At 49.0% G+C, this 50,715-nt stretch overlaps 4 protein-coding genes across 7 annotated transcripts in view; 1 reads left to right on the forward strand and 3 right to left on the reverse strand.

Moving 5' to 3' along the window:
• Nucleotides 1-306: 306 nt before the first annotated feature.
• SLC7A4 (solute carrier family 7 member 4) lies at nt 307-15,263 on the forward strand. Of its 3 annotated transcripts, none has more exons than XR_014493808.1 (5): nt 307-334; nt 2,670-3,698; nt 5,701-6,377; nt 9,197-9,403; nt 12,167-12,366. XR_014493808.1 is itself a non-coding variant. In XM_083373902.1 (5 exons), the coding sequence occupies exons 2-5, from the start codon at nt 2,717-2,719 to the stop codon at nt 12,364-12,366; spliced, it is 1,968 nt and encodes a 655-aa protein (XP_083230028.1). In that variant the 5' UTR covers nt 307-334; nt 2,670-2,716; the 3' UTR covers nt 12,367-15,263. The 3 variants fall into 3 exon arrangements, 2 of the variants coding, with proteins under 2 accessions (XP_083230028.1, XP_083230029.1); XM_083373902.1 differs by having other exon boundaries at nt 9,197-9,305; nt 12,167-15,263; XM_083373903.1 differs by lacking the exon at nt 307-334 and adding an exon at nt 532-662 and having other exon boundaries at nt 9,197-9,305; nt 12,167-15,263.
• A 1,546-nt stretch (nt 15,264-16,809) lies between these two features.
• On the reverse strand, nt 16,810-32,487 carry LRRC74B (leucine rich repeat containing 74B; the record flags this gene model as incomplete). The annotated part of the gene is made up of 11 exons (XM_083373416.1): nt 16,810-17,187; nt 18,446-18,571; nt 19,474-19,569; nt 19,653-19,731; nt 22,531-22,646; nt 23,640-23,749; nt 26,386-26,592; nt 27,072-27,204; nt 28,483-28,625; nt 29,655-29,802; nt 32,437-32,487. 10 exons carry the CDS (start codon nt 32,485-32,487, stop codon nt 18,464-18,466), a joined length of 1,191 nt encoding a protein of 396 aa, XP_083229542.1. The 3' UTR covers nt 16,810-17,187; nt 18,446-18,463.
• Nucleotides 32,488-37,891: 5,404 nt separating this feature from the next.
• LOC310646752 (transmembrane protein 17B-like) lies at nt 37,892-45,732 on the reverse strand (the record flags this gene model as incomplete). The annotated part of the gene is made up of 5 exons (XM_083373417.1): nt 37,892-38,167; nt 39,501-39,614; nt 41,895-41,998; nt 44,301-44,432; nt 45,711-45,732. 5 exons carry the CDS (start codon nt 45,730-45,732, stop codon nt 37,892-37,894), a joined length of 648 nt encoding a protein of 215 aa, XP_083229543.1.
• A 4,399-nt stretch (nt 45,733-50,131) lies between these two features.
• Nucleotides 50,132-50,715, reverse strand: part of AIFM3 (AIF family member 3) — a gene marked incomplete at its 5' end in the record, with an annotated part of 52,827 nt that continues 52,243 nt past the window's right edge. For both annotated transcript variants that reach the window (XM_083373260.1, XM_083373259.1), the window contains one exon: nt 50,132-50,242. In XM_083373260.1, coding sequence (XP_083229386.1) covers nt 50,203-50,242 — 40 coding nt within the window. In that variant the 3' untranslated portion in view covers nt 50,132-50,202. The remainder of the gene's footprint in view (nt 50,243-50,715) is intronic.

Here is a 50,715-nt window from a genome sequence, read left to right on the forward strand (position 1 = left end):
CTACCCCCCTTGGGCACCTGCCAGCGGCGGCCCCGCCCGGGAAGGCCGGCGGGGCGGGGCGGGGGTTCGGGATCCAGCTGTTGCACGGCTCGCCCCACCCCCCACCCCGGCTCCTCTCCCATTGGACAAGCCACGGCTTAGCGGCTCCCTAACCACCATCCATCCACCCACCTGCTGGGAGGGGCGGCGGCCGGCAGGCAGGGAGGGAGGGAGGCGCCTCCGGAGCGCCCCCCCCCCGGCATCTGCCGCGTCGGCCTCTCCTCGCCTCCTCCTCCTCCTCCTCCTCCCCGGCCGGATCCTGGCAAGGCGGTGACGCAGCGGCGGCGCCGGACAGGTAAGGCGGACCAGAGCGGACAGGTGGGGGCGGCCCGGGGGCGGCCGGAGCGCAGGCGGGAGGGAAGGAGCGGCGCTGCCCTGGCCGGGCTCCCTTTGCGAGGACTGCGGGGAGGGGGGGGGCAGGAGGGCCACGGCTGGCCCCCGGGAGCCCCCGGGCCTCTGTCCGATACGAGCTGGGGGGAGGCTTCGAGTTCCGAGGGTCCCACCTGCTGCTTCCCTGGGCATCTCCGTCGGGGAGCCTCCCAGCCGGATCACCTGCGCAGCGGAGCCCCGGGCGCCGCCCGCTCTCTAGGGAGCGGATCCAGTAAAGGCGCTCCGCGGTTCAGGTAGTTGGAAAATGGGACTTGCGACCGGTTGGTTTTTTGTTTTTTTTTTTCCCCACAGTGACGACCTTTGCATCATGTGATCCAAATTCAGTCTTGGCAGCCGGTTCCTACTTATGACCGTCGCTGTTTCCCAAGGTCACACGTGATGCCCAGTTGCAAGCTTCTGCCGAGCAAAGTCAAGGGGGAGGGGGGGAAGCAGTTTCGCTTAACAACCGTTTTTACTGACTTACCAACCGCACCGATTCACTTAACGACTGTGGCAAGAAAGGTCGTAAAACAGGGCAAAAGCGCATTTAACAAATGTCTGGCTCAACAACAGAAATTGGGGGCTCAATTGAGGTCGTAAGCTGAGGAGTACCTGTTCTGGTGCTTTGAATGGACAAGAGGCGCCCTTCTCATCCGGAGCCTCTTAGAGCAGCCGTGTCTTTTCCTGGGACCGAAGGCCCTGCAGAGCACAGCCCGGCCGTTCCTGCTTCCAGGAGTTCCAGGCAGGGGCCATTTAAAGACTTCACCAGATCAGAAGCCCTGCTCAGCCTTTCCTTTCCCAAACCTTTCTGGCCCTGAAATCCAGAATTCCACAACCAGCCCTCTGGAGCAGGCTAGGAGAAGTCCCCACCTGTTCCCAGGTGGGCCCTTTTGAAAGAAGCAGCCCCCTCCCTCCCTCCCTCCCTCTTAAGACACCTTTCCTAAAAGGCCGCTCCCAGCCACTTCCTGAGACATCGTTGCCCGACTCCTGTTCCTGTACAGGTGGTCCTCAGCTCACGATCACAATGGGAACCAAAATTTCTGTTCTTAAGCAAGGCAGTTATTGAGTCATGCCTGAGATAATGACCTTTCTTTTAAGTGAATCCCTGCAGTTGTTAAATGAAACGTGTGGTCATTAAGCGACTGTGGCTTCCCCCTGTTGACTTTGCTTGTTGGAAGCCAGTTGCAGATGGCTGCCACGTGGTTCAACCGTCATGAATACCTGTCAGTTGCCAAGCGTCCAAATTTTGATCCCCTGATTGTGGGGGTGCAGTGATGGCTGTCAGGGTGGGGGCCTTATGTCAGTCATTTTTTCAGTGTCCTTGAACCTCAAAACGGTCGCTAAACGAATGTTTGTAAACCGAGGGATCCCTGTATGTCTGAATCCTCCTTCACAAGAGCTGCCAAAAATGGACTCACAGGGCAGAATATCCTGGACTTGTTATCTGTGCTCATCCACCTGATCCTGCGACGGGATGGTTTGAAGTAGAAAACCCAAATTTGCACCCCTTCCCCATATTTACAAGGCACGGCCGCCAGGGACTCAGACAGAGGCTGGAGAGAGTCGCTCTGGAGTCTCCTCCGGAAATCTTGGGGAGAGAACTTTCTCCTGGATTGCTCCTCACAGACCATCATGTTCAGTTAGGGGCCCTGCTCATTTTGATTGCCTCTAAAACCCTCCATGGAAAAAATGCAGGAGGCAGAGACCCTCGTCTCAGGCTTAGGGAAGCCCACTCTGCATGCAGGGAGGGAGCAGCAGGAGTCATGGGGCTGGATTCACACAACCCAATTCACGTGGGTCAAACAGAGCTGGATCACCTGCAGGCCGTTGCACTGCTCCAGAGACCCCTTCCTGTTGGAGGAGGAGGAGGAGATGATGATGATGATGATTCCTAACTCTCCAGAAAGGGTCATCTTTAGAAGGAGACATTTTGCAGCACCTTCTGAAAGAGGTGTAGATTCAGGTGGGGGGGGCTCTAGCAGTGCAAGCCCGGCGGAAGAATATCCGTCTTTCCAGCCCATTTCCAGGGACAGGTGCTGAGCATCGTCTCCTTGGCTCCCATTCAGCACAGACTGAGCAGCAGCTATTTAGAGAATCTCACAGCGTCACTCTGACGCTCACAGACACCCTTCGTTTGCCTCTTTCATGCCCAGAGGAAGATGGCGGCCTTTGCTTTTTTTCTCCTTCTTGGGCATATTTTTGCCTCGAGCAGGGATTTAATCTCTTCCTGATCCTGCAGTAACCAAATTTCCTTCTGCCAGTTGGCTCTGCCTCTCGGTGGCTGGAGGAGAGGGCCTTCTTCTCCAAGATGGCGACCCGGCGGCTTCGTTCTGGGGACCTGGCCCGCTTTTGCCAAAAGCTCAACCGAGTGAAGACTCTGCAAGATGACCTCATGGAGACCTCCCTCAACCGTTGCTTGACCACAGTCGATCTGACGCTGCTGGGCATTGGTGGGATGGTGGGTTCTGGCCTTTATGTGCTCACTGGCACTGTTGCTAAAGAAACGGCTGGACCAGCCATCGTGGTGTCCTTCATCATTGCTGGCATCGCCTCTCTACTGGCTGCCCTCTGCTATGCGGAGTTTGGTGCCCATGTGCCCAAGACGGGCTCTGCGTACATGTTCACCTACGTCTCGGTGGGCGAGATCTGGGCCTTCCTCATAGGTTGGAATGTCATTCTGGAGTACATGATTGGTGGAGCAGCTGTTGCCAGAGCCTGGAGTGGCTACCTGGATTCCATTTTTGACCACAGGATCAAGAACTTCACAGAGGTCCATGTTGGCACTTGGCAAGTACCCTTCCTGGCCCATTATCCAGACTTCTTGGCATCTGGCATTGTGCTCATAGCCACGGCCTTCGTTTCCTTCGGGGCCCGATTCTCTTCTTGGCTCAACCATGTCTTCTCGGCCATCAGCATGGGAGTCATTCTCTTCATCGTGGTGATGGGATTCATCCTGGCCAGGACCCAGAACTGGAGTGCTAGTGAAGGAGGGTTTGCCCCGTATGGCATCTCTGGGATCATGGCTGGCTCAGCCACGTGCTTCTATGCCTTTGTGGGCTTTGATGTTATTGCCACGTCCAGCGAGGAGGCCCGGAACCCGGAAAGGGCCATTCCGAGGGCCATCGCCATCTCACTGAGCCTTGCCACCGGAGCATATATCCTTGTGTCCATGGTGTTGACGCTGATGGTGCCCTGGCATTCACTGGACCCTGATTCAGCTTTGGCTGATGCCTTCTACAAGAGGGGTTATTCCTGGGCAGGTTTCATTGTGGCCTCCGGTTCCATTTGTGGTAAGTTCCCTTATGCCTGGGTTACCAATACTTTCTGGCTGACACCTTGGGTGCCATTCTGCCCTTTCCCTTTTCTCTAGTCTTTCTCCTAATGTGGTCTTACCAAAGTTGGCTCCTCCAAATGGGCTGGCACAGGATTCAGGGTGTTGTGATTTAGCGTCAGCCTGTGGTTTCGGCAACTGAGTCGGATGATTCTGAAGAGGAGGAGGAGGAGGGGTTTTGAGAGCCTTTGGTGTCAGAGGAAGGGTCTGATGCACTGCAGAACTCTCATCCAGGCCCTCCTGTCTTGTTCCTCCTCAGACTCAGCTGTGTGAGCATGAGGGATTGGAATAAGATGATCCACAGCTGGCTCTGTTCAGGGACGCTAGGAGCAGGAGGCAATCTAGCAGAGCAGAACAGAGGAAAGCAATGAGGCAACTCGGGAGAGGGCAATGAGAAGCCACGCCTTGGGACTGCTGATAAAAGGGGAATGTGTGGGAGGTGCTGGTTGCTGAAGGCAACCTTTGAAGATCTTCTGCTAGAGTCCTGGTCTGTTATTCTTGTTTAACTCTTGTTTAACCTTTTGGTTTAAGTCTTGTTTGAGCTTTTCATTTAACTTTTGTTTGAACTCTTTGTAAATAAATTTGGTTGGGTTTTTTCCAGTCTGATGATTATAAAAAGGTGTTGTCCCTGCCATTCAAACAGGGCCGGACATAGGCTGGAACAGAACACAGGGGCTGGTAGGAGAGGCCAGGATATGGTCCCTTGTAGGCCAGGACTGAGCACTGCCTGGGGCAGTTGGCCAACAGAAGAGGTTATGCAAAGATGTAGTATAGCTGTGCCTAATCCTAAATGGGTAGGTTGGGACCTGTGGTTAAACATAACAGAAAGGCACCAGGTTGGAGAACGCTGCCTGCGTGCTAGGCCACTTAAAAACTAGCCAAAGCAAGAAAGGATTTTACGCCCGTGTGAAAAGGTGTTTCTGTCCCTCTCTTTCAAGTTAGCATTCAGAATTACCATGGTTGGAGATTGGGGCATTCGGGCTTTAAAAAAAGGAAGTAGAATGTGTGTCAGCCGTCCCACTCTGTCATCTAGCAAAGAAAGACTCCTGGCCATTTGCTTTTGCCAAGAGTCTACTTTACTGAAGCTTAAGTGGTTACTGGAGTAGCATAAGCTGAATCTGAGGTTTTCCTGTGCACACAACATGAAGGAAATGTTCCTCTCCCCCCTCCCCCACCCTCCCCCATTTATTTGCAAATCTCCAATCAAGTGCTTGTATATCAAGTGCTCTGCATGTCAATAGTTGACCTTGGCTGGCTGAAGCTTCTCAGAAGGTGCAGCTGGGCTTCCATCCCCCCCTTCTTCCTTACACTCCAATCTTTCCCTCTCCCTCTCCTGTTGCTAGTGTCAGGCTGTCAGCTCATGAAGCTTAGACAGGAGAGATGCAGCCATGGCGGTGTGGGAGGTGTAGGCACTGGGTATAGGGTCTCCTGCTTGAGCAGGAGGTTGAACTAGAAGACCTCCAAAGTCCCTCCCAGCTCTCTTAGTCTATATTCGGTAGGCGAGAGGAGTGAGACAAATTCCTGAGGGACCCGAGTCTCAGCAGCTCATAGTTTTGATGGCTGCTTGGTCCTCCTGAAGCATCAACAGCAATCTTGGCTGGCAGGGAGAAGCCATCCCTCCTTGCTTCCGCAGCTTGCAAGACCTGTTGGGTGGCCACTGAGGAACCCAGAATACTGGCTGGGTGAGTCCCTGGTCAGGTCCACCCCGGGGGGAGGCCTCTTCTTTTCTGCTAGCTTTCCTAGCTTTCTCTTCTGCTGCCCTCCCAGTGTCCAATGGTATAGAAGGAGGGTGCTGCCCACTCCCAAAAAAAGACAGCTGCAGCAAGATTCGCTGGCCTAGAAGCTGGTCTTCTGCAGAAAAGGGGCTGCCTGCAGGCACCACCACCTTCTCCAACACTCCCTAATCCTCTTGGAGGCACCATGTGACCACAGGCTTGTCTCTTGTCTCTCCCCCACCTCAGCCATGAACACGGTTCTTCTCAGCAACCTCTTCTCCCTGCCTCGGATTGTCTACGCCATGGCAGAGGACGGGCTCTTTTTCAAGGTGTTTGCCCGTGTTCACCCACGCACACAGGTGCCGGTGGTGGCTATCGTGGTGTTTGGCTTCCTCATGTCCGTCCTCTCGCTCATCTTTGATTTGGAGGCCCTTGTCCAGTTCCTGTCCATTGGCACACTCCTGGCCTACACCTTTGTCGCAGCCAGCGTAATCATCCTGCGCTTCCAGCAAGCCAAGACGGAAGCTCAGGAAGGCCCTGGGAGGGCCAAGGCCATCCCGACACCAGATGAGGCCGCAGGCACCATCGAACCGAAGGAATATGAGTCTTTTTCGGATAAGCTGCAGCTGGTGGGCAAAGAGAAAGTGGGGAGCTTGCGTGAACCAGGGCAGCTGAAGGCAGCCTTTGAACCCTACCTGGAGTTCCTCAGTGATTTCTACCCTGGCGAAGTGGTCAGCGTGTCTGTGGTCGTCCTCATGGTGTCAGCCCTCTGCTTGACCTCCATCCTGGTCTTTGGGAAGACACAGCTCCACCTGCCCACCTGGAGTTACGCCTTGCTCATCTTGCTCTCCAGCCTGGCTTTCATAGGCAGCCTTGTTCTCATTGGCGTCCATGAGCAGAAGCAAACCACCCAGACGTTCCAGGTGAGGGAGGCCCGCTCAGCTGTTTCAATGCTCTGATGTAGAGTTGGTGGGTGTCTACTGGGGGGCAAATACATTACCTTCCCCAAACACAGCTAGGCCAGAGCAGACTGGTTGACCAGGCGGGTTGTCCAAGCTGCAGGTGCAAGGAAATATGTTCTCCAATTGGGCTGTGGCCACCTGCAGAGTTGGGGGACAAGTCCTTCAATCCAGCAAGCAGAGATTGGGAGACTTTCCTGGCTGACAAGGCCCCAGTGCTTATGGGGAGGGGGGGGGTTCCTAACATTGCATTAAGCCATGGTTGATTATGTGCTACCAAATCGTTTGGTGACCACATAGGTAGATTTTCTCCATGAAAATGAGTAATGTGGTTTAATTTTAGGACAGCATGTTGTGTGAACACTCTATCCACAGTGCAGCTTCAGTTTCCCCCAAATTAGGTCCTTCAGCACTCCCGTTGGAGTTAGTTTAGTTTAGTTAGTTTAGTTTTATTTAATTTATATAGTGAGTTCCTCACTGCTACCTTCTGCAGACAAGGTTTTTATCTCTCTCAGGAAACAAAACCTCATTGTTTGCCAGACAGTGATGGGTCAAATATTAGTACCGCTTTATAAAACCCTAGTAAGGCCACACCTGGAATACTGCAGCCAATTTTGGTCACCATATCACAAAAAAGATGTTGAGAGTTTGGAAAAAGTTCAGTGAAGAGCAACTAAAATGATGAAAGTCTGGAGACTAAAACATACAAAGAACGGCTGCAGGACGTGGGTCTGTCTAGTCTAAAGAAAAGAAGAAATGGAGGCATGATAGCAGTATTCCAGTACTTGAGGGGCTGCCACAAAGAGGAGGGGGTCACCAGAGGGCAGGACCAGAAACAATGGTTGTAATCTGACCAAAGAAAAAAGCAACCTGGAATTAAGGAGAAACTTCCTAACAGTGAGGACAATTAACCTGTGGAACAGATTGCCACAAGAAGTTGTGGGTGCTTCATCACTGGAGGTTTTTAAGAAGAGACTGGACAATCACTTATCTGAGATGGCATAGGTCCTCCTGCTTGAGCAGGGGGCTGGACTAGAAGGCCTCCAAGGTCCCTTCCAGCTCTATTCTATCCTGTGCCAGGAGCCCTTCAGGCATCAAAGCCCTTTTGCACATCTGTTGGGAGTTGAGTAGCAGCCCCGCGGTGTTCGTGTCTCCCATGCAGCTCTAACCAGCCTGCTGGTCCTCTGCCAGTAATGTGCTACAACAGCACATTACAACAGCCAATGCAGTCCTAGGCTGATCAGCATCAGGATGACGTGTGAAGTTAACACTTAATGCTGCCCTGGCAAGACCACACTTGGAATACGGCACCCAGTTCTGATCACCACAATACAAAACAGACACCAAGGCCCTAGGAAAAAGTGTAGAGAAGAGCAACAAAGATGATAAGGGGGTCTGAAGGATAAACCGTAAGATGAATGAAGGCGAATATACATGTCTCAGGATAATGTTGCAGGATCCAATCTAGGTCGGTCACTGGGGCCCATCCTCATTTCACACAGAGAAGTTCACTGAGGATGGGATCCAGCATGACTCCAAAAGCTCAGAAGACAAAATCTCTGATCCCGGTGACCGATTCAGATTGGATCCAGTACTACGTATGGCTAGATCTAACAAAGAAAAGAATTAGGTGTGACATGATAGCTGTCATAGAGAAATGGGGGTCATTTTCCAAAACATCTGAGGGCCGTGTCCCTTCTTCTCACCCCGTTGGGAACATTTGGGAACACCTGAGCTCGCTAAATTAAGGAGAAATTTCCTGACAGTGAGAACAATCAATCAATGGGACGTCTTATCTCCAGAGGTTCTTGTTCTGATTCAGCGTCAGCCTGTGGTTTCGGCAGCTGAATCGGACAATTCTGAGGAGGAGGAGGAGGAGGAGGGGTTTGGAGAGCCTTTGGTTGCAGATACATCAGAGCTCTCAGCCAGGCCCCTCCCATCTTGTTCCTCCTCAGACCCAGCTGTGTGAGCCTGAAAGATTAGATGAAGACGATCCACAGCTGGCTTTGTTCAAGGATGCTCGAAGCAGGAGGCAGACAAGTAGAAGTGAACAAAGAAAAGCAATGAGGCACCTCGGGAGGAGGCAAAGAGAAGCCACGGCCTGAGACTGTTGTTTGAAAAGGGAATGTGTGGGAGGTGCTGGTTGCTGAAGGCAATCGTTTGCAGAGCTTCTGATATAGTCTCGGTCTGTATTTGTTTTGAACTGTTTCATTTAGTTTTTGCAAATAAATTTGGTTGGCTTAATTCCAGCCTCTTGAATATAACAAAAAGGTTGTTCCTGACATTTCTGCAGGGCCGGTTGTAGGCTGGAACAGAATAGTTCTGGATGCTCCATGACTGGGGATCTTGCATAGAAAATAGAATAGAGTAGAATATAGAATAGGAAAGGAAAGGAAGGGACCTTGGAGGTCTTCTAGTCCAGCCCCCTGCTCAAGCAGGAGAACCTATATCAATCTCAGACAAGTGACTGCCCAGGCTCTTCGTAAAAACCTCCAGCGATGGAGCACCCACAACTTCTGGAGGCAGGCTGTTCCACCGGTTAATTGTCCTCACTGTTGGAAAGTTTCTCCTTAATTCCAGGTTGATTCTCTCTTTGGTCAGTTTCCAACCGTAGTTTCTTGTCCTTCCCTCTGGTGCTTTGGAGAATAGTTTTACCCCCTCCTCTTTGTGGCAATCATTTCTCTGTGAAGAATAAGAGCTCCTGCCTTGGGCGGCGGGGGGGGTTGACTCAAGGGCCCTCCCAGCCCTGGGTTTCTATGATCCATGCCGTCCTTCCTTTCCAGCTTCCGCTGGTGCCGCTGACGCCTGCCCTGAGTATTTTCATCAACCTCTTCCTCATGCTGAAGCTCAACTACATGACCTGGCTGCGTTTCTCCATCTGGTTGGTGGCAGGTAAGTTTTAAGAGGGCTGCAAAAAGGCACACCTGGAATGAGGATCGGAAGAAACATAGGAAGCTCCTGCCAATCTGCATGTTCAAAAGCACGCAAATGTGAGTAGATAAATAGGTGCCACTTCGGTGGGAAAGGTTACTGCGTTCTGTATTTTCATGCTGGCCACAGGATGATGGGAAGGTCTCTCAGACAACGCAGGCCCCCGCGGCTGAGAATCAGAGATGAGCACGGCACCCTTGAGTCAGTCCCACCTCAACAGGGAAAAACTTTAAACCTAGGATTACAAAAATAGCCAAATAATTTGGGATTAAGCTAGGATTTCCTTACCTAAAAGTTGGTGAAAGTTGACTGTGTTCATGTATCTTTTTAAACTGTGAACCATGATATACAAACCACAGTGACCAGGTTCCAAAGCACTATGCTAAATGCAGGTAGAAGAATCCCAAATTTTAAACCACACAGTTCTATCCCCAACCATAACAGAGAGAACATCAGCTGGACATATGAGTCGCTGCTTCTGAACTGGGGCTTCCAAGAAGACCCCTCCACACACACAAACACTGTCTGGCAGGTGTCTTTTTCCTTCTGATGGATTACAGCTTCCATCACCCTTACTCTTCAACTTTCAATTTGGGCAGGGGGGGTAGTTGGACCAAGAAATCCTTTCCATCCCTATTATTCTAAGACAGGGGTCCTCAACCTTGGCAACTTTAAGACTTGTGGACTTCAACTGGCTGAGGAATTCTGGGAGTTGAAGTCCACAAGTCTTAAAGTTGCCAAGGTTGAGGACCCCTGTTCTAAGAGCTGTTTCCTCTTTGCAATGAAAGTAAATTTGGGGCCAAATAATTTTAGTATTTAGCATTTTGTAATTTTAATCCTTTTAGGCAGCAGTTAGCTGCAGGGAAGGTTGTAGTGCAAATATTGAGTCATCTTCAGGCTCGGCCATTTGGGGCACCAGCATCCTGGCTGCAACAGGTGGGCCTCTCTCTTTATACGGTCAACCTCAGAAAGCTTGGAGCATTTTCAGTACAGATAGTCCTCAGCTTACGACCACAATTGAGCCCAGAATTTGTGTTGCTAAGTGAGAAATTTGTTGTGTGAGTTTTGCCCTATTTTATAACTTTCCTTGCCACATTTGTTAAGAGAATCGCTGCAGTTGTTAAATTAGCAATACGGTTGTTAAGTGAATCTGGCTTCCCCATTGACTTTGCTTGTGTCAAGATATTGATTTAACAGCTAACCAGCTTATGTAATGTAAGATGTAATGATGGGAATGGCTCAGCAGGGTCTGTGTCCCTTTAGGAGCTTTGTATAAAAGGGAAGGCTCCACAGATGTGTGCTCTCTCTTCTGTTTCCTGCTGTAACTGTGGTGTGTTGGATCCTGCTGTATTAGTATTGTGTATGTATATTGTTCCTGGTGTATGATATTGTAGATAGTGTAAGATAAACCACCATATAATGTAGACCACTCTTTACTGTGTTTACTCCTGGGTTATCTCAGCACAATAAGACTGTGCATGCTCTGACAGCTTGTCAGAAGGTCGCAAAAGAGGATCACATAAGCCCAGGACACTGCAACTGTCATAACTGTGAATCCATTGTCTGGCATCCAAATTTAAATCACGTGACCGTGGGGATGCTGCAGTGGTCATAAGTGTGAAAAATGGCCATAAGGCACTTTTTTCCCGTGCCGTTGTAACTTTGAACAGTCACTAAATGAACTGTTGTCAGTCAAGGATTTCCTGTTCTCGAGGTTCTTTGCCCCACACGAGATAACTCTGGACCGCCTGTTTTGCTAAGAAAGAACCGCAGCTTTGTGTCTGTGGAGATTCTCAGTCATCCAGATCATGGTTGTCCCAAAGCTGCTTTTTTCAGGAGGCAGCTGGACTTTCTCGTTTTTCCTTTGAAGACGTTTCGCTTCTCATCCAAGAAGCTTCCTCAGCTCTGACTGGATGGAAGGATTTATACTCCTTGCAGACAGCTGGTGAATTGCATTCTTTTAGAGAGTCTACAGGAACTATTGGTGCTTCAGTTTGAGATTCAGACAACAGAGACTCGTTCCCAACAGCCTGCACCCGTCTCCAACAGGGAAGGGACACAGGGCAGAAGAAACATCCTGCAGCCAAAAAGGCTCCACACCCATTTCCACTATCCAGGTGACCCTGAGGACACAGGTAAACCTCCAGGTGGCCTCAGTGACTCTCTAAAACAGGGGTGTCAAACTCAATTTCATTGAGGGCCGCATCAGCATTGCGGTTGCCCTCAGGGAGCCGGGTGGGTGTGGCCTGGGTGGGCGTGGCCTACTGGGTGGGCGTGGCTAGAGTGCGTAGGGCCTACTGGGTGGGCGTGGCCAGCTCTACATTGTTCGCATCAAGGGTGCCTATGGGGGCCTGGGCAGGAGTGGGACAGATCTGAGGGTCTCTGGCAGGAGGAGGGTCTCTGGGCCAGGGCCAAGGCAGTGGGGGCCGTTCCCTCACTGTTTCCAGGATGGCTTTGCGGGCCGCATGAAACCACTTCGCGGGCCGGATCCGGCCCCCTGGCCTTGTGTTTGACATGTCTGCTCTAAAAGAAGGCAAATGACCAGCTGTCTGCAACCAATAGAAATCCTTCCACTCTCCACCATCTAGTCAGAGCTGAAGCAGCTTCTTGGGATGAGAAGCGAAACATCTTTGAAGGAAAAACAAGGAAGTTGCCTCCTGAAAAAAGCGCCTTTGGGACAACCTTAGCTTTGAATGATGGGCTAGCCAGCAACAATGCCCCTGACAGGTGGCATTGAAGGGGGCTCCGCCATCTTCCATGGGGCCCCTTGGAGCTCCTTTCTGGGTTCAGGATGGGGGCTGACCTGGCTCTTCTCCTTCCAGGCCTGCTGGTCTACTTCAGCTACGGCATCTGGCACAGCAAAGAGAACCTGCGGGACTCCCCGACACAGGACATCCAAGCCCGATACGTGGTCTTCCCTAGTAGCAGCCTGGAGGAGACGGTGCAGACCGTGCAGCCCAGGACGGAGCCAGACCAGGGCCTGACGGAGGCCCGGGAAAGTGGTGAAGAAGCCAAGAGATGACCTGGGAAGGTCCAGCAGAGGCCACGCTTCCCTCGCCCGTCCCGCCCGTTGCTGTCCAGTCTGGGCAGAGAAGAGCTCAGGCAGGAAAGTCTGGGGAGAAACCAACCTTTTACTGCCAGGGGGGGTCACCCCCACTGCTCCTCTCTTACCTGGCTTCTCTGACTGGAAGACTGGACTCTTCCTGTTGCCGGACACCCTTGAGAAATGGCTCCTTCGCTTGTGCCCTGTGTTGCAGCCCCGCTAAACCGCCCTCTTCCAGCAAAGGGGTGCCGTCCCCCGCTTTGTGCCATCCACTTGCTCCCCTCCCCTCCCTCTCTGACCTGCCCCCCAGGAGGCAGTGCCTGGCCTGCCATTGCAGCATCTTGATAATCAGCGGAAGAAGGCAGGGTGCTCTGTGTACCCCAGGAAGCTGCCCCTCAGATGGGGGTCCTGCAGCCCAGGGCAGGGACAAGGACTGTCAGAAGGACAGAGGGACTCTGAGATGAGCAGACTTTGCAATTCCTGTCTGTCTCGAACACGGCGCCTGGCCGCAATCGAAGGCAGCCTGGGCACACTGAGATCCCAGCATCTCTTGTCTTGCACAGACCCTGGGCTGGGCTGGGCTGACCACACCCGTCCGGCTGACAGGATGCTCAGGGCTTCGGCCATCCTGGAGCAGAGCAGGTGTTAAAAGGATGGTAAGCAAACTCCTCCTCCACAATCCTGGCCCTGGGATGCTCCTTAGATGCCAGGGGACAGCCTGAGGGGTAGCACAATCGACTGAGAGGAAGCAAGAGGCCACCCATTGCAGCAAGGCATTGTCTGCCGGTTGGCCACAGCAGAAGCAAACCAAGGCTGGTCAAGAAAGTCAACATGGCAGCCTCAACCGGGCAACAGGAGCCCCATCCTTCAACTCTGCTGGTGGCCATCTTGATTTTTTTGACTCTCTCTTCTCCCCCTGGACAGCCCTAGGGCAGCGGTCCGCAACCTTTCCAGCTTTGTGGACCAGCGGGGGCTGGAGGGGATGGTTGTATGTAAGCGGCACGTGCTTGCCCACCGCTTCTGCAGCCCGGTAGTGGCCGTGGCCCGGGGTTGTGGACCCCTGCCCTAGAGCAAAGCAGCACCTTGCCCCGATGTGGAGAGAAATGGTGGAGGGAGATGGATGGGAAGGAAGACCGAGGCTGGACTCCCCAGAAACACAAGGCAGAGATTCTGGTGGGTGCCTCCGCTTGTTTCCTCGGGGTGTAGCTGGGAAAGAATGGCTGAGTTCACACAACACCCTTACCCAGGGATCGAGTGAGCCTGTAACCTTGGTTTGCCAAATATCCCGAATGACCCAATTATAGGTTTGCACAACATGCTAAATCACACACAACCAACACACACAAAGACCTCATTGCTAACATTCTCCCAGCTGGGCCTGTGGGGGAGGTATAGCTTGTAATTGCGTTGGCTTGGCGAGCTGTGTGGACATAACCTCTCGGGTGGTTCTGTTCTTTCCGCATGTTGTGAGAACACAAGAGGCTTTTCGAGGCTCGCTCTTGCCCTGGGACTCTGCTGGTTGGAAGCTATGCAGGAAGGTGCTTCAACTCCCCGGAGCTGCACCGTCTGCCTCCTTTCCACAGGGTTACAAGGGGACAAGAGCAGGCACCCCTAGAGGGTGCACGGAGCACAAAGGCATGGTGGACCCTCCCCAGTGAGAAGGGGCTGCCTCTGGGTCCACGAAGGAGGGACTGGGGCAGGGTGGAAGCAACGGGTGGAGAAGACAGAAGTCAAATTTCATTTTTGGACAATAATGTAGAGGAAGATCCTGCTTCCCTTTTTGCAGCTTTCCTCGCTGGGAGGGGCTATTCAGCCTCATCCCCTTTTCCACTGCGCACTTCCTCTGCTTCCTGCTTAACTGTGTGCTGTGTTTGTGTGTGTGTGTGTGTCTGCCCTGGCCACATCCTCCTTTTCCTTTCCTGCGGTGACTTTTGTGCAATGGCATTTGGCCAAGGAGCCCACCAACGATAAAGGCTCGTTTCTGCTGGGCTGCAAAGTTACTCAAGTGATGTTGTGCAGGTTATTTCAGCCAGGATCGTAGTGTGTGGGCGGGCAGCCTTTCCCCTTCAGAAATCCTAAAGCCACGCCCGCCCTTGTCGCTCCCCAGTTGTAAATGACAGAAAGGGACCCGTGTTAAATACAGGAGGAGCAACGATCTCGAGTGTTAACTCCATATAAATTTCAGCTTTCTTAAAGCAAGCACATGGCTTGCCCGTGCTCTACTACCTCTTTCGGGAGTGCGTCCCTGGCACGTCACACCAAAGACGAGGGCAAGACCTTGTGCCCACTGCTCACCTCAAGCCCCTTTGCTCAGAGGTGCCAAGGCCGAGCTTTAACACAACGTGATTCTCCATTCCTTCCCACAGTCATCACAAGAAGTTTAATAGCTTGCATTTTAGTATGAAACTTTTTAAAGAATCCCGCTTGTGTATAAAATCGAAACGCATGGATAGAATAGGCTCTTTTTTGAAAAAGATCACATCATTCTTTCTATAAAACAGTGGCTTTTGATAAAATCTTTCCATAAGCTTTTCTTGCAGAGTTATCACACCCACCTGGTGGCATTCAAAGGACTGTAGCACACTGAGCATCGAACGCCTTTCTCCCATGCGTTCTTCCAGCCTTCCAACCCCAAGAAATATTTAAAAACTGTAGGAGACTAGCTGGTTAATTGGCCTGGTCAAGTAATTAATAGCAAGATAGTGTACAGCTCTGGTTACGTCATTCTCAAGAGGAATAAAACCCCAAAGATCTTGCTAATTCCTTTAAATTGGTGTGCAAACTTCCAGCCTCTCAATGCCAGACTGAGTTCACTTTCTGATTCCAATCTTCCTAATTAGGAATTAACTACATGATGCATTTAAGGCTAGTTTTGAACCAATATTTATTTAATTTATTTATTTTAATCCCATTTATATCCCGCCCTTCTCCAAAGACTCAGGGCGGCTTACAATTTAAAGCACAAATCAATGTGCTTAGCAATATCCAGTAGTTATATTAACTTCTGCATCAAAAAGATAATTGTAGGCACCTTAAAGTCTGTGATCAACAAAAGCTTATGGAATAGCAGACCTTGAAAGAATTACTAGATTTCTTGCCATTTAAAAAAAAAGCCGAATAAATCTGCTTTATGAGGCATGTCTCTTCCAGAGTAGATTCATGGCACAGAAAGAAGAACATTAATCTTTCCTCTGTTGAAACATATAAAGATCCTTATGCTAATTCACCCAGTGAATTTTATTTATTTACTAGACAACCCCTGCCCTGATGGGCCATGCTTTTAGAAATATTTCCTTGCCAGATTCCTCAATATCTTCAAGAATGGCAGAGGGTCTGACATACTTGAAAAATTCTTTAAAAATTCAGGGTGATATTCAGAGATGCATCGGCCTTGGAAATAGCCCATTGAATTGTATAGCACCAACACTGACCAGAGGAAATATTTTGCGACATCTTTATTACATCATAAAACGCTAATTTTTAATCATAAAATATTTTATCAAATTTGCCAAATTTCAATTCTACAAGAGCTGTATTTCCCAGATTTTGGAGACATTCTGTGAGTTAGCCCACCTGAGGTATACTGGTTGAAAAAGATTTGGCCTATGATGTACCCTTTCCCCCAATTAAAGGTTACAGACACAAGTTTTAGGGGTGGATAGATTTAGATTTATTTAGTAAATTTAGGTGGCCGCCCATCTCGCACAAAGTGACCCTGGGAAGAATACACTGAACTTAGGAACAACACAATGTTTCTCTGACAAAATTGGCAAAACTGAAGTTTAGAAAAATAAAAAAAAATAAGAGAGCTGGAGTATGATACATTATTTACTACAAATGGCACCTTATTAAGCAAACTACACGTAAGTGATCCATTGCTTGACTCAGACAATTTGGAAGGGGGGGCTACCCTTCATCACTCCCCAACTTCATCTTTCTCTCTCTCCCCACCCTTCAATGTGGCTTGGAGCTGACCACATGCAGACGGAAGGCTGCCTTACGTCTCTGCGGCCCTGGACCCCCACAGCCATCCCGTCCCTGAATTTCACTACAGCTGTGTCAAGATCCCTTAACATGGGGAGGGGGGCTACATATGGCCTCCCCCAAGCAGAAACTCATCTTCACCTCCTCTGACCAACAGGACTGGGTTGCCTGCAAGGGGGGAGGGAGGGAGGGAGGGGGAGACATCCTCTGGGACAATGTGCTGCCAGGAAGTCTGCTATACAATCCTGGCAACTGGAAAAGTTTTCAGGGAAGCAGCGCAGATGGTGCAAGAGGAAAGGTTTATATTGAGGATGGCACACAAAATAATCTGGCTAAAAAGTACCAGGACAGATTTTTGGATAGAACAACAGTTCCCAAACTCTGCAGAATGAGAGAGAATAAATGCATGGAAAGTTCCTTCCCAGATTTTTATCTGCAATCTGCTTCCTGTTAGCCTCAATTGAGGTCACACGGGACAACCTGTCTGACCAGATCACTGGGAGTTTGCCTCAAAGGGAAAATTGCCAGGAGCTCTTGCTGCAAATTGTGTCAGTGGGTCCCCTAGAGTTGCTACGAGCAGGATACCAAAATCCTTGGAAGGAGATCCCAGCAGCAATTAATTCAGCATATAAAAAAGTGGCATTTAACACAACTTGCCGGTTCTAGCACAAAGAGAAGCATGGCGGTGGAGAAGGGATCACAAGACCTGGATCTCAATTATTAAGCATCGCCAGACGTTTCGTAGGATGCTCCCTTCCGGGACGTAAAGCAGAAAAGGCTGGTCTTCCAGGGCCATCAAGAATCTCTTTAGGAAACCTGCAAATGTGAGAACACACACAAGTCCACTCAGGAGTCAATGCCACTGTCTTTTTTTGGCAGTGTCAGATTTCTCCAATTCCTGATGCAAAGGTGCCTTAGGGAAGCAACTAGATCTAGATCAGGGGTAGGCAACCTCGGCTCTTTTATGACTCATGGACTTCCGGGAGTTGAAGTCCATGAGTCATAAAAAAGCCGAGGTTGCCTACCCCTGATCTAGAGCTTGGCTGGGCTGCATCCAGGCCTTGGGTTCTAAGAAAGACTCTTGGCTTTGGGAACAGGTGTTACCGAATGTCAGAACCAGGCTTGCTATCTAGGGGCAGGCAGGGTTGGAATCCTCCATCTGGCCAGGAAAGGATCTAGTGGAAGAAACCATCTGTGGTCTGGCTGGACAACCCCGGTGCCACTGAGCCGAGGCAGCACCGTGGGTGGCTGAACTTCCTTTCAGAGGGCGTCTGGAGCCACCCAACGTTCCTCAGAGGCAGGAACAGAACTCAGCTAAATATCTCGTAAGGCTTCTGAATTGTTTTCCCTGCAAAGGGATTCCCCTGGACGACGGGGAACCTGGATGCTGCAAGTATTCACAATCGGGAAATCATGGAGAGCCAGCAAGATTCCAGGGGCTACAAAAACTTCAAAGTCCGCTCGGCAGGTCTCCCTGCTTTGGGCAGAATGACAAGAGGGGCCTTGTGGGGCCTTGTGGGGCCAGCTTTTAGCTTTGTGCACGACATTGGGCTTATCAAAGCTGCCTCTACTCAGATCCTAGGAAAGAAAAACCCTCCACTCCACAGATTTAGAGAAAAGGTACTTTGACTAGGAAAGGAGTGAGTGCAGTGAATTCTTTCCTAGTAAAAATACCATTTTTTCTAAATCTATGGAGTGGAGGGTTTTTCTTTCCTAGGATTTGAGTAGAGGCAGCCATGACAGGGATGCTTGTGGCTTGATAACACGGCACATTTTCCATCACACTGACCCCTTGGCTGGCGCGCGCGCGCACGCGCACGCACACACACACACACACACACACATGCTGCTGGGCCTGAGCTGAGACAGTGTAGGAAGGAACAGCACAATTAGGGCAGGGGTCTCCAAACTTGGCAATGTTAAGATGTGGACTTCAACTCCTAGAATCCCTCAGCCGGCATGGAATTCTAGCAGATCAAGTCAAGTCTTAAAAGTCGCCAAGGCTGGAGGCCCCCTGCCTTCGGGGCATCTAGCCACAGAAAGACAAGCACGTCCCCCAGAGAAGCGAAGTTACTTGCTGCAGCTTTGAAAATTATCTTCTGAACAAGCGAGTGGTTCCATCGTGTTGAATCAGAAGGCTCGGGAAAAGTTCTTGGACAGCCTCGCACGCTCGGACAAAGTCCTTCTTCACCACAATTGCCTGAAAAGAGGAATGGTGGGCAGTGAGCAGATCGGAGCTGAGGCTGCCACGGTCTCAGGCCAGATTCAAACAAGTCTCCCCTCTTGGGCTCCCATGCAGTCCAACAAACAGCCATAAGGCAAAGCTTCTGCTGGCTAGGAAAGAGAGGCAGCCCGATGAGGAAGGCTCACCCAAAGACAGGGACCACAGCAGCAGGGGACGTTAGTGGCAAGGAGCCTTCTTCCCCAGAAAGACAGAAAATAATCCTCCTCCGTGGACCGGACCAAGGCCCAGCTGGTGCTGTGCTGTGTTGAGCTGGAAACCTCATCTTCAGGGCTTGAGGAAATGGCCCTCCCTGCCTATCACACACACACACACACACACACACACACACACAGAGCCCCCCCCTGTCTTCCAGTCTGGAATGCAGCACCTCTAGAGGAAATAGGCCTTACCTTCCTTAATGCATCAACCTAACCTCAACCTAACTTTGCACCCTTTTCTAGGCTTGGAAGCAAAGCAGGGGCAGGTCTGGTTGATATTCGGATGGGAGACCAAAGGGAAATTGGGAAGGCGAACAGGCATTCTGGAAGAGAGAAATGCAGGCTACTTCCAAGCCGTGGCTGCCTCTCCTTTCCCTTAATCTGTGCAGTTGCAGTCACTTCACAAATTCATTATTCCCTTTATCCTCCAGTTCCTCCTGTCTACAGGCCTGCTCACCTGATCACAGCAGAACCCAGAATTGCATCCACCCAGCGTTTCTGGTCTGGGTTTCCCTTTACTCGGCGTGCCTCTCACAGCTTCACTGCCCACAATTCACCCTCCTTGGGGAACTCTGGCCAGTTGCCACAACACCGTCTGTTTTGACAATCCTGCCTCTTCATTTCAGACCGCCGACTTCCCCTCTTTGACCAACCACCTACTGAAAAATCCAGGAACTCCACAGCAGCTCCAGGGTTTGCTCGGATGGCTTTGAGGATCCCCAGGCAGCCTTCATTCTGGATGGGGTTCCTGGACATCTGCAGATCACAGGAAAGAACAGACACCCTCTGGATCACCCACCCGGCAGGATCTCGGGGTCATCTTCCCAAAAGCTACTCACCTCGAGTCTCCTCAGATTCTTGTTTCCTTTCAGGCCCAAAGCAAGCGCGAGGGCTCCTTCCAAGGCAATGCGGTTATTACTGAGAATAAAGAGAAAAGGCACTCAAAAGTCTCCCACTTTCTCTCCTCCTGCATGCCTACGCACTGACCCACACTAGCTTGCTGTTGGAAATAAGTTAAAAAAAAACACCACAGAATCTACCAACCATGATAAGAGATCGAATCTTCCCTCTTAGTTAATACATTTAAACGTTTTAGAGCTTGGTCAGGTCTAAAGACGCCAATTAGAGAAGCAGGAAAGGAACTAACTTCGGCAGACATTCTCTTCCAAAGAAAACACTTTACAGAGGCCGCCCACATTTTAAAAGAGGTTGAGTGTTTGGAAAAAGTTCAGAGAAGAGCAACTAAGATGATCAAAGGCCTGGAGCCTAAAACATACGAAGAACCGCTGCAGGCCTTGGGTTGGGCTAGTCTAAAGAAAAGAAGAAACAGGGGAGACATGATAGCAGTATTTGTTCTTAAGTTCAAGCTCTGGCTAAATGGTTACATATTGGTCCAGCACAGCCACAAAGAAGAGGGGGTCACATTATTCACCAAAGCACCAGAGGGCAGGATGAGAAACAACGGTTGGAAACTGATCAAGGGGAGAAGCAACCTGGAATTAAGGAGAAACTTCCTGACAGTGAGGACAGTTAACCAGTGGAACAGAAGTGGAACAGAAATCGTGGGCGCACCATCCCTGGAGATTTTTAAGAAGAGAATAGAGAGTCACCTGTCTAAGATGGTATAGGTTCTCCTGCTTGAGCAGGGGGCTGGACTAGAAGACCTCTAAGGTCCCTTCCAGCTCTATCTATTCTTCTATTTTGCCCAATTGTTCCCATAATCGCATGATCAGTGGCTCCTAGTCTGTACATTATATATCCAACTAAATTCCCAGCATTTCCAACTGTAGATTTCTATCTTCTGTGTTCCATTTGCAGTAGCTGAACTACTAGTGGTTGAACAAGGGGGAAACTTTGCTTTTTCAAGAGGCTCCAACAGTTTTTGCCACACATAAGGCAGTTCATCTCTGAGAGGATGGCCAAGAACCATTAAATTGAGAGTCTGGAACAGCAGCATCCAGCAAAGAGGGCAGGGCACTCCAGGCCCCAATCTGGCTATCCACAATATGGCTGAATTCTGCTTCCCTGCAACCCCTGCTCCTTCCTTATGGCCCTCTTCTCTGTGGGGGGGGGGGGGAAGAAAGACTGCTGGATTTTTTGCATGGCAGCCCACCAGTTCATCTGAAAGCCGGATGGGCTGGTCAAGCTCCCAAAGAATTCGAAGAGGCCACTCAGTTCACAAGAATTCACTTTCTGGTTAGTCTAGTTTCTGAGATTATCCTCAGACACCTCACTTTGCTTTTTTATAAAAAAAAAGTTTATTTAATATTTTATTTCATAAAAACAAAAAAGGAAAATGGCTTCTTCAGAAGCAGCATTTTGTCGCTAACTCCAGGTCTGTAGTTCTTCTTCTGTAAGGTGAACACTGAGTCTCACGGTAAGCCCCAATTTGCTTCACTGATGCTAACTGGCTGGGTTTGAAATGACGAGCTAAGGCACAGTTTGAAATGACGAGCGTCACACATCACATAAGCAACAAGGAGATCTGCTTGGTCTCCCTTGCAGTGCTGGGGGACCCAGGCACAGCTCCTCCCAAATTCCTCCCCCTCTGATTGTCCAGAGGCCACAAGCTCCTCTGGTTCAGCTCAACCCGTAAAGATGTAGAACCTGTGCTGAGCGTAAAAGGAAAGCAATCAACTTGCATAATTCTCAACACTCGTATGTTGCGCATCAAAACAATTTTTTCCCCTGGGTGCCCCAAACACTAAGCCAGAGGGAGTGTCAGAATCTAGTTATATTTCATTTCTATCTATCTTCTCTGATTTAAAAACCAATCCTTACTGTCTCCTGGATTCTGTCACACTAAAAAAGGGGAGGGGGCATGCATGGGGGTTTTACTACTTTCACTTCCTGTATACAATACAAAGTAACCGTTTGTTGATTCACTTTGGGGCTGCTGACCATAACAGTGTAGCCATCTGCCTTTCATCCTATGCCCCTCCAAGCTCTTCTCTTTACTGACAGCGAGGGAAAAGGGAAGGGGGAAAGATGCAACACCTGGAATCTGGGTAATAAGAGGATTGAATGATCGTGCGGACGGAGCCGGACTGATGTTATTTTTCCTGAAGTAACACCTAGAAATCTGCCGGTTTGAATCGCCTGGAAGAACTGCGGGGTGGGGGTGGGGCTGCTTGGGAACACTTTAAAACATTGAATGGTGAGGGGGGATCCCCCAGATCCTGTCTAGCCTGCCTTCAGGCAATTTCTCTTAATAAAAATTCCTGTTGGAAGAAACCGCTGTTTTCTTAAGATGTAGATTGAAGTGGGTCTTTACATGGAGAATAGTTGCGGGTGACAGTGTTGGAGCACCCACAACTTCAGAAATTGCGACTGCTCATTACTGGAGGCTTTTAAGAAGTGGCTGGACAGCCACTTGCCTGGAATGGCACAGGGTGTCCTGCTTGAGCAGGGGGTTGGACTAGAAGTCCTCTGAGGTTCCTTCCAACTCTGTTGTTCTGTTCTGGATGGGCAGCCTGAGCAGACGGGAAGATGGGAGAGAAGAGACCGCCAGGTTCTCCTCTCCCCCTAAGCAGGTGAGGTTCCTGATTCAAATCCAACCTTTTCCGGAAGCTCACTTGAGGGCCTCAGCCTCAACTGCTCTGATAGCAAGAGGGGACCCTAGAAACTATTCACTTTGCTGGCTTGTGATGATTAAGAAACAGCTCTCAGCACTCAGGAAGTGTGGGCATGTGCACACGCAAACACACATACACATACCTGATGTTGAGTTCTTCCAGTACATTGTTGCTTTTCAGGGCTGCCCCCAGAGCAGCTGCACCACTGTTGCCAAAGCCATTGTATGACAGATCAAGGACTCGAAGGAATATATTCGCCTGTGGAACAAGACAGATTGAGCGGCGCATGGAGAAGGTCCAAGGTGGAGAGTCCACATGCTTTAATCATATCATTCACGCAGGCTTTTCTTCGGATCTTGCCTTACACTCCCTACTGTCACTAACCTAGGAGTAGGCAACCTCGGCTCTTTTATGACTCATGGACTTCAACTCCCGGAATTCCTGAGTCAGCTAGGCTGACTCAGGAATTCTGGGAGTTGAAGTCCATGAGTCATAAAAGAGCCGAGGTTGCCTACCCCTGCACTAGCCCCTAATAAAAGTTCCTTTTGAGACAATGCCTGTTTCAAGAGTTCTGCTTTCCTGGGTGATTAGTGGAAGTGGGTCCTGACACAAGAGCTTTTCCCTTGCCGCCTAGAGCTTCCAATCACAAGCCGCACCCTGACAGAGAGTTCCCGGGCCTTCATCCACTCAAGATTTGTTTCCAGGTTCTTTCCAAACAGGGTACTTCTTCCACTGTTGAGGTCATTGTTTCTCAACCTTATCAGCATAGCTGCCTGGGGGATTCTGGGAGCTGAAGTCCACAGGTTGTAAGTTTATTTATTCGTCTTTCTAGAGCCACCCATCTCACTGGGCGGCTCACGATTCAGAAGCATATATTACAATTAAAATCTTACAAACATTTTAAAGCAATAAAAGCAGTAAAAACCTTTAAAACAATAATAAAAAAAACTTTAGGTGCCATAGTTGCCCACCCGTGCACTATACACTAGAACAGGGATGTCAAACTGCCAGCCCGTGGGCCGGAGCGTCACGGAGAAACCGCGCCCATCCCATTGCCGGCAATGGAAAAAAGTTCCGATACGTCGCGCGACGTCACGTGACATCGCGAGTTTGACATGTCTGCACTAGAACAAGCAGGGCCAAACTATTTCAAACTTGTTTGCACTTTAGGGGATGGAGGGGTGAAACAAGATCTTATGCTTTATAACTTTACCCATGAGGAAACCTCTCGAACAAAGTCCCCTCTCCTACCCCCAAGCCTTTGGCGACGGCCACTGCTCCTTGGCCCCGAAAGTTGTTCCAGCTGAGGTTGAGTTGCTTCAGCCCCTCATTTTCCGCCATGGCCACCCCGAGAGCTTCTCCTGGTTCAATGTAGATAAGAGACACGGGAAATGGGAAAGAGGCTTGAAATGTCAAACTGAGGGAGGCTTTGGGAAAGAATGACACCCCCTTGGGTCCCACTCCACCTTTACAGTAGCAGCCTCTTCCCCTATAGGAGCCATGGTGGTGCAGTGGTCAGAATGAGTATGGCAGGCGAACACTGCCGACTGCCAGCAGTTCGATAGTGACCGGCTCAAGGTTGACAGCCTTCCATCTTTCTGAGGTCAGCAGAATGAGGAGACAGATTGTTGGGGGCAAAATGCTGACTCTCTAAACAGCTAAAGAGGGCTGTAAAGCACTATTAAGTGGTATATAAGTCTAAGTGCTACTGCTATTGCTCTTTCCTTCTTTCCTTTCCCTCCCTCCCTCCCTCCCTCCCTTCCTTCCTTCCTTCCTTCCTTCCTTCCTTCCTTCCTTCCTTCCTTCCTTCCTTCCTTCCTTCTTTCCTTCCTTCTATAGTTTGCAGTGGTTAGAATGCAGTATTGCAGGCTAATTCTGCCTGCAGTTCGATTCTCACCGGCTCAAGCTTGACTCAGCCTTCCATCCTTCTGAGGCCAATAAAATGAGGAGCCAAATTTTTGGAGGCAATAGGCTGACTCTCTAAACCTCTTAGAGAGGGCTGTAAAGCACTGTGAAACAGTATACAAGTCTTAGCGCTATTGCTATCCAACCTAATGTGGATTTTTCTGCTGACGTTTCGCCAAGCAATTCTTCTAGCCTCAGCAGAGATTTCAGCTCACAGAGGAAGAAGGGAAGGAGAGTAGGATCCTCAAGCAGTAGGAAGAGGAGGTTCCCATAGAGCCAGGAACTCCGAGGAGCACCTGCTTATGAGAATCAGCAGAGAGTTGCAGAAACAGATTACTCTCTAGCCGTTCATTCACAGGCTTGGCGCCATTCACAAATGCATGCCGCCCATTTGAGGAGACCGGGAATTCAGGGGACACTTTCAGGGGATTGACATCTTGACATGGAGGGGTTTTATTCTCCTCCCTCGGGTCAGCCGAGCTGTTCCCACCACAAAGTTTAGAGCAGAGCTTCTTCAACTGTGTCGTGGAAGCCAAGTTCTCCTCAGGTACTTCAGGTTTTCCCCAAATTGGACTGAAGATCTAAGACAAAGTTTTCAGTGGGTTTTGCAACCAATTTGGAGAAGTAACCTTTGTGGCATCTTTACTTTGACCCAGCAGTTTGCGGCTTCTGGCTGACCTCGCTGTCACATAAAGCTCAGGGTAATTCTGGCCAGTGCTAGAAAGAAATTTCCAGATTTTCTCTGGAAACCTCGGACTGATAACTTGACAATATACCCTACAAGAAAATATTCGCAATCCCTCTTTGTATTTTTTTTTCTCCCAAGAAAACAATGTCTCTGTAGGTAACCGAAGCCTACTCAAAGATCTGACTCTACTTTTTATCCTTTTCCTGGCCTGCTCCCCTCAGACAAATTTATCAGGAGACAATTGTAATGCCTTTCAGCAATACGTGTGTACTTTTTAATCTTCCCAGTTCTGGCTTTGTTTCTCTTTCTCTATTATTCATATTATTTTGACTTGTTAATTTATATTGCTAGTCCATATATGATATAAAGGTAAAGGTAAAGGTTCCCCGGCACATGCGTGCTAGTCGTTTCCGACTCTAGGGGCCGGTGCTCATCTCCATTTCAAAGCCGAAGAGGTCGAATTGTCCGAGGACGACTCCGTGGTCATGTGGCCGGCATGACTAGACGCCAAAGGCACATGGAACGCTGTTACCTTCCCACCGGAGTGGTCCCTATTTTTCTAATTGCATTTTTACGTGCTTTCGAACTGCTAGGTTGGCAGAAGCTGGGACAAGTAACAGGCGCTCACTCTGTTACGCGGCACTCGGGATTCGACCCGCCAAACTGCCGACCTTCTGATCGACAAGCTCAGCGTCCTAACCCACTGAGCCACCGCGTCCCTATATGATATGCCATATGTTAAATAAATTATTTTGATAACCTTTTTATACGGCTTTTAATTACTCCTACACAATTTTAGGATTACAGATCATTCATTCTATTTCAGGAAGCAATTTTATGGTAAACCAATGGGTAAAACTCTTAAAGGGCAGGCAGAAACTTAAGTGAGCCCAACTTTCTAATCCCTACCTTAATTTTCTTTTTCGCTTCCTCAACTTTGGTAGTGCTTCCCTATTTTCTGCATACTCTCTCTTCCTTTTGTCCCCGCCTGTTCTCCATCAAATCACAAAGTCTTCAAAACATAAGGAGAAGAAAGAGATAGGACTGGTGGGAAGTCAAAACCTCTCATTCGGTCAGGCATAGAAGGAGATTCCAAGCCACAGCAGGTGACAAGGCAAGAAAGAGGGAGGGAGGGAGGGAGGGCAGGAGTCACAGTCCAACAATTCTTTCCCCCCAACAACAGTAAACCCTAATGGTTAGTTCTCAGCTTACGAAAACCACAGCTGGTTCTTGATTTAACAATTCATATTCTGCATAAAGGTATATGGTGCTCTAGAAAACCAAAGGGCTATGAACAAACTGTGTGTGTGTGTGTGTGTGTGTGTGTGTGTTTATGTGTCTTTCTCATATGTGCTACAGACCTTCCCACATTACAGCCAAATACAATATTTCTATGACATTTACCTGCTGGCTCTCCGAGCCTGTTATGACTCAGATCAAGGTGCTCCACTTTCTGATTGGTCACTAAAGCATCTGCCAGGTATTTGGCTGCCTTGTCATTTAATTCATTTCCTGAAAGCTTCAAGGACACAAGAATTGGATTTTCCTGAAGCACTGTAGACAGAGCTTCTGTCCCTTTCACTCCGACTTTATTCTCTGATAAATCAAGTTCTGAAAGAGAAGAAGGCTGATCTCTAGCTGGCTCAACAGACAGAATCCCCCGGAACCATTAGTCTTTGTTCCTCAATCCCTCCTTTGGCCAGGAATGAAAGCTGGTCAAAGGCCACAACTGGTTTCGTGGAGAAAGACACTCCTCATCTCAACCCATCAAAATATGGAGTCTTTATTTGGGGGCAGCACATAAATGTTGTAAAGCAAATAAAGAAATCTACAAACCACAATCTCACTAGAAATCCTTATGCTTGGGTTGCCCCGCATAAAAGAGGATTACATTCTTAACACTGGTTACAACACACTTCAGGCTTTACTGCTATAATATATGAAAAAGCAAATCTTTGCTTTTAGAAACGAAGTCATTTACAGGGGATCTAACAATGGCTTAACAGCAACCCCAAATATCTCAAGGCAGGTGGATTACATGGACTCTCCGTTTTTGCCTCCTGAAGCAATTCTCAGAATCTCCCAGGCACCTGAAATGTAGCAGTTTTCCTTTAGCATCTCTGCCATCGCCACTGCTCCATCTCCATCCAGCCCGTTGTCACTCAGGTTCAGCTTCACAATGGAGGTGTTGCTGGTCAGGGAAAGAGCGAGAGCTTTGGCGGCCTAAAAGAAGAGGCAGAGGAGGGATGACCTAGGAGGGCAGCCTGCCGAGAGCTAGCCCAGTCCTCCGGCAGGGGTCAAGGTTTGGGGTCCTGGGGGAGAGACGCTGCTGCCTAGGAGCTGGCGTGGCCTTTTTTTAAATTTCGCAAGAGGCTCTGCCAAAGCTGAAAAGACATTATTAGCCAGTGGCCTTTTTAGACCCCCCAGAAAAGCATCACCTCTTTTCTGCAGAAGCTGTGACAAGGAAGAGGGAAGGAAATGAAAGGTCAGGAGAGGCGCTGGACCAAGACAGCCCCATGCAGCTTTGCCTTTAGCCTCACCCATCACATGCTTCAGCTCACCTCCCAGGGACACGTGCTGCAGCTGCTGGTGGATTATTTCAGCAGCGATGCAGCCATAAAACGAAAAAAACGAGGTCACCTCATCTGTGGCCTGGAAGTGTGGGCAGCAAAGCTCTACTGCCACACAAGCAAATCTGGCCTCCAGTTTCCCATATAGATCAAACAGAGGCCTGAGGGAGGAGGGGGCGGCGGCTGCACCATATGCCAGCAGCACCTGCTGCCTGTAAAACCATAAGTCCCATTTGGCTGGGATAGCCAAGGCCCTGGAGGCAGTTTTGCCAGGAACCGTAGATCTTGCTTAAAGCACAGAAGCATCATCTCTGGAGACAAATGGTTGCAAACTGAAGCGAAAGTGACGGAATGAAGGACTGGGACCCTCTCCTCCTCTACGTGCTTCATAAGGGGCCCCTCATAAAAGGCTTAGTGGGGAGCAGCTCTGTGTTCCGAGAGAAGGCTGGCCCCTGAGCCTGCTCTGCCATCTTATTAATGCCAGGCAAGGATCTCTTTACCACTCGAGTCATTTCACCTGGTCTATTTTGTTCCTCTATTTGACGCTGGCCGAATTGGTTGCTTATGCTTTGCTCCTAATGATTGTATTGTCTTTAGATGTGTTTAAATTGTTTTTTTTTTCTCCATGAGACACCTTGAACGCTTTTAATTTTGAAGGTAAAATTTAACAGAATACATCAGGCACCGGTCTAATTGCACCTACGTATTTCTGCAACGGTGTAATGTTGGTACCATAACGCTCCCTGAGTATTCCCACAAATAACTCTGTAAAGAAATATAATATTCCCACGTGCAATGCAGATGGAAAAAGGGAGAGGGAGAAGAGGGGTGAGAGAATATTCAAAGGCAGTGAGGGGATTCGTACTTGCAGAGTGCAAAGCAAGCCCCGACGTGGCAGGACCAAAACAAAAGGACACCTGGCAGCAATTACCTTAGGGCTAAGGCCACGATGCATCAGAGTCAGTTCAGAATCTTTCATGTGCCGTAAAAAATAAGAGATGGGAACCACACCATACGCCTGGCAGATCGCAAGGTATCTGGTTTTCCCGGCAGGATCGTAGCATATTGCAGAGACTAAGCCAAGACAAAGGAAAAATTAAAGCAATGGCCATCCTTGGCTTTCTGTAAAGCCACCAGACCCTTCAAGCATCTGTAGTTTCTGGCAGTGCAACAGCAAGATGGCCTTAAAAACTGCAGCACCAGCCAAGGCCCACCGCCATCCCCATGAGGCATGCCCCATGAACCAGATACTCGTTCATAAGTCTTGTATGCAAAAAAAAAAGTACAGAGGGGATAGTGGCTTTCTCCAAGTAATTCACAAGAGAGTTTGGTGTGCTGTTTTGAAAGTAACAAGAGCTGCACCAAAGTCACAATACCTTAAAAATGGCTACCAACCATTACTTGGCTTAAAAAGAAATAAGACACATCTGTGGAAGCCAGGCTAACAAGGAGCAATGTCAAGCTTTCCTTTCAGAGGCAGAATATTCATGGCTCAGATTGGAGGTTGGCAACTCAAAGTATGCAGGTCCTAATATTCTGCACCCAGGCATCAGATGTTCAGAATTAAAAATACAGGAATGAACCGTTACCAACATTAATTAAAGAATGGCCAAATTCTCATGAGGTTGCCTAAGATGTATATCAGGGTGGTGGGGAGGGAACAACTGATGCTTGCTTAGTTGCCAACTTATCCTTGAAAGTTCTTTGTTTGCTTATCTGTTTGACACATTTATATCCTGCTTTTAGATCAAGAGCTCAAAGTGGCTTCCATAGTGCTCACTGTATTTTCCCCATAACAATCTTGTGATATAACTTGGTCTGAGAGAGACTGACGGGCCCAAAGTCACCCAGTTAAAGAGGAAATGAAGACTCTTGGGTCTCCCTGCGTCTAGTTCAGGGGTAGGCAACCTCGGCTCTTTTATGACTCATGGACTTCAACTCCCAGAATTCCTGAGTCAGCATAGCATAGCATAGCTGACTCAGGAATTCTGGGAGTTGAAGTTCATGAGTCATAAAAGAGCCGAGGTTGCCTACCCCTGGTCTAGTTCAATGTTTCTCAACTTTGGCCATTGTAAGCAACTTGGCGACTTGTCTAATCCATACTTTCTATTTCAAGGTCTGTGTCCCACTCTTCCTCTTGATCTTCTTCTTCCTCAGCTTCTTCTTCAGAATAGCTTAATGCTTTCTCCAAGAAGGATGCGCTTTTCTCCCGGCAGACGGGTTCTGATATATCAGGGGACCTCGAAAAAGTCTGATATAAAACCGTGTCAAGATACAGAAACATAGGAACATACCTAACTCTATGCAAAAGAAGTAACAATACAGAGGCCCAGCTAACAAACAAGATTTTTTTCCCTTCAAACTAAGAACAGCAATCAATCAGAAAAATCAGCACCCTTAGAAACCTGAATGAGACATGGATTTCTATCAAGCAGGCTGGGAAAAATACAGGATGTAAAAATAAATAATAGACTCTCCAATATTCTAATAGATATACCGAATACATTGGAAATATTCAAGGGTTTACCCCGTCTCGATTGATATTATGATTAAGAAGAAGCTCATTTTATAATTATGTCACTTTAACTACCTTTATTTCAGGAAGTGGTAAACAGTCCAGAAATTACAGTTTGCAACATAACTTTCTGAAGCATGCTTTCATCTCCCTACAAAAACAAAACACCAAAATAGACACTAAGCTAAGAAATTTGCACCAATGTCAAGCAGGGAATGTACCATAGGTCTGGCCCAGCATGAACAAAGAGGCAAAGTTTCATTCTCCCTGAGTTATGTTTCTTTAGATCTGGATAAAAGTGGGTCCTCCTATAAAGCTGGAAGAATCCCAAATGATCTATTCAACATGGTTTTAGACTTTATGTGGTTTATACGGTTACATAAGCAAGAAAACAGCCGTTTGCATGAAAATAGATAAAAAGCAGTAGTTGCTACAATATCATGGCTTGCCCAGTACATTTTAAAAGCATATTTGGAAAGAAACCTATTTAGCAAACCCAGTTGCCTCTATTCTAAGCCTGCCATGCATCTCCTGAGCTATGGACAGTTACCTATTATTACAAATCATTTATTCTTTTTAATTCAACGCAGGAATTCTTATCACCATAATCCTGATCGACCCCAGGGTTTTTCATTCCATTTCATTCGACTATCAATGAAATTCCATGCGTGTCGCCCTGCTTTTCGGAGCCAAGAACAACCCAGGTTCCAATGGCCGAGAGCTTATTCTTAGCCTTATTTTGAGCCCCAAGGAGCCCTCCTCTCAACCCTGAGCTACAAATCAGTGGAACTACCTGCCTCCAGAAGCTGTGAATGCTCCAACACTGGAAGTTTTTAAGAAGAGACTGGACAGCCATTTGTCTGAAATGGTATAGGGCAGGGGTAAGCAACCTTGGTGGAGCAGTGGGCTAATGCCTCCTTAAGTAACACCAGCTGCCTGCAATGAGTGCAGGTTCGAGTCCCACCAGGCTCAAGGTTGACTCAGCCTTCCATCCTTCTGAGGTAGGTAAAATGAGGACCCAGATTGTTGGGGGCAATTAAGCTGACTTTGTAATAATGCCGCTGGGGGGGGGGGAAAGCCCTAATAAGCAGGCATATACATAGAATGAAGGCTATTGCTAAGCACATTGATTTGTGCTTCTTACATTGTAAGACGCCCTGAGTCTTCGGAGAAGGGCGGGATATAAATGGGATTAAAAAAAACCAACCTTGACTCTTTTATGACTCGTGGACTTCAACTCCCAGAATTCCAGAGCCAGCATGGCTCAGCTTGGAAACCTGTCCCTTTCCCCTCAGCATGGCTGGCTCAGGAATTCTGGGAGTTGAAGTCCACGAGTCATAAAGCGGCCTAGGCCTATAGGGCTTCCTGCCAGAGCAGGGGGTTGGACTAGACGACCTCCAAGGTCCCTTCCAACTTTATTATTATTATTATTAAATATTTTCCTCTATCGGTAACCTCATTCTTGTTTAGTCAAGAGAAACCGCCATTAAAAGTGGAGGCTAAACCACCTTTATTGCAAAACATTTATTTTGCTATGTATGGATTTGGACGAATTAGACTGGAAACCCTGCGCTCACCTTCCACCCGAGGGGCACCAGGCACCCCCCCCCCAGCCTGGGCTGGCACTCCACATTGGGCCACCCGGCGTTCAGCAAACTCTTATTCCCCCCCCCCCGCATTATTTATTTATTTATTTATTTATTTATTTATTTATTTATTTATGGGACTTATATCCCGCGCTATCTCCCGAAGGACTCAGGGCAGCTAACAACAATAACATATAACACAGATTAAGATAAAATTAAAATTAAAGTCATCTGTGCAATAAATTAAAATTAAAAATTAAAAATAAATTAAATAATAATAGCAGCCCTTTGGGGTGTATTTCCCATTGATGCGATGTCATCCCAACCTCAAATATGAATGAGAATACAGGCAGTCCTCAACTTCCGACAATTCATTTAGTGATCATTCAAAGTTGCAACGACACTGAAAAAAAGTGAGTTATGACCATTTTTTCACACTTATGACCGTTTCAGGGTCCTTCCTCCCGTGATTTACATTCGGAGGCCTGACAGCTGGTTCATACTTACGACGGTCGCAGCGTCCCGGGGGGGGGGGTCACATGATTCCCCTTTTGCGACCGTCTGATAAGCAAAGTCAATGGGGAAGCCAGATTCACTTAACAACCCTGTTATTAATTTAGTAACTGCAGTGCTTCACTTGACAAATTGGAAAGGTCGTAAAACGGGGCAAAACTAACTTAACATCAATTTTGGGCTCAATTTTGGTCGTAAGTTGAGGACTACTTGTATAAATAAAAATAAAACTCCAAAGCGGCAATCTCTCCTCACAGGCTTCCAGCCGTACTGGACTACAATCGCCCTCATCCGCAGCCGGCGCGCTGCCGAGATCTACCATCCCGCCCAGGTCCTTCCTTCCCTTTTTTGGCCTGCCTGACTCGGGACGTCCCGTCAGTTTGTCCCCGCTGGACTCCAATTCCCATGACGCCCAGCCTCGGGAGCAATGGGAGCTGGGGTCCGGCAGGGCCCGCGGGAGGCGGCGCTTTCCTCCTTGCCTTTGAGTCCCGCGAGCCGGAGGCGCTGGGAGCGAAGGACGCGGGGGACGCGCTGCCGGAGAGCCGCTCCCCCGCCGCGTCGGCCTCCTGCTCGGGCACCGGCGAGAGCGGCGGCCTGGGCATCGGCGCGGCTGGGCTCGGTCGGCCCTGCTGCCATGGCAACGGCGTCGCCGCGCAGGGGACGGAGGCGGCCGGCTAGCGGAAGGGGCGGGCGCATCCGGAAAGCGCGCGTGGCCATTGGAGGAGGGAGGAGAGCCGCCATCTATCGAACTCGCGCGCGCGTTGCCTGGCGACCCATCTGGCGGGCCTTCTGCTGCGTCGCGTAGGCCCCGAGCTGAGGGATCCTTCTGGCTGGCCGCAAACCGGGCAAGCAGCGGCCTGGCGGAGCCCCGTCATCCCGGATCGAAGGGATGCTTTTTCGCGGTCTCCCGGGCAGACATTGCGAGCTCCGAGGAGGAGCGGGCGCGAAGCTAAAAACCTCGCCGGGCCTCGCTGCTGCTGCAGCCACCAGCCGCTTCCAGGCGCAAGAGGGCCCGGCGTCCTTCAAGACAAACCGAGGGGGGCACAAGAACCCTGCGCGGCGCCGCCCGAAGAGCCCGGGCTGCGTGGCCTTTCCTGGGGTTTGAAGCCCCGGGTGAGCTTGCCGGGCGCCGCCTCCGGCCGAAGGGGCCAGACAGGCACGAGGGGGTGAGCTTCGTCTTGCCATCCGGCCCGCAGACTCTCCAGCCCTGCACGAAGCCGGCTGAGAAGCAAACTGCTCCTTGCTTCAACTTGTGCTGCAAAAAACCCCCCCAAAAAAGCTGACCCTAGAATTGTGCAGGAGAAACCTTATTAGTTATTATTTTATCAATAGCTTCATTAGCTGACACTTTGGGGGTGGGGGGGAAGTGCAAAGAAGAGCAACTAAGATGATCCAAGACCTGGAGACTAAAAAGATACAAAGAACGGCTGCAGGACTTGGGTTTGGCTAGTCTAAAGAAAAGAAGGGGGGACATGATAGCAGTGATCCAGTATCTGAGAGGTTGCCACAAAGATGAATAAAATAAACTTGTTTTCCAAAGCACTAGAAGGCAAGACATGAAACGATGGAAACTAATCAAGGAGAGAAGCAACCTGGAACTAAGGAGAAACTTCCTGACACACCGAGAACAGTTAATCAGTGGAATAGCTTGCCTTCATTCTTGGAGGCCTTTAAGAAGAGATTGGACAGCCACTTGTTTGAAATGGTATAGGTCAGGGGTCAGCAACCTGAAACAGTGAAAGAGCCACTCGGAACCGGTTCCCTCACAAAAGGGAAAACGGAGCCGCAAAAAATGTGTGCACATGCGCGTACATGCACACATGCGCAGAACAGGGTTTGACTGAAGAGTGGAGCCAAGGCGAGATATGCACCTACCCTGCATATTTGAATTGATTGGTTGAACTTTTTTAGTCCCACTTTTTTTTTTTTTAGACTGCACATGGCAGAGGACTGGGAGCCGCAGGAGACGGCTGAAAGAGCTGCATGCTGCTCCGGAGCCGTGGGTTGCAGACCTGTGGTATAGGTCTCCTGCTTGAGGAGGGGGCTGAACTAGAAGATCTCCAAAGTCACTTCCAGCTCTGTTCTGATTCTGACTCTAAACAGCGTGCAAAAACGCTGACAAAGAGCTGGAGATGTTAGATCAGGACACTGGTAGCTCTTTTAACATAATCCTGCACTACTACTGAGTTCTGACAGCATGCTAAACTAGAAAACAACAGAAAAAAGGAGGGGGTCTGCACTTTGGCATGTTATGTAGAGCAGGGGTCCCCAACCTGTGAGACAGCCCACTACCAGGCTGTGGGCTATTGGCCACCGGGTCGCGTGAGTGGCTGGCTGGTACACGTGTGCGCATAGCCCCACTCAGACGTGCGACGCTGCCAGTGTTCGCAGCCCCACTTGCATGAGCGTCAGCACGAGCATCCCAGGCGTTCCCCATTCGTGTGAGCATTGCCACAAATGGCATTTGTAGCCCCATGCGTGCAAGCGCTCACAGCCCCACATGCATTCACCCTGCCCAAATAAAACCATGCCTTCCCCCTCCCCAACCCCTGCTCTGGGCCGCCAACCCTGAAACCCTGAAAGTCTGGGTTGCCATAATGTGAATTATCACTAAATGGCAGCAGAGGATATTGCTGCCATCTAGTGGTGGTTCACATTTTGCAATCCAGATCTAGTATAGGTAATCCCTGAGTTATGAGTGTCCACTTAACGCTCCATCTAAGTTATGCAATAAATACCCCCTAGTGCTTACGAGCAAGTCCCAAAATTACGAATATTGCAGCACCACGGCAGTCGTTCACCCTTCTGTGTGACCACAGAGGCTCTGCAACATTCACCCTAGTTATTCCCTCCCTCCCCACCCCCGCCCGGGTCTCCCTCTCATCCTGCGGAGATTGAGTTCCTTCACTTTCTTGGCTGCTCCAAGCCTTTGGTGCGTTCGCAGAGAATGGAGGCCTAAAGTAATGCGAGATCAGTGGGGCTACTGATTTCACGTAATCTATGCAACAGAAAACAGAACCAAAGCCAGGGGACGTTTCCATGTGTTTCTGGAGGCTGGATCTGGGTGCCAGAGGCCTTCTCCAGGCTGCTACCACTCAGATCTGAGGCTGAGGGATGCTTCTGCGGCCCTCCGGCAGCCTGTTTCTGGGCGGCAGCAGCCAGGAGAAGGCCTCCGGCGCCCGGATTGGGCCACCGGAGAACGAGCAAGGGAGTGATCTCGTTCGAGGAACGAGATTCACTCCCACGGGTTTTCGAGTTACGAGTGGAATGGGCAGGCTCCATTGCACTTGTAACTCGAGGACTATCTGTACCTAATACAGGTAATCTCCCAGGTAAGAACATGCATTCACAAGTATGATTTAGCCCAAAGTGTACTTATGCTAGGAATTCAAAATTGCAACCAAGAAGAGGTTGCCATCATGTGATCTGGATTCAGTCACTCCTGCAGTGATGGCTATCCTATTCAACCAGAAGAGGTTTTCATTTTGCACACATTTCATTTTACATCATGCTTATCCATGGTTAACTTAATGTTAGTTTAGGGAATTATTCAAATTAATCTTCATTTATACTACATACTGAAACATCAGCTAAGCGCGCTAGGCTTAAATGTAGTTGTTTACTATATCCACTTTTTGGTATAACTATTCTTGAAAAGAATGTGAGGGTGTTGGAAATTCTCTTGAGTTAGCAGTCAGATTCTGGTGATATTGCCACTTCCTTCTGAGTTATTGTTTTGTATGTTTTAATTGCGTTTAGAGGATTTTATGCAAAGTTTCTGTTTTATTAATTGACTTTCAACAGTATAGCACGAAGGCAATTTTATAAAAGATGAATGTGGTTTTCCCATTTGAGTGCAACATGGGAACCCCACCATGGAGCAGAAATTACAGGATTTTACTGACATTCCACTCTCGTCTCATCTCTGGGACATCCCAGAAATTTTGAGCTAAATGTGAGCCAAGATCTACTCCATGGCTCTGTCTTGTGAGCAGTGTATCACCAAAAAAAAACCCCAATTAAAAGCATGTATTGTGAAACTTGGAGGAAAATTTTGTCTTTGTATAAAGTTTTTTATTATTATTTTTTAACCTCTACATACATATGTTAGTTTTTCAAACAGCGTGCGATCTGGATTCATAAAATGCTAATACATAATCAAGTCCTATTCTTTGGTTCTCTCTTCTAGCCATTTGTAGAATAAATTCCAGCTTTGGTAATATTCTGTTTCTTTATCTTTCAGCCTCATAGTTAATCTGTCCATCTCTGCACATTCCAGTATCTTTTTTATTATCTCTTCTTCTGACAGTATTTGTTCATTTTTCCAACATTGCGCATAACTTATTCTTGCTGCGGTTACAATATGTAAAACCAAGTATAAATTTTGCTTATTAATCTTTTCTGGTACTATACCTAATAAAAAAATTTCAGGATTAAATACTACATGTTCTCCTAATATTTTTTCTAGCCAAGCATGTATTTTTTTCCAATAGGCCTTTACCTTGTCACATGTCCACCAGGTATGATAGTATGTACCTAAGTTATGTTTACATTTCCAACATTTACCTGATACATTTTTAAACATTTTTGCTAGTCTATCTGGAGGTAAGTAAGTGCCATCTATAAAACATTTTTTACAAATTTTCTTTATACGCAGTTGACATTGTCAATTTATGATTTCTCTCCCACAATTTTTGCCATTTTCTAATTCTATATTATAACCAAAGTTTTCCACCCACCTTTTGTCCCTTTAATTTGTTCACTTTCCATCTCTAAAGTTAACAAAAAATTATACAATTTCTTAATTAATTTCTCATGTTTTTCTGCCGTGTGCCACAATGATGCCGTTTTCTCTCCTAGCCCTTAATTTTTCCTCCCTTGCTCCAAAACAGGCTGAAGGTGGCCTCCAAGCATGATATCTGCCTAAGCTTTGTTCTCTTATTAGGGCTTGGGGATAGGCCAGGGACTTGAGGCAGCAGACATCGTGCTGAAATGAGGGAGAGGTCTCTGCTGATTGAAACTGTCCTAAAGAGCCCCCATAATGAGACAGGAAGTTTCCCTCCTCACGTAGGCATTCAGCCTTGCTATCCATCGTCCGAGAACATCCAGGCTGCCATATGGGGGTCACAGGGACACCCTTCTGGGGGTTGTGTGTGTAACCTGCCACTCCACAGGCTGCTAGTCTTTCACACACACGCCCCAGCACACCAGTCTCCCTTCTGGTCTTTTGTGGCCCTACACCTCAGCTCAGCCCATAATTCTTTCAAATGTGTGGTAATCTGAAAATATTAAATGCAGGGTCCAGAGCCAGGCAGCCCCAGGCACAACCTCCTCAGAGGGGGCACCCTATAGTTGGGAGAAGAACCCCTTGCCCCATTGCCCTTTCTCAGATCCTGGAAAATCACTGATATTTAGAGCAAGTGAAAACAAGACAGGAAGGTCAAAGCCACCAGGAATTTAAAGTGAGCTTTTGAGAACTCTCAAGATCCAGGAACTATCCTTGACGCCTTTGGAAAAATGGGAAGTTGAGAGAAGCCCCAAATATTGGACTTGCAGGAATGAAAAACTAGCAGAACCAAAACTTAACAGACTGGACCAGAAAAAGAACCTGAGAGAAACCGACGTCACCAGAGCACCCCTGGTCCAAAGTCAATTTTAATTTTGGCAGGATCTCCTCCTTTAAGGAAGTAGAGGGTTAGTGCTGCTGCATTGAAACTGGGGCAGGTTCAGGGCTGACGGTTTCCCCCACAGAGCTCCTGGTGCCGGACTCTGCCCGGCCGCCCTTCAAACTGCATCAGGTAGAACTGCCTGGCCAGGTGCTTGGCTATTCCTTTGAGGGCGAAGGAAGCGGCCACGATCTCCGAGGTCAGGAAGCAGAGGAGGAGCCCGTGCACCGCCATTTCCAGAGGCATCCGGATCACCTGCTGGTCCGTCAGGATGAACAGCAAGACAGGCATCTCGATTACGACAGACAGGAGGAGGAATCCAGCCAGCTCTGGAACCTGTGGGAGCCAATGGAAAAGGGGGGATGGTTCCATGCAGTGCTTACCTTTCAGAGACTCACCTGGCCCATAAATTCATCCTGAATATCAGCCGAATCTCAGAAGTCTCTGGGCACCTTGGAAACCAGAGCTGCTCCTCTTAATGTTCTTCTCTGCCTCAATATTTCAGATTAATTGAACATATTTTGAAAACTCACCAGATATTTGCACCTGCTCAAGTGTATCCACAAAGAGGGTCAGATGCCAGCCTTGCCCGGACAATTGAAGCTCCATCCCTTTTTGGCCTGTGCAGCTGCCCCATACGAGATCCCTGCAGCCACTTCTCTTTCAGGGCTGCAGCTGCGGGTACCCCAGACTCTCTGACTTCAGTGGAAGATATTTAGCAATAATGTCTAAATCCTTCTACAGCTGAATGAATAGATTAGCGCCTTGCATCTCGACATTCAAGGCTTGCGAGCTCTCCTATAGCGAGCCAGCCAGAATGTCACAGTCAAGAGGCACCTGCTCTCTCCAGGGAGAGCAAAATGGAGACGCAAACAGCAAATTGGAATCGCAGGAAACGTCCACTGTGGAAAGTGCAGGGCTTTTTTTCTCATAGAACCGTCAGAACGGAGTTCCGGCACCTTTTTTGGATGGAACCTTGTAGCGTAGGTAAGGCAGGTTGTATGACATGTGTGAGTTCCGGCACCTTTTTCTTTCTTTTACAAAAAAAGCACTGGGAATGTGGCATCAGTTTCAACAAGTATAAATGAGTCAAAACCCCAATGGAGAAATATCCGCTCCCTCCTCGCCTGTCATTAGCCTGCAGAAGAAGGAGAGTCATTTTGTCTAGGGAGGTGCACTTGCTCTGCTCCCCTTAGCAACGAAGGCCTCGTCACTGTTCGCTGCTTTCCCACAAGGCTGGGTGTCCCTTCCATTTCCTTTTACCTGCTCTGGAACTGGTCAAAAAGATGCTCTTTTTTATGTGCCATAAATCAGGGGTTCCCAGCCCCCGGTCCATGGACTGGTACCGGGCCACAGCACGCCAGCAACCGGTCTGCACAAACAAGCAAAGCCCTATCCACGGGATGCAGGCAACACACAAAACCACGCGCTCTCTGGTCCGCGGAAAAACCTTTCTCCACGGAACCGGTTCCTGGTGCCCCGAAAGTTGGGGACCTTTGCCATAAGAGGAAGGCATGGTTGTGGGCACCATCTTGCCTTTCCTCCCCCCACCCCTACCCCAGGATCCATAACATCTCATGAGAAAATGTATGGGTCGTATCAGCCCTGAGAATCTTGTTTTTTAAAAAGAAAGCTAAGCACAGCAGCTGGTTCTCCCATCATTTCTTACCTTTTCTTGCAAATTTCCAACATATCCAAGGAAGAGGCGGGCGGATTCCGCTCCAACAATTGTCAGGTACGCACCAACCAGCAAGCACTGGTAGTAGAGGGGTAGCAAGCTAAACTGCGGGGGCATAAAAAGAGATGGGGGTGTCTGCCAAGGGGCTCATCCTGTTATGCTCCTCCAGTCCCTCTTCAGAGTCTCTTGTCCATAAGGGAAGTCCTGCTTGAGATGTCACTGGGTGGGACCCTCCCTGCCAGAAAAGGGGAGCAGCCCCACACAATTGGTGCACCCCCACTCCAATGCCTGCACCTCAGAGGGAGGCTGGGAAAGACTCCACTTTAGAGCTCCAGGATCCTCTGACCGCAATTCAACAGCAAACCAGAGTAGACTCATTGGCTGCATTCACACAACAGGCTTGATTCATCCTGCTGGCGCTTCCCTCCTTTCTGGTCCTGTAATAATGAACGCTTCCTTTATTATATCGGGAGCAGCCATCCTTTCTGGACTGGCCACCTCTTAAAATATTTTATCTTTACATTCCAGATAAAGTAGGATATGGGACAGTACCTACAATATGGGTTGTAGGTAAATCTGGCTTCCTCTGGATCTAATTTGAGCCCTCAGTTCGTCCCCTCGTCCAGCACAGAGGGAGGCTTGAAGATAAGCTGGCACCCTTCAGCCTCCTGCTGACTCTTGCCTGCTTATATGGGACCAGGACTTTTCTCTTGACCCGCATAAAAAGTGTAGTGAGAACACGAGGCTTTTGAGGGACCCAAAGCTTTCAGTATGATGGCTTCGCGGGCTCATGATTTATGATGCAGTTCAATTACGGATAGGGAACTGGAGGCTAGACCATATGATGAACTGAGGGAAGTAGGTAAGTCCAGTCTAACAAAGAGAAAGACTAGGGATGACAGGATAGCAGTCTTCCAATATCTCAGGGGCTTCCACAAAGAAGAGGAGGGGGTCAAATTATTCTCCAAAGGCCCAGAAGGCAGGACAAGAAGCAATGGATGAAAACTAACCAAGGAGAGAAGCAACTTACAACTTCCTAACAGTGAGAACAATCAACCGGTGGAACAGCTTGCTTTCTGAAATTGTGGATGTTCCATCACTAGAGGCTATTACGAAGAGACCGGATCCTGCCCCTTGTCCTACTCCACCTCCGGGAGACCTCCAACTATAAGCCCTGTGTCAGGTCCCAAAATCCTTATTGTCTTCCTTGCATGTATACTCTTGTGCTTTTGGGGGGGGACCTGCCATTCTGCTGGGGGGAGGGGGGATATTTGCTTTCGCTTGGGATAACTTTCGCTTTCTGCTTTTCTTTTCCCACCTCTATCCACTTGAGAGAAGGGATGCGGTGGCTCAGTGGGTTAGGACACTGAGCTTGTCGATCAGAAGGTCGGCAGTTTGGTGGATCAAATCCCAAGTGCCGCGTAACAGAGTGAGCGCCTGTTACTCGTCCCAGCTTCTGCCCACCTAGCAGTTCAAAAGCGCGTAAAAATGCAAGTAGAAAAATAGGGAACACTACGGTGGGAAGGTAACAGCGTTCCGTGCTAGTCATGCCGGCCACATGACCACAGAGACGTCCTCGGACAAGCGCTGGCTCTTCGGCTTTGAAACGGAGATGAGCACCGCCCCCTAGAATCGGAAACGACTAGCACGCATGTGCGGGGGAACATTTACCTTTTTATCCACTTGAGAAAGGAATGTGTCTCCCTTATCAGGGAGACGGTTAAAGAGAAACGAAACTGGAGAAGACCTGGAGATACCCGCCAAGGGTGCCAGCTACCCGCACATCCTGCCACCTGTGCATTGGCTGGATTTCAGATGGACATTATGACTTTCATGGGAGGAGGAAGATTGCTGGTTTAATTATACCGTTTCAGCGGGATTTCCCCCAGATCTCACCTTGCCTTCCCTACTGTCACTGACCCCTAATAAAAGTTCCCTTTTGAGACGATGCCTGTTTCAAAGAGTTCTGCTTCCTTGGGTGGTTAGCTGAGGTGGCTCCTTGCAGCCAGTGGTGGGATTCAAATATGTGAACAACAGGTTCTCTGTGCGGATGCCACTTCCGGAAGCCCATTCTGGGCCTGGGCAACAAAAAATTAGCTACCGGTTCTGCCAAAGTGGTGCAAACGGGCTGAATCCCACCACTGCTTACACCAGGGGTCTCCAAACTTGGCAACTTTAAGACTTGTGGACTTCAGCTCCCAGAAGGGCTGGCTGAGGAATTCTGGGAGTTGAAGTCCACAAGTCTTAAAGTGGCCAAGTTTGAAGACCCATGGCTTACACCCTGCTTGCAAGTGCCAGTTGTAGTATGGATTGGAAAACCTCCCTCCCACCATGCCACGCAGGAGAGGGCGGTTACCCTGGGCAGCCCACCCAGGGGCACTTTACCTTCAGCTCCAGCATAATCGCCTCCGACAGGCACCAGAAGGGGAGGAAGAAGACATTGAAGTAGAGCAGCATCTGAAGGGGCAGACTGGAGAGCATTCTGTGGCCTTTGGGGGAGAGAAAAACCATGGGGGGGGGCGAAAAATGGCATTGCCTTTGGTTTTGTCACAGATCTTCAAATCCTAGAATCCAGGAGCAGAAGAAGCCTTTTGCTTTCAGGTGTAACCCCAGGTTCAGGATAGGGATCTGAATCAAAGCCCCCCACCCCCCACCCACCCAGGAAAGAGCATCTCTTTGGGTCCTGAGCCACCGACAAGCTGCTTGGCACGTTTTCCCTGATGTTCTGCCATTTCGGGGCACAATATAATCTCAAATTCTATAAAATCCATAGGTGGGGTTGACTACAGTGTGGGAAGTCAGCCCCCCCCCCCCAGAGAAGGAAATATTAATAGGGCAGAATATTATATTTCCTCAAAGCATCTTAAAGAGGCAGAAAAGCATGCCCAGTTTTCTTAATAGCCCCAAATCTCCTTTCCCCAAGCAGAAACCAGTTCTGTAGAAATGCAGATGTAATAATCCATTCAGGAAGGTTGGAGGCCCCCAGCAAGAAGATTAAGAAGACGAAGACACCTAAAATCTACATACCCCACCCAAACTCTAGGACAGCACATATTAGGATTAACCCACAGATGCCAAAGGGCACACCCAGACTCAGGTCAAAAGTACATGACACAAGAAATACAAAGCCTCAAACAGGAACAGGAAACAACCTCAAGAGCCCAGAGGGTATAAAAACCCACTCCCTACTTGTGCTCACTCTCTTTTCTTCCAGAGCCATCTTCCTGTCTGGCTCTCTTCTTCAATAAACTGGCGGGATCTACACAAGGCAAGTGTCCCAGGTGGGTTTCCCTCTTAGGACCCACATTTGCCATTATTTCCACGCCAAAAAAGCAGAAGGCTCCCCTTCACATCCCTTCGATCCAGATTCACCACCACTGACCAGGAGGCCTTGGGGGACCGCAGCTCAGCTACCTTTTGACTGGCAAATAAGGGCACCCCCAACTCATCAAATGGTGACTGGTGAGAAGAGCTGGAATTTGAAGTGCAAAATCTTCACTGAATGATGATTTGCCATTATACACCTTTTTCTGTGGATCCTAACTTGACCAGAAAATAGCATTCTACTCCCTCCCTCTGATTGGGAGTAGAACATAGAAATGGTTGCTCCAGAATGTCAAAGCATTAAAAAAGATACCAAGACGCTGGCATGATTCAGTTTAGCTGCTGCAAATGCCACCAGTTTTCTAAGAGTCACATGACGTAACGGGGTTTTGGAGGAGCCAAACAATTTCCTGAACCAAATTCTCCAAACTTCCAAGGCCTCTGAACTCAAGTGACTTTCCTTAACTGTTTGCTTAGGCATTTGAGAAGTGGGCTCATGAGTGTGTTTTTAAACAGGGACTCGAAAGCACGTAAAAATGCAAGTAGAAAAATAGGGACCACTCCGGTGGGAAGGTAACATGTTCCGTGCGCCTTTGGCGTCTAGTCATGCCGGCCACATGACCAAGGAGACGTCCTCGGACAAGCGGTGGCTCTTCGGCTTTGAAACGGAGATGAGCACCGGCCCCTAGAGTCGGAAACGACTAGCACGCATGTGCAGGGGAACCTTTACCTTTACTTTTAGGAAGTAACTAACCACAAAACCTGACTAGTGCCAGCCTCCATTTTATTATCCTGCTTATCTCACCATAAGCAAAAAAAAAATCTAACCCATGTTATGATTGACACAACCTTGCAACTGAACCTGTGCCATTTTTAACGTGCATTGCAAATAAAAAGGGGCGGGACTTTGATCATATGGTCGTGGACACCATCTTGACTTTTTTGCCCTCGTCTCCCTGCTGGGAATCAAATCAAATGCTGCCTTCAGGTCTGTAAAGGGCTTCCTCAGCAAACCGATTGGGTTTAAACTGCTGATTTCTTAGATTGCCCAGGTTGTTAAGGGGGGAAATGGGAGGAGGGAACATTTGAACATCACCTGAGCTCCTGAAGAGGTAAGAGGTAGTAAATTCAGCCAATGCCTAAATCTCATGGAAGAGGGAGAGCTGCATTGCAGCCTGATGGGCCCTGAAGTGAAGAGCCCATCTGAGTAAGCAGGTTAGTCAAGTTCCATGCCCATAATCCACAATCCTCTTCAATAATTCTGCTGGAACTAAGTCCCCCCAGGAGCCTTGCAGAGGAGGCCAACTAGCAACTAAAGAGTTCAAAAATAACAGCTCATGGTAGCACCTGACCCTGTTCTATTTGGCCTCAAGCCATACCTTGTCTTTTCAAGATATGCAAGGTGAGGCATCTAAAAAATGAAGGGCCCAGTTGTGGCCACCATCTTGACTTTTTTCACCCACTCACCGTTGTGGGTCTGTCCCTGCTCCAGATGTGGTCCCGTCCTCTTTCTTCCCACAGCCAGGCCAGGCAAGTATGAAACCTCACTCAGCTCGGTAAGCTCTACACCCATTTGAGGAAGGAGTCTTTTGTGGCAGCCTGGAGTAAATACAGGTAGTCCTCAACGTACGACCGCAATGGACCCTAAAATGTTTATCGCTAAGCGAGACACTTGTTGAATGAGTTTTGTCCCCATTTTACTCTCTTTTCTGCCTCGGATAAGTGAATCCCTGCAGTTGATAAGTTAGGGACCTGGTTGTTAAGTGAATCTGGCTTCCGCATTGACTTTGCTTGTCGGAAGGTCGCAAAAGGGGAATCACGTGATCCCGGCACATCGCAAGCATCATGAGTTGGTTGTCAGGCATCTGAATGTTGATCACGCGATCACAGGGATGCTGCAATGGTCATGTGAATTTACATGAGTCTCATGTAAAGAGTCTCTTTACATGAGGGGTCCTTGGTGCCCTCTGAGCCTTGCCTGTTTTCTTGCAGACCTTTCATTACCCTAACTAGGTAACGTCACCAGAGCACTGATGACGTTACCTAGTTTGGTAATGAAAGGTCTGCAAGAAAACAGGCAAGGCTCAGAGAGCACCAAGGACCCCTCATTTCAACCCTGAGCTACAAATATTCTCCTTCATTGGTCGCTTCACATGATTAGAAGTGCTTCTTTCTAGGATTCTCCCCTCCTGGGCTGAGCTGGCACTGAATCATAAGCGGGTAACTGAGTCTCTTTCTGTTGCTTAGTTCCTTTGCCAGCCTGCCCGCAATCTCTGAGAGGAGGGACATTCTGGATTTGGATGCTCTTGAGGCTCTACAGCAGGGGTGAGGAACCTTATTTATTTTATTTTATTTTATTTTAATTCCATTTATATCTCGCCCTTCTCCGAAGACTCAGGGTGGCTTACAAGCTTAGCAGTAGCCATTCTTATGTATATGCCTGCTTATTATGGCTTTCACACACACACCCAAGCGGCATTATTACAAAGTCAGCTTATTGCCCCCAACAATCTGGGTCCTCATTTTACCTACCTCGGAAGGATGGAAGGCTGAGTCAACCTTGAGCCTGGTGGGACACGAACCTGCACTCATTGCAGGCAGCTGGTGTTACTTAAGGAGGCATTAGCTTGGGGGACTCAACTCAACCTTGGGGGACTCAACTCAGCCATGCTGGCTGGGGAATTCTGGCAGCTAAAGTCCACCAGTCATAAAAGGAAGTCCCCACCCCTGCTCGATAGCCTTGAAACCCCCCCCCCAAAAAAAAACCATCCAGCCTTTTGGATGTTGCAGCCCTCCTTGCAATGTGGGTGGGTGGGTGGGGGTCTGAAACCCTTCTGTGCTGTATGGCAGCCCACCCCCACCCTCGACCCCAGGTACCTAGCTGGTAGACTTCAGCCATGCTGCTGTCCTAGGTCTGGCCGTTGCTGGAGAGAGAAAGAGAGAGTGACACCCAAAGTCACCAAGCCTTCCAGAGATCCAGAAAGAATCTGCAGCCCTCACAACCCAGGAGCGTAGTCTCTCCCCTCCCCCAGCCCCAGCTGGATCACATGAGACGTGACGGTAGAAGTGCTTAATCACATTTTCAGACCAGGCTGTCCCGACTGTCCTTCAGGTCTAGGTTAATCTGGTGGTGCTCAAAATAGGACGAGAATGCGACAATACCTGGCCTGTGACATTGCCAGATAAGAAAGCACCCACTCTATCTGTTCCCATTGTAACCCTTCCCTTAGAGCAGGGGTCCCCAACCCCTGGTCCCTGGACCGGTACCGGGCTACAGCATGCCAGCAACTGGGCCGCACAAACAAGCAAAGCCCATCCGCAGGATGCAGGCAGCACACAAAACCAAGAGAGAACTTTTATAAAATGTTTTATAGGTGGCATTTAGATCCTAAAAAACTAGCAAGTATGTATCCGAACTGCCAGCCTAAATGTTGGAGGTGTGGTGGTGAAGATGCAACGTACTTTCATGTATGGTGGACCTGTAAAAAGGTTAAAGCATTTTGGATTAAAATTTGGTGGAATATGCAGAAGATATTTAAGAAAAGGATAAAGTTTTGTCCGCAATTGTTTTTACTGGGCATTACTACTGACACTACTGTTGTGGACAGTAAGTTGATGTTGAATTTAATTACAGCAGCAAGACTTTTAGTAGGTCAATATTGGAAGAAGGAAGAACTGCCGACTATAGAAGAATGGACTTTAAAAGTTTCCAACCTGGCGGAAATGGCAAAGATCTCAGCGTATTTGAAAGACCATTCGCAACAGAGATATATTGTGGAGTGGAAAAAATGGATTGATTACATCCAGAATAAATATGGGACTAAAAAGTTTCATTTAGCATTTGAATAAGTATTGATGTGATATTTATATTGCTTGTAGTTATTTTATAAGAGTTAAAGTGCGACAGATTTAATAGTTTATTGTTGTTTGCATATGGTAGATTATGATTGTTTCTACTATTATACCTTGTATTTAGCTCTGGGAAGTCGGGGAGGGGGGAGGGGGAGGGTGGGAGGTGTTGGGGAGGGTTGGGAAGAGGGGAGGGGGTTGGGAGGGGTTTTGTTTTGTTTTGTTAAAATAAAATGTACTGTAAAACTTTTCAATAATTAAAAAAAAACCATGCACCCTCCGGTCCGCGGAAAAACCTCTCTCCACGAAACCTGGTGCCCCAAAGGTTGGGGACCTCTGACTTAGCACACTGAAAAGTGGTGCTAACGACCTTCAGTCTAGGCCAGGGGTCTCCAGGCTTGGCGACTGGGGGACCTCAGCTCCCAGAATTCCCCAGCCAGTGCTTGCAGCGCTGTGATGTGCAAAAGGGCTTCCCAGCATCCCGCTTGTTCTGTCCTTGGCAGTGAAGCTACAATATTTAATGTGGCTGCAGGAATTGCTGCATTTCCATGCCTGCCGTCAGTCTTTTGTTAGCAGCCTTGCTTCTGCGGCTCCTCTTAAAAACACATCGTGCTTTCCAGCGTTGAAAGAGAAACCTTTTGGCCCCCAGCAGAGTTCAGGTTAAGATGAGGGTTGGAGACCTTCCAGGCGGAGAGCCACCAGGATGGCTCCCAGTTACTCAGCGGTTTGAAGGCTTGATGTCGCTGGCAATTTATGCAGGAAACGCCATCAGGGTGGTGGCCAGGTTTACACTAAGTTTCCAAAAGGCCGGTGTTCTGCCTCTGTTTTACGCGCAGGTGCTGGTCATGGGCTGACCATGACACTGATTTACGGTCACCATATGAAAAATGTTTGTAAAATTTTGCATACCATGCACATGTATGAGAAGCCCTCGTTTCTGTGGGTTCCCCCCCTAATGTTTTCTTTTCTCTGTTCTGTTTAGTAAAATTAAAAAAGGCAAAGACGTTTTTAAAAAGACAAGACCCCCATTGCCAAGGGGTCCTCCTGCAGCTGCTCCACCTCGAGTTCAGCAGCGCCACCCCAAGGGGCCCTGGAGGCTGGTGCCCGATGTCCGGAAGGGGAGGGAGGGGAGGGGGAAAGAGGCTGCAGCCATCGGATGGGCACCTCTTGCTTGCACCAGTATCTCCATTACCTCCTCCTTCTGCCATTGGGGGCTGAACTGGAGGACCCACAAGAAGCCAGAAGCAAGGAGGAAGAGACTGGAACATTTGGACTACATCTCCCATTTCCCAACCTAACACATTTTCAGCCAGGAATGCAAGATATGATGGAAGTTGTAGTCCAACAGGAGTGGAAGACGCCTCCCTCCCTCCCTCCCCCTCCCCCTTCCCCCCTATTTCTGGAGGCTGAGCCTTGGCCCAGGGCTGAGCTCCACAGAGCAGGCAGGCACCTGCCTAATGCCCAGGTGAGTGCGGCTGGCCTGCAGGTGCTTCCTCTCTCCCTCCCCTTCTTACCCCTTTTAGGCCACGGGGCCTGCCATGTTCCTTCCACCAAGAGAGAAGCAGTGGAGGCTAACTTAACATAGATGCATGGCATATATTTGGTTTATTAAGAACATTTTTAAAAAGTGTGGAGAATGTGAAAGCAGGGAGAGACCACGTCAGGGCCAGCCCAACCACCCTCTTACTTGCGCGCCTGGGGGTGGGAGCCCCGGGGGGGAGGCAAGGGGTATACAGGGAGTTCTCAAATTATGACCACAATTGGGACCAAAAGTTCAACTGAGTCACATCCAATTTTATGACCATTTTGCCACAGTCGTTAAGTGAATTAGTTTAGTTTAGTTTTATTAAATTTTTATACCGCCCTTCTCCCGAAGGACTCATGGTCATTAAGCGAAACTGATTTCCCCCATTGACTTTGCTTGATGAAACTCGGCTGGGAATGTTGCAAATGGTGGCCACATGAGCCGGGGATGCCGTAACCATCGAAGATACATGCCGGTTGCTAAGTATCCGATGTTGAATCCGTGACCGTGGGAAGGCCACAATGGGACTTCTTGTGGTTTATTTTCTTCAGGGCCGTCACTAAATAAATGGTTGTAAGTTGGGGATTTACTGTAGCATAAAAAGTAGAGCTAGTGGCCCCAGTGGTGCAATCCAAGCTCTGCGCATCCCACTGAAAACCCAGCCAGAGCTTCAACTGCACCGTGACAATTTCATTAGTGTGAGCAGGAGCAGGATGACTCAGTTTCCCCCGGGTGGATTTATGAATCAGTCGCACTGGGAGGAAAAAGGAAAATATTTTCTGCCTGGCATTGGTTTTGGCCTTTCCAGACCAAGAGGTTGCATTCTGACCTGGGGGCAGGAACAGAACAAAAACGAAGCTTGGTTTAATTAAAAGGCCAATGTACTTTTAATTAACAGCCAAGATGATCCTTCTCTAGTTATCCAGTAAAAAACCACCCTGAGTGGAGAGTGGAATTCCACGCTGCTTCAGCATCCCTACACAGGAAACTTGGTCCCAAATCTAAAGTGCGCTGCCAAGAAAAATAAAGGGGGTGGGTGGGGGGGGTGGGAGGGGAGATGGAAGCAGGGAAGAAGCTGCAGGTTCCAGTCATCCCACTAGATCAGGGGTGGTTCAGCCTCAGAGGAGCAAGGAACGGAAGCTGCTCAGGCCACGTTGTGGTTTCCCAGCTCTCCACGTTGTGGTTTCCTTCTACTGCCATCCACATGGCGCAAGAAGACATTTTGGCACATGGCACTGCGGGAGAAGCGGGCAAGGGCTTGCTTTGGGAGAGGGGAAGGGTGGCGCCAGGCAGCATCCAGAGGAAGCCGTGCCCTGTCCCCAAGCAGCCTCGGCAGCCGACTCTTTGGGCCTTGTGCCGGCCTGCAAAAGATGCCCGCCACGTGCATTTCCCTTCCCTCTCCAGCCCGGCAGTTCCAAGGACCCCCCTTTCTTCAGCTCCACCTGAGAGCCGCTACAACCGTCTCACAGCAGCTCTAGTGCGAGTCCACCTCCGATGTGTTCCGGGGAAATCCTTGAGATGAGGGAAAGAGCCAGGAGAAGAGCCACTGGTGTGTGTGTGTGTGTGTGTGTGTGTGTGAGGCTCGCCAAGCCTGGAGGGAGGTGGCTTTGCAGAGGTAAATTTTAATTTAATTTAATTTTTAATTTATTAATATTTCTATACCGCCCTTCTCCCAAAGGACTCAGGGCGGTGTACAGGGCAAGAATAAAACACAGAGTTACAAAAATTAAAAGGTAATTAAATACATGCCCATAAAAACAGTTAGTACATTGATAAAAACCCCAATAAAATAATAATAAAAACCCCACCAATCCCCCCTCAGGCCAGGCCGGCTTGTTCGAAGAGGTAAAGAGCCAGGAGAGGTAAAGAGCCAGGAGAAGAGCCACTGGTGTGTGTGTGTGTGTGTGTGTGTGTGTGTGTGAGGCTCGCCAAGCCTGGAGGGAGGTGGCTTTGCAGAGGTCCGGAAAAGGGAACCAGACATGGGATTCCCAGTGTTTAGGAGCCTTTCCCCGTCAGCCAGGACATGTCTCCAGTTCTGCAGAAAAGACAAAATGGCAGCTGGGTTAGGGCAGCCTCCCTGAAGGCCAGCAGGAAACAATGCTGGCTGAGAGGCCTGACCATGGGTGCAGCCCAACCAGCCAGTAGCTCAGCCAAAGCCTTCCTCACTTTGGGCCATGTTTGCTCCCTGGCCCCGCTGAAGACCCGTCAGGCAATCCGGGAAATTCTTGGGCAGGAAGGGAGGGGCACAGGAGGAGGGCTGCACAGGAATGACGGGCATGGCCAAAAGACGGAATCTGTTTTCACTCTTCATCTGATCAGCAGCCGGCCCCCAGGAACCGAAGGCAGCAGAGGTGCGTTTTGTCCTCCGGTCTCTCTCCAGTGCAGCCAAAATGGAATGACTGGCCCCAAACTAGAACGAGCTTTCGTGGCGAAGAGAGAAACCTTATGACAAACTTTCAGGTTTCTGTGATTAATTCGGCATCAATCAAGAGCATAACTTCTACAAGA

This window comes from Vipera ursinii (assembly GCF_947247035.1).
Source record: "Vipera ursinii genome assembly, chromosome: 14".
NCBI lineage: Eukaryota > Metazoa > Chordata > Lepidosauria > Squamata > Viperidae > Vipera > Vipera ursinii.

Excerpts from the sequence above, each read along its gene's own strand:
- SLC7A4 (XM_083373902.1), top strand. The coding sequence starts at position 2,717 with ATGGCGACCCGGCGGCTTCGTTCTGGGGACCTGGCCCGCTTTTGCCAA. Across the intron at positions 3,699-5,700 it reads GGCCTCCGGTTCCATTTGTG|CCATGAACACGGTTCTTCTC; the intron begins GTAAGTTCCCTT and ends CCCCCACCTCAG. Across the intron at positions 6,378-9,196 it reads AAACCACCCAGACGTTCCAG|CTTCCGCTGGTGCCGCTGAC; the intron begins GTGAGGGAGGCC and ends CTTCCTTTCCAG.